This window comes from Xiphophorus hellerii, chromosome 15 (assembly GCF_003331165.1).
Source record: "Xiphophorus hellerii strain 12219 chromosome 15, Xiphophorus_hellerii-4.1, whole genome shotgun sequence".
NCBI classification, from domain to species: domain Eukaryota; kingdom Metazoa; phylum Chordata; class Actinopteri; order Cyprinodontiformes; family Poeciliidae; genus Xiphophorus; species Xiphophorus hellerii.
The window spans coordinates 20,673,060-20,745,148 of NC_045686.1; positions in this window are offsets into that span (position 1 = coordinate 20,673,060).

Genomic DNA, 72,089 nt, shown 5'->3' on the forward strand with positions numbered 1-72,089 from the left:
GCAGAAGCTGCTTTTTACCTATTTGTGCCTGAAGCAGGTTGTGTCATAAAACCCTGCCGAGCGCTAAAACATCCCAAGGCAACACGGTGAGCCCCTGCGTTGACCCCGATACGCTCATCAGCCTAAGATGAACGTAAAGCTATAAAAATAAGAAACAGCAGGAACGTGTAAGAGGGGAGATTGTTTTTATTTATTTATTTAAGATTTACCGGTAAACAGGTCAACATTTTTCACTGCAAACATTTACACAGCCAGGAAAGCCCCTCGTTACAGGGTACAGCTGCATGGAGAAGAGGGCTTACATTTTATTTGCATGTTGTTTCGGTTTTTATTTGCACATTTGTCAGTGCAGCGAAACAGTCAGGTGGGAAAACTCCCCCAGGACTGAACTGATTCTCATCTCTGGCAGTTAGTTGGGCAGCTAACAGTGGTAGCTGCAGCAGTAGCTAGCTAACCTCAAAGTCCCTTACAGACGTATTGCTTGAAAACTCTCTCAATTTGTCACAATGTAACTATAAACTTAATATAAAGATGTAAATTAATCGGGAATCTGTGTCTGAGACCAAGAAGCATTGTTTATATATGTGAAGCTGAAAGAAAGTGAGACACAAATCAATACTTTGTTGAACCAACTTTCTTTACAATTACAGCCTTCTAGAATATATCTCTATCAGTTTAGCATCTGGATTTTTTGTCCATTCTTTGCAAAAAAACCCCATGAAATTCAGTGGGACTGGACAGAACACAGCTGTAAAATTAATTTCAAAATCCGTCTATTGATTCTCAATGTTGTTCAGGTCTGGACTTTGCATTTTAGGCCATCAATTTGCTTTGATGTAAAACATTGCTACATTTTTTTTTCCAAATGTGGCAGAGGGTAACACATGGCAAAAAAAAACAAACAAAAAAATCAATTGGGATTCAGAACAAGTTTTGGTTATTTGCATATAAAGTCAAAGGGAATAGGCACTGCCTACTAAGTACTGTAGGATAATGCTGAACACCAGGGGGAGCTGAAGATGCTTCTGGGAAATATTAAATGGGCTGCGGGGGGAAAAAGCTTGACCATCTCTTGCTCAAAATCAGAAATTGTCCAGGTGGCTCACATCAGAATCAGGATGCCTTCATTGCCATCGTACAGAAGTGCAAAAGACAAACAACATAAAACATGGGTGGAAAGGTTGAAAGCGGATTCTTTAAAATGCAATTACACATTTAGAAAACCTTTATTGTATTGGTGAAAACACACTGGTCACAGATGCTTTAAGACGGGGTTTGTGATTTGTGAAAGTTGTATTTTTCATGCTCTCACTTTAAATCTACAGTGAGGCTCGAGATGATTCACACCACTAAGAAATTTAGATATGAAGTTTTCTGGAAATAGTTTCTCTCTCTCTCATATAGGTGGTATGACTGACTTTCTGCTTGGGAATCAAAGTTCACCAATACATTTTCTGACCACTAGATGTCAGTATAGCGCCACCCGACTCTCTGCTTTCCCTGAGACAGCTGTGCCACTGAGTGGGTAGTGAATTATTTGGACCTGGATGGCTATTTATACAAATCACTGACGGGAACCTGAATATCCGCACATTGAATAATCACTCACTCTGTTTAGATACTCTCACCCTGGAGGGCTACAAAGCAACTTCAACAGGAAGGATTTACTGGAGTCCACAAACCGCAGGACTAAATCTCAGAGCTATGATGTCATGTTAAAGCTGCAGCCTCTTAGCATAAAAAAAAATTAAAAATGGGGGAGAGACATCCATGCTTGTCTCATTTTTTGTGCCTCTGTGCAAATGTTTGCTGCGGAAGCAATACAGGTTTGTTGTGTTTGGGCTCTGCCAGATTACGCTTCCCTGGATCTAGAAAAATCCCTGGATTCTCTCACACAGAAGTTTTTCTCTTGCTATTCTGCCAAGATTAACAGCTTCACCTGCTCTCCCTTGGTTTGTTTGGATGGGACCATTGGATTATTATTTTTTTTTTTTATCGGCTCACTGCTGTGTCACATTAGCCTCTGACAATAGCATTTTAGCAGACCGTTTGTAATCGGCGACGCGACTGCTCAGCTGCTATTTGAGCAAAACATTATTAATCTCGGGCTGTTGGAAATTATGGATTTCTTCACTGGTTGGAATCACAACAGCAGGGAGGCATCTGCTGTGTTTTTTTAAACTGGGACGTTGCTTGACAGGTATTCAGGCAACTTTGATAGAATTTCTTCAGATTTTCTGTAATAAATCAACAAATAGTATTAAAATGAATACATTCACATTTAGATATTGAAAAAAAAATGCTGTAAGTGTACTTAAGTCACAGCACTAAATGTATGCATTTCATATGTAAAAAGTTTTGTCTTCTCGGTGGCCCAGAAGGGTCAACAAAATGCTAACATGCTAGAAACCAGTCTCCTGTTCTACGCTTGGCTTCGTTAAGAGACGCTGGACCCTCGGCTATTAAGAAATGATTGCTTGCTGGAGATGTGGACTTTGTTGAAGCTTTAAATGATTAGATTTAATTTTACCCAATCGCTAAAATTTAGCCGTGACGCATGAAATGCGCCAGCTCGTCCATGAAGGAAACTACGCAATGAAACTTACCAGAAACTGTGCGCGCTATAAACAACCATCCAACTCTTCAAAAAGAGAAGTGCAGAAACAAACAAGATCTTTGCCAGGAATAAAGTGTCTTAAATATTACTCTTGGTGCAACCTTGTTTTCTCAACATCTGGAAGTGTGGCCCACGCAGACTGAATGGCTTTGTTCACTTCCTCTGCTGCAACCAAAGTCAAGCCATATGTCATCGTTCACAACTCCTCCTTGTCTTCGCTGATTGGCCCGGTTGAAATTCTACCAGAGAAATTTAACTCAGTGGGAGAAATCCCACATGCACCACTGACGGGAAATGAGAATCGAATGGAATTTCGTGGGAAGATAATGGTCAGGCTACCAAAATGCAAAAGTCGCAACGCAACAACAAAGGCCACAATGCCACGCTAAAACTGATGTTGACGTAATTTAGCATAACTTTAGTTTTTGCATAAATGTTATGTCTTTTGATATTTTTTGACACTTTTAGGCCACCATACCCCTTAGTACCAACACGCCATGCTGCTGAAAGTAATGAACTAAACAGGAAATCTCAAGCTGAGAACACAGCAGCACCTTTTACAATGTCCACAGTTTTAGTTTTCAGCACACTTAGGTCATAAGAAACTACAAACCAGACTTTTTCACAGCTTAGTATATTATCTTGTGACCTGAGCCTGTTGTAAACTTTTCTATAGCTTTTTCTTTGATGTGTCTGCAGCATTTTGTTTTTTTTCACCAATGTTCCCTCAAAAAAAACCCCAAAAAACCTGAGGACTTCACAGAACAACAGAATTTATACTAAGACGGCATTATGCAGTAGTGGACTGCAATGGTTTATTAGATTTTTTTTTTTACATGTCATTGTGAAGAGAACTTAAGTTTTCCAAATCATGTTACAACCAGGTTTATGGTTGTAACATGGCAAAATGGGAAAAACTTAAACATATGCTTGCTTAATACAGTATAGCGTTATACATAATTTCTGAAAAACATTGGGTCATAAATTAGATATTGTCCATCCATCCATTTTCTTACACCCTTGTCGGGAGGTGATGGTGTCTATCTCCAGCTAACGTACCGGGCGAGAGGCGGGGTCACCTTGGACAGGTCACCCAGTCTGTCGCAGGGCAACACAGAGACAGACAAAACAAACAACCATGCACACACACACTCACACCTAGGGAGAATTTAGAAAGACCAATTTACCTAACAGTCATGTTTTTGGACTGTGGGAGGAAGCCGGAGAACCCGGAGAGAACCCACGCATGCACATGGAGAACATGCAAACTCCATGCAGAAAGACCCTGGGCCGGGAATCGAACCCAGGACCTTCTTGCAACAGTGCTACCAACTGCGCCACTGTTCAGAGCATTTATTAAATTGGATTCTAACATGAATCGGCACACAACCAGCTGTCGAACTGAACAGACTGCGTGTTTATTTCCTACTTCATGTTTCAATAAAGTCTTGCTAGTGAAACTTCCAGTATTGAAGAAAAAGAACACTGAGAAAATCAGTTCCGGTACGGTGACTTTCAGACTGCACGTACTCAAAAAATGAAACATCGTGAGCCAGTTTTTCAGCTTTTGATTTCCTCAGCTTGTGACGACTGTGTCCATATTACGGTACGTTCCCTCTCGGTGATGTCCCTTTCACACCTCCGGGATGGACGGGGGATGTGTGCTCTGCTGTCGACATGAATCATCCTTCTTGGTGGCCCGTTGCTCGCAGATAGTTACAGGTCTGAGTTGCCTCGCACACTCTGCTCTCCGAGGCTGGAGGAGCGAAGTTAACAGCTCCGTAAAACACAGGAACAGACACGACAGAGCCTCGGGAGGCAATGAAAGACAGCTGAGAAATAAAAGGCGGTGGAAGTCACTTAAAAACGTATGTGACGCGAGTCTTTACGAGACGTTGGGATAGATTCAGATTTACGGCGACGAGTTGTCTGAGATCTGTAAATGTCTCTCGGTGGAATTCGCCACGTGGAGACGCAAAATCAGCCATGAAGTGATTCCACGTTTGAGTTTTGATAGGCTGGATGAGGAAGAACCGTTGAGCCGAGTTTCTGCTGTCACTAAGGGTTGTATCTTCATCAAATATCTTCATGTTCGTCATGTCCTTATTTATCACCAGACCTAATGGAGGCAGTCTTCAAATATCTGAAATTTAAACATTTTGCTTTTCAGTTCTGGATAAGTGTGTAAAAAAACTAAACAAAAAAAAACTGAGTGTGGGATTTTCAAGACTTTATTTAGTTATCCAATAATTAAAAAATAAAAACATGAACTTCTGAAAAAAATAAATGGCCTTTTGCATTCATTTATATGCAGATGACCTTTTAATTCATCTGTATGTGACTTTTTATCAGAGCTCTTTCAAAGAAATCAAATCTAGTTGCATCAATAGACACAACAATCTGACACCATGTGTGCAAGACGAGCTGACAATGACTACCATTGGTTTTAGCTGTCAAGTCATAGCATGCTAAATCTTAAATTTCCATGTGACATGTAGAATAAAAAGTGACACAGTGCTTTGCAACTGTCAACACTATGACATCTAGATAACAAGTGCAGGAAAGTTTTAATTAAAAAATAGTGCGTGAGAGAAGTAGGTCAATTATGCTAGCTTGACTATGAAATGTCAACATGTAGAAGTGCTGCGGAATTCGGTTCAGTTGTGTTTCGGTTCAGTAAAAAAAAAAAAAGGTGACCATTACACCAACTCTGACAGATCATCAGCAGAGCAGGCGTTTAAATTACTGAATCAATCACTGCTGTGTTCAGACGATCACTTATTAATAAATGCAAATTAAGATCAAGTCTGAAAACATTATCTTCTAATGGACTGAACAATCTGTTCTTTGTGTGGGTAATGTTTGTGTGTCTTTTAGTGTTGAATCCTGAAACATTAGTGGCGTTGTTGTCAGTCAGTTGCTATGGCAAAGACTGTGTGTAGTATAGCCAATACAGAGGGTGGGAAAAAAGAAGAATAAACGTGGCTCTGAGTTATTCTTCAACAGTTTTTCTGCGTTATTTTTCCCTTTGCTGTGGCGCACTGCACTGGATTAATAATACCTACAGTATATATACAGTATATATACTGTATGTGTGTGTGTGTCTTTTTTTCTTACAAGGGACTATAACCCACTTGCATTTTCAAAATTTTTCAGTATATTAAGCTACTGTAACAAAACATTTCCCCAGGTCAGTCGAAAGACATAAAACGCTTTAAAAAAGTAAATATCTTTTCTGTCATTTTTTCTCTCTCTCTTTGTCCGTTCTTACTAATGAAAGTCAGACCCAGAATAAATCAATGGCTTTTTTTTCATTTGTTTATTTAGCTCTCTTCAGGTCTTCAGAGTGCCACACTCTTAACAAACACCTCCATGTTCATACTGCAGTCATTGTGCTGTTCCTGTACTCCAGCTCAAGGTAAGCCTCACGCTGAATGGCAGAAGCAGCAAGGGCTTCCATCATGTGTCACGCCGCTGAACTCTGGCCGCCCACTGGATGTGCAACAGCAATAGAAATCCAGAGTTATGCGACGGAAAGGACTCTACGATGAGTTACAGCCGACTCCAACTGTGGCAGGAGGAGCCAAACAGTCCTTCAGCCACCTCGGGGTTGCAGATTGCAGTCAAGTTGCACACTTTTAGTGGTCTTCTGTAGGCTTTTTTCAAGAATTTCATTGGTCATCTATTAGACCATTACTTGACCATTTAAGTTGACACCGAACAGAAAATTGTCCAATTAGGAGAGGAAAGTTTAAGCCTAACCTCGCTTTCGTGGTACAGTTTCTTAATTTGAAGTAGGTTTTTACCTTTCAGGATGAAAAGAATGGCCTTCGGATGAAAGCTGATCATTAAACCCAGGCAGGCTGCAGGGATAATGAGGTGATAGTTTCTCCAGCAGCTTTCAAACCTTAAAACTGTTTTTTTTTTTCTTCCAATGATGGTAGTCGAGAGATGGACAACGATCATTATGTTATTCAAACAGTCGGTCATAGAGAAAAATGTCATTAAGTTCAAAATATCAAAGGAAAAATCAGCGTACATTTCCAGTGTGAACCAAATTCAATGTTAATGTTAAAGCTCTTTCAAAAAGGCTCTGAACCCAGTCACCTCTTGCCAGCTTGTTTCTGGTAAATCTGATCAGATCTTGTTCACACCAGACTTCCAAGAGTACAAGAAGCACAACTCGATTTAGTCCAAGAAGAAAAACGTGAAGAAGCAAAGCAATCACAGGATGCTTTACTGGTTTTACGTCACAGAGTTTCTACGGCTTAAATTTCTCTTCAGGACATGCAAAAAAAAAAAGAGACCAAACTTTTCCCTGGCTGTATGAAGTAATGCTGCTCTATCCCTATCCCTCCCCCACTTGTTGCTGCACACTGCAGGTCAACTGGCAAAGAGATTCTTCTGATGGGTTTCCATCTCTAGACGGAAGACAAATTTATCAGTTTGTGCCACCCATCAATATAGTTAAGATAGCAATGTTTAAAAGTTACACTTTATTATTTTAATTTCTATTTCTCTCAAATATAAAAATGGCATGATGCTGCCACCACCATGTTTTACTGTAGGGACGCTATGTTTAGAGTGATGTGTCTTAGTTAGGGCTGGACGTATCCATCGAAATATCGATACTATAAAAATCAAGGTGAGTATTGGTTGACACCGGTGTGATAAGACTTTTGCTTTTCATTACTTGTAATGTCTTCACTCAAAATGTCTGTCTTCTTTCATTAGCGCAAAGAAAATAAAACACCACTCTTGTCATATTTTTATTTGTGAGAACTATCTTCTCCCCACCACGTCGCAATTGTGCTACACCGTGTTGGTCTGTCCAACTAAAATTCCCCAAAGCATCCACTGAATGTGTGTAATGTGACAAGACAAAGGAAGGTTTAGGCAGACGGAGAGTTAAAGTACTGTACTTCGGATGTGTATTTTTGCGGTTTGCTGACACGGAGGCATTTGCTTTGCTAATTGAGCCGGAGCCGCGGCGCAGAAACACAAACGACCTGCGACGACGCCCATCAGAGCGAGTCGGGGCCGCGGCCCATTTTTGGAGCGCCGTGGAGAGCGTGTGCTTGCCCTCGTGGAGACCTGGTTTTTACGGGAGGAAAACAATCAAGTGTCATCCTCTGGATATCCTAATCACCGCCTCCCGACTCTCCAAAGTGTTTCTCGCCTCTTCTCAATCGCCCTCCGAGGGAAATTATCTGGCTCAGAAAATTCATTCCTCCCCCCGTTTGCGTACGGAGCCCACATGTTAAAACAATACAAAGACACAATTAAACGAAGGCCTTCGTGTTCGCACGGACACGTTACTGCACCTCGTTACACGAGGACCAACAAGGTGAAAAGGGTACAGAGGTAATGAAATCCTCCAAAAGTGAAGTTGTGTTGGAGAAACTGAAGCGTCCACCTGTAGATGTCTGAATCTTATTTATTTATTTTTTCTTGCGCTCGGAAACCTTCATCTCTGGCGTCTGCGGTGAAGTCAAGACAGTTTTTATCAGCTGATTGAGTTATTGAGTCATCCAGCAGGCTCCGGACAGACGTTTATTGATGGTTGTGGAAGGTGTGATGGTGAACGTTGGCTGGAATTATTTTCAAATAAAGACCTGAAACAGTAGAGCGTGAGGCTAATCCTCGACGCGGCAGCACTCCCGAGAACTCAGCGTTGTTGTTATTACATAAAGTAATTATTAGTCATAATCGATATTCGATATGCAACAGCCTTCCAGCGATTACCTAAGCGCAGCAGACGGGTTTGTAACGCCTCACCTCTTCCACCTCTGTACGTTTTTTTTTCACGTTACAAAAAAACTCTCCATGTATATCAGTGGAATTACAAAGCTCATATTTCTGTATTAAAACTTTGTTTTTTTTGTTAGTTTGATGGCCAGATGTAATAGTCTAGTCTTTAATGTCGCGTTTTCAAAGGTGTAAGCAGAAAACCGTCATAATTAACAAAAATAAAGGCTTGAAAACATGCAAGTATTCTATATAATGTGTTTCATTAGTAAAATGAGTTACTGGAATAAATATTTGAATAACATTCTAATTAGACTCCTCGGAGGAGGAGCTTCGTCACTGAAGGCGGAGCTAGGTCCACTCCGGCATTTTGCACAGCTGAACGGTTGCCACGGAAGATTAAGGGATTTCTCAAACAAGAGGGAAAAACATTACAACATGATGTAAAGCTCAAAAAAAGTTGCCTGTACATAACACTGTCCCTTTGATTTTGAATGGCAAAGAATTGAATAGTTTAAGTGGTACGAATTGATTTTGAGGAAGTTTAGGAGGACCACATGGAAATCTGTCTGTTCTACCAAAAGGACTATAGAGCAGTTGTAAAGTTTAACTTTATACCCAATGCATATGTGGGATTTGTGTCCACATGTGCTCTTGAATTGGATCACAGGCTTGACCCTCTTCTAATTTATTTAACCTGAGTGTTGTCGTCAGTGGAAGCACTGAGCTCGTCCTGCAGGAATCCACAAAGTCAAATTAATGAAGCAGCAAGGCTACAGGAGCTGAAAGCGATGGCGACATCCTCCATAAAAACTGATGTACATCTGCCTTATCAAAGCTCTCAGCAGTCGATAAATCTTTTCTTTTTTTCATGGTCACAACTGTAGTTGAACCATACGGCTTGGTTCTATGCCATCAAAGCTGTTCTGTAAGAGAGACAGAGAAATAGAAAACATCATCACTGCACTAAGTGCACATAAAAAAGTGAAATACAACAAAGATATTTTTAATTTTGCTCCGTTTTATGTACCCTATCATTCCGTTTTTTCCCCCAAGTATCCATTTTTACAACGACCATTTATCAGCAGATAAGCCGCTTTCGCTTACTGACAGATGGAGAGATAGTGCCGGATCCTCAGAGGCAGACCTGGGATGTGAAACCAACGCAGCATCAGAGCTACATGGGGTAGCCACGGCTACTGCCATTTTACTCATTTGAAATCAATCACTGAATAAGAAGCAGCGGTAAAACGTGAATTCGGAGATGTGTTTTTAGCTTTTTAATGTCAGACGAAGAAAAAACCAAAAGCTGCCGAAATAGTTCCATCCGCCTCGGAAGTCACTGGGTTTGATGTCACAACAGAGGCAACAACGTTCCCGGTAACAGAGTCAGAGGTTTTAACATGACAATGCCAAAGTAGCCAATGTTCGCAGCACCTCATACCAACATCGTTTTAACCTGTGCTGTTCATAAGCCATTTTTAATTTGTTCAGTTTGGAGTTGCAAGTGCTACATGTAACATTACAAAACGTTTCCACCGCGGCTACCTCCTGATGCGAGGAGCGGCCATATTGAAACATGAAATCCGGCTTGCAATTTCTAACTCTGGGTAGTCTGACTTCCAGGGGGCATTCCAGTTGATTTTTTCAGACTGGAAAGTTATCGTTTTGGAGTTCGGATGACAAATGTGCGCCAAGAAAGGTAAAAACACGTACCTGTGAATTTTTGTTGCTCATTTAAATGTCTAGTCAACGTAGAGACTGCTGATGACGCTTAAATTGGAGCATGCGGAGATTTTTACTGTATCGTTGGGGACTTTGATTGTTACACTGGTCAGTGTTCAAGATACAAACAAAAAGTTTCTTTTAAAACACTCAAGATTCATTTGACTTTTATTAGAGAAACATAAAGTAAGTATTGAGGAGCGTGACAGATGTCCCGGTCAGGTTGTCCCGTGAGGCCGTCAATTCCCAAAACCAAAATTTCAATAAAAGCAAGCGTGGGAGTCAGTCATGTTTTTCATTAAAAAGTTTTCGCGCTAGGATGATGTGGTTTTTCAGCTGTACTGAAATAGATGTATTTTGCCAAACAATGTAAAAAAAACTCTTTTTGCATCACATAAGTCACATGAACAGCCGGATGTTACTACTGGTGAAAACGCAGAAGAAAACAACAGGAAGGGGTAGGAGGATGATGGTTTGATTTTGTTTTTTCAGTCAATGTGCAGCTGAGTTCTGCCGACTTTTTCAGCTGAACCATAGCTCTCACAGCATCACACAGTTCATAAGAATGTGTGTGTCTTCCTAATGTGCTGAAACCATAACTCTTCCTTAAAATCAGCCACAACAATTTCCCCCAAGCTCCGCATTTATTGAAAACACTGCAGTGGTGATATTGTGTTTTTTCGACATTAGCGGAAAATAGACAAAAGATTTGTGCACATTTGTAATGGAAACGTGTCTAGTACCTCATGTGTAATTGCTCATAACAGATCGTATTTATCGCATTTCTATATATGGGGTGAAAACAAAATGACATCTCATTTGGTTGTGAATAAAAAGGCAGCAGTTACTTTTTTTTTTTAAACCATGAGTGCAACATTACTTTTGACAATCTCTTTTTTTTTCTTAGTCTGTCATACAACCTTAAATTGTTGCCACATTATCAGCGTTTGAATGTAGCATTCATGTGCGGCAGCTGTGTTCTCGCATGTCACAGAAAGGAGGGAAAAAGAGAAAACAGAGAGAGATTCCCAAACCAACATCTGCAGCTTCTGAGCTCCCGCTGCCAATAAGAACCATCTGTTTCTTTATCGGTTTACGGGTTCGAAGCAACATCTATTAATAATATACCTGTAACGTAGAAGCACAGTGCATTGTGCTCACAGTCCCATAATGGAGAATCCTGACAGTCAGGCCTGACAGTACATCTCTGACGTAAAGATGAAAGGCAAGCGCGAACGTTTCCACGTGGCGTGACGAGATCTCAGCTGCTCTGCTCTGCCGTGACGGTAAATTATTATTTATGAAAACTGTTACGTTGCGACTGGCCTCAAACATGGTGGACATTTGCAGATGGATAAAACCCCAAAGGAGAATTGAGCGGATGAAAGACACAAAGCTGTGTAAGGAGAAAATTGTTTGCGGACGTTCTGGAGACAGAATGCGTTCATATGTATTCCCCCGTTCAGTGACGCCACAACCACAAACTACTCTGTATTGTAAAATGGTCTCTGTCTTTTCGTTCGCTACAAATAATTGAACAATGTGTGGATTTATGTTAAAGTATTTATTTTCTGATGCCAGCAAATAGAAGCCAATTACAACCCACTACTTCTTCTTTGTATCATACCTTCAATCTTTCAGATGATTAAGTCTTTGCATCAAACAGAGATTACTGGAAAACATTTCATTTTTTGCAAGTAATACGGCTTTCTGTATAAATATGATTGTTCCTGAAACTGTCAACGTCTTGGCCACACTCGACTACCGTTAAACATTTACGTCACAGGTTACGTTTATTTTTCTTCCCACTAGATCTGTGGCTGAGTGAACATTTTGGATGTAATAAATTTGCAAGGAGACTGAGATAAAGACTCGAACAACACGGGCAGCTCCGTCCTGGGCTCATCCATTCGCTCTTTGTGTGAAAAACATGGTACAATTAAACCTCTCACAGTAAGCTAGCAGTTGATTAATCGCATGATAAATTAAAATGAGTGCAATATTTTCCTATAATATATAGTAGAAAATCGGCATTTTAAGAAACGCTGCAAAAATTTGACACCCGGTACGAAGTCGTTAGTTTGCACTTCCTGCCTCTTTTGCCTGTTTTCCCTGTCGAAGCTGAATGAAAGGAAATTTTGGTTAGAGAGACTTCATAATCCATTTTAATTATTGTTGTTTTGGCTGTTTTGTTTGTGTATTTGGGATATTTAAAATGCTAAATGTTATAAAGTAAAAAGCCTTTTAATTTTTGAGAGGGTAAACTCACATTAATATTCTATTATTTATTATTCTATTAGTTGAAAATGGTCTCAAAATGACAATATTATCGTTTGTGGCAATAATACCTGGGACAATTTATCATTCACCAAAATGTGTTGGACTACTATGCATAGGTTGGGCCTCTGAATGTGTAGAGATAGCCTCAGTGATCCAATTGTAATTCCTTGAACTGGTTCTGGACAAAACTAATGAAGGTTCTTGGCTCTAACAACAGAGCAGTTTTGACACGTCGACTCTTGTGGTTGTGACAAAATGCGAAACGTTTTCAGGCTGCGATTACGTCTGCAGGATTTTTATCGTACAGAAATGCTTTTGTCCAGCATTTGTGTTTTTACTTGTGTCTTTTTCTCACATGAATTCCCACTGACATCCAATCAAACTTATTGGGACAAACTAAGGAGGATATCAGCTTGTGTTCACTTCCTGTTGTAAATTATTAATTTCAGATAATGCATAAAAAATGGGGGGAAAACATGAGGCAGTTATTAATTATGACTGATTAAGCAGATATGAATCTTGTTTGTTTGAGGCTGTGCTTTTTCTATTAACATAAACACTGCAGAAACTCATTGGTCTGTCATAGCTGCCAGCTACAATTCCCCCTGAAAAGATAGTTTTTGAAATTAAAAAGGATAAAAAGGAAAAAAAAAAGAAAATCATGAATCATGGTGTTATTTCAGGTAACCTCTGCTTGGAAGAGCTCAGGGACATCGTTTCCTCCTCCAAACTAGATCAATCCTTGTAGCACACACTTCTGGAAACAAAACAGCAGAGGTCAACAGCCTCAAACTGGGGCGGGAGAAACGTTTCCGTCGCTGACCAACGGCGGCTGGTAGCCAAGCCGTTCCCACCTCCCCCGTTAACAAACGGACGGTGGTGGACGTCTGTCGACCGATCGCGCCGCGGCGGATGCCTCTCAGCGCTCGGCTGGAAACGGATGCGTGGGCACGCGGCGTGCCCCCCGGAGGCAGGATGCCGTCTCCGCGTCGCTCGCTGCCTGTAATTAGCTGTCCTGATAAAACGCGGCTCGGCTGGCAGGATCAAACAGTGATGAGCAGGCAGCTCTCTCCTCGCACTGCGCCGCAGACGCCAGGTGGCTGCCCTTGAGTTGAGTGCAGGCCTATATGCAGAATGCACCTGGAGGGCAATTAATCAGGCGAGGCAATTGTGATATTATACGATGCTTCTCGAGCAATCATAATCACTAGAGAGGGCGAGAGAGGTTTGGTGATTGGGTCGGTGTGGGGAGCTCTGTTTTTGCAATAGTAAGGAGATGCAACATTGCTCAAGAACTTTAGTTTGTTATTCTAAATTTGCTTTGTAAGTTTTTTTTAACGACCATATTACAACTAATAAATATGTCTGACACATTTAGGGTGCATTTACACCAGTGCTGTTTAGTTCATTTAATTGAACTTTAGTTTGTTTGTTTGGAAAATCCGGCTCGTTTGGAGGAGAGTGAATGAACAAATTTTCATGCGGACCAAAAAGCGAACTCTGGTCTTGGTTCGGTTGAAGTGAACTTTATCGCAGTTCAAATGCAAATGGACCGGAGACCCACTCCATAAGGAGGAAGTGGACTATAGAACAGGGCATTCTGGGTAAATACAACCAAAACAAACTCATGAGTCTAGTGCTAGCCAGAGAAATCCAAAAACTGCTAAAATCTGATGCTACTCCATTTTGGTTTCTATTTTGTGGAGAAGAAATTTGTGCTCAGTGTCTTCTGAGACTTTTTTTTAATCGCCCCGTTTTTTGGTTTTTTTTGTGGGCTCTAGTGTCCCGTTTTTCAAAGTAGGCTGACAGGAAAGGGGGAAGGAGCGGGGGGAAGGCATGCGGTAAACGCCGTCGGATCTGGGAGTCGAACCCACGACAGCCGCGTCGAGGCCATGTTGCCTCTGAATGTGGGTCACGCTAACCCCTCTGCCACCACGGTACGCCCACAGTCTTCTGAGATTTTTGAGTCATTTCCTTCAGTGGTTCTTGTTCCAGCACCGTTCCAAGGGTGTTTTAGATTTGGTTCAATTGGGGATCAAAATCGCAACATTTGCTACATTTTCGGCTGCTGTGGTTCTCTTTCACACTGCACTGTCTCGCACCAACCAAAACTTTTGACAAACCCAGTTCCCCTCCTCACCTTTGGGGGCGCTGCACCAAAAACCACCAACAGAAACAACACAAAAACCTCTGAAGAAGACATCAGCCCAACTTCCTCCCCCGGAAAAAGAGAGTAGCGTCAGATTTTAGTGGTTGTAGGATTTCTCTTTTGGCTTTTACCGTTTCTGAATTATTTATGTTTTATGGTATCACAGCTGTTCTTTACCTGTTAATTTACTAAAACATACCAGCATTTTAGTCAATGTAACGGCTGAGGTTAACCTGTTCCCTACTGCATGTATTTATCACAAATTTACAGATAATGTTATGATTTGTATTCTTTAGATTTGTATTATGCATTACTTTTTATTATTTTATTAATTAACTGTTTATTATTAATAGTTAATTATTGCTAAAATATGAATTAACTAGTAATTAATAGTTAATTATTATAGTTTACTAATAGTTATTTAGTTAGTTAACTACGATTAACTGATTAATTATAGTTAGCCATAATGAATTCATTGTCATTAAAGTACCAGCAAAGTGACAGCCGCCTTCGTCACTAATGTTAAAAGTCACATTAAGTAACTATGCGTAAATATGTATATATATAGAAAAATGTCCTAATGATGGAATTATGTCACAAACTGCTGATCTGGTTGGATTTTCTTCCATCTCTCATTTCCCAGAGAACAGCAAGAGAAGAGAAAATGTCCACAGTAATCTGGCCAATGTCAAAGTTCAGAGGACAATGGGCAGACTGGTTGGAGATGACCGAACGCCAACAGCAGCCTAATTAACTACCAAAGTATGTGGCATACCATCCCTGGATGCACACCACCTTTCACCTTTGACCTCGCAGCAGATGGGCAGCAGAAGCTGCTTCTGTCAGCTGAGAATCGGAAACCGATTCGTTCACACCGTCTCACCAACATAGACAGGGAAACCTTTAGAGACGATGCTCAGATTCTGCTGCAGCATTCAGATGCTGGTCCGAATCTGGCAAAAGTTCTGGCTTGTTCTTTTTCCAGAATTTTGTTCATTTTTTTTCTTCTGGTTTAAGCGTCTAGTTTGTTCGATGGTGTAGTAGGGTCATTGTAGATAAAAGAGGAGGAGTCAATTTCAGCCAAAAAATTTTAAGATTAATCTCAGAAATGTTCTAGAAGAGACAATTATGTTAAAATATCAGTTTCGAAAGTAGAAAATAAATAAATAAATCGACATCTGAAGTTTCAAGTTTTCTCTAGAAAATTTCTGGCGTTAATCCTAAAATTTCATTTATTTGCCCAGCAAATTTTTGACTTTTCAAACTCAAAAATGTCCAAGTTTTGTCTAGAAGATTTTGGAGTTTCATTTGATTCCGCATAGATAATAGACACTCATAATCAGCCTAACACAACTTTTGTAGCATTTATACCCCTTGTGGCTCATCCACATCGACTTACCCCATACTTTGCTAGACTCTAGGGGGCAATGTGGGGCACCTACAGCAACCAGAATGTGAAGAATTAAAGAAAAACCTACAGCTGTTGGTGGCAACATGGAGACATGGAGTGTGGTGGTGGGTTTATCATCGTCTTATGTACTGAATGAAAATGTCTGGTTTTCCGAACCGCTGCTAAGGAGGATTCTTGCCATGTTTCTCCACAGGAAGGTGTCTGTTTGGTTAGAAAACTTTAGAGGTGTGCGGTTTGGAAAAACTGCTCCAGACTCAGACAGGCCTGGTTGCTGAAATGAGGTAATTTAATTGTGCGGACGCCTAAAGCACAAATCAAGCTTTATTGCATCATGATTGCTACCATATAAATGTGACCCACAATCTGGCTGCACATACCCCAGCCTCATTCTCATTTCTCTAAAATATGAGTCCGGGGCGTGCCGTGGTGGCGTAGTGGTTAGCGCGACCCGTATTTGGAGGCCTTGAGTCCTCGACGCGGGCGTCGCGGGTTCGACTCCCGGACCCGACGATATTTGCCGCATGTCTTCCCCCTTCTCCTTTTCCGTTTCCTGTCAGCCCACTGTCATATAAGGGACACTAGAGCCCACAAAAAAGACCCCTGGAGGGGTAAAAAAATAAAATAAAATGGGAGTCCGACATACAAAACGCCCCATCGGAATCTTGTTATGAATAAAATGCAAAGAATTGAGTTGCGTGCAGGTAAAAACAATTGAATCTCTCAAATGTTTTTTTTTCCTGAATGAACAGTTGAGCAGTGTGAATCCATTGGGACTTTGAAATTAATGCGCCGTCGTTTAAAATAATAATAAAGATTTAAAAAAACATACCACACAGATTTACTGCTGGATGGAAGCACAGTGTGCGCTAATTAACACCCGTGTGTGTGAAACCGTGTGCGCTCCTCATTTCCTTTTCAAATCTCAAGCAGTGTGACAGTAACGCGCGGGGCCGTCTCTCCCCCCGCCTCCAAATAACCGACTTCACAAAAAGGACCACAAACACACCACTGCTGTCACAAATTCCACACGTGGATGACACTTTGAAGCGGCGCACCTGACTTTGGGCGCATGTATGAATCTAATTTCTGCCAGTGAGAAGGCCGGGTTGTATTGATACAGAGTAATGAGAAGCAGCTGGGAAGAAGAAGAAGAAACCCGGGGATCGTCGCGGCGCAGCCGGCATCTCCATGGCAGCTGATGGTTTGTGAAGTGGCAAGCCTTCAGATGAGAGGAAGAAAGAAGATAGGTTGATTTTTTTTTGTTTGCAATTTTGAGCAAACAAAAAATGTTTTCTTTTTTTTTTTTTTTTTTTAGACATTTCCCATGCAGGAAGCCCATAAACTGCCCACGGAAAATGCCTGAAGAGAATTATTTTGGATTTATTTAGTTTTTCTATGCAATAAATTGTGTTTACTTGGTTTCTGAATAATCAGTGGTACCTCTGCCGCACCAGCAGGTGGCGATGACGTTGGTGTAAATGTTCAAATTCAAATTCCCCAAACTTCTGTCTGTTTTTCAGTCATTAACATCCACAGTTTACATTTAGACTTTAATGGAGACAGAAACTGGACAAGGACAGATGAGTACGAGCACATAAAAACAGACATGATGTAGTATCCATCCAAGTGGACATGTGAAATTCAAAAGAATTATATAATAAATTCGATCGATATCTAAAAGTGATTCAAAACTACAGGTACATGAGAATTAGATCCACTGGGGAAAAAAAAAGAAATCTTTTCTTCAAAATTCGGACTTTTTTTTTCAGAATTCTGAATTCTTTCTCAAAATTCGGACTTTTTTCAGAATTACGACTTTTTTTTTCTCAGAATATTAAAGTCAGAATTCTAAGAAAAAGTCTGAATTACTTTTTTTTTTTTCTCCACTGGTCCCAATCCTCTTCCATAAGAAAACGTTTCATATTGAACGGGATGGAGGTGCTTTGACTTTTCTGATGTAAAACATGAACTGTGTAAATAATTAAGTTAATTATCTTTGGACAAATACGCTTTCAATTTGACGCTTCCAATGAACAGAATGCAAAGTCTCTCAGCCAGACATGGACGCTCCGGCAGTACAACTCAACTACAGAGACGGGAGTTTGAAACCAGGCCAACATCTAAAATATCAGAGAAAAAATAATTACTATTATTACTCAATTAAAAAGATCTCAAATTAAGATAAGTATCGTAGGAAGCAGCATTGAGGAAACCCAGCTTGTGACAATGACAGAAGCAACACTTGGCTGCTGTAGGGTGGAGATAATAAACAGGAGACAGGTGCAGAGACGAGCTGCACCTGGAAACACACACCTGGCAGGAGAAAGGAAAAAGTTTCTTTTTCTCTTACATTTTACTTCTGGGATTGGAATATTTATATCAATCTCAGTACTGCCCGTAAAAAAAACCTCAGCATTGCTTATTTTAGGAAATAAATCAAGCCCTGCACAGTCTCAGGGGTGCAACGCTCAACAAGTTAACCTGCAGCTTTAACAGAACGAAGCACATCATCGGTAGTTGGAATAAGGAAAGTGGAAAGGCTTCAGGACACCCAGTTCTGGTAAAAAAAAAAAAGATTAAATATAAAAAACAGCCTGACATAGCAGAAGTTTGAATAATGAGTAAGCCCTCGGAGAAGGAGCCTGTTCTTCCTGTAAATGGCTTTGAATTTAGGATTTTAACCTGAAGAGAGGAAAAAAAAAGTGTCAAAATGACAAATGTTAAAACGGCCTTTTATTGGATAGCATCATAGAGGAAGCCTTATGCCAGATTACGGGAGTTTTTTGTCATTTTCTTGCTGCTGCCACTTTTCACGTTAAACTGTCATCAAAGCGGCTCTGCAATTACAATGAAAGTGGTTTAACGCGAGCAGAGGCCAACAGCCTCAGGCTGAACGCTGCGGCGCTAAACCGAAGCAACGCGTGGCTCTGCGTGACGGCCACTTTGCTGATAAAGAGGCTGACAGGCAGGGGCAGCGTGGGACCTGGCAATTTTGGAAATCTGAAGTCTTCCACCTGCTGAAACCGTGGAAACAAAGAGGTTATAATTGGTCACCATTCAAAGGTAATGATGGACATGTTAGCTGTTATACACTCCCCACGATTCAGTCTCACAGAGGGAGTTTTATTTAGTTTCTTGACAAAGAAAAGAGCAAAGGGGGAATGGAAGAGAACACACGAAGAAGAAAGGACAGAGGGAAAAGGGAACTAAAAGTAAACAAGGAAAGGCAAAAAACAAAGAAACAGAAAAAAAATTAAAGGGGTAAAAAAGAAAAGGAAGGACAGAGAGAAAAGAGATCTAAAAATGTAACAAGGGAAGAAGGAAAGGCAAACAAAACATAAAAAACAAAGAAAAAAGGAAAAGACAAGAACAGCAAAAACAGAAAAATGCATGAAAGAATGGTGAAGAAAGAAAAGTTAGAACAAAATTGGACGAATTGAAGATGAAGCGATGCAAGGGAAGGATGAAAGGAAGAAAAGAATAAAAGTAAAGAAGAGGTCAAACAGGAAAGGGAGGAAAGAGTTAATATGAAAAGTAAATGAAAGAATAAGAAAAAAGAGGAAAAGACAACAAGGTAAGACAGGGGAGAAGGAGAAAAGGAATGATGCATACTATCATCCTCCTACCACTTCCTGTTGTCTTCTTTGTCGTTTCCAACAGTAGTAACATCTGGCTGTTGATCATGTGACCCCCAAAAAAGTGTTTCCGTTGCAGTTGACATATGACTGAAAAACCACATCATCCTATTGCAAAGATCTTTTATGAAAAAAACAGGGTTTTTTTTTAAAATTGCCATTATTCCATTAATCGGGTTCATTTTTGTAATTTAAAATTTGCGCAACTTTGTGGTTAATGGAAACGCAGCTAATGAGATCACAAAGTAGAGATCAAAACCTGGAAATACAGATATATTAAAATACTTTCGATTCTTTCTGCATCCTCGTTCGACCCAGGAATGTTTCAAACGAACTCCAACGTTTCCTGGACGGCGCGGGGAAGCCCGCGGGATCGGATGGAGAGAGGCCGAGTCAAACGAGGAGAAGGGCTAATCTGACGTGATCGGAATGGCAGCGCTAAGATGTGAAGCCTCATGTGAGCTCTGGGTCTGGAGCCACGGCCTTCATTCCTGCTGCGGAGGTGAGAGGTGAGGAGGAGGAGGAGCGGGAAACGGTGAAGGTGGAAGGGAAGTAGGCGTACGGACAAAGGGAGCAGCGGGTTTCCGACTCGCCGTCTGTTCGGCTGATTGACAGCGGAAAACCAGAACATTCCGACAACGGCGTCACAGTTTTCCTCTTTTTGCTGGCTGAGCCCTGAGCTGTTGACGAGCTTTATGACTTTATGTGGCGAAATGCTTTTGTTTTTTTTTTTCTGCTTTATTCATGAACCGAGTCTGGATTTATTGACTATGTGAATAAAGTAAAAATAAATTTGACAGGTTTGACATTTGACAGATTTGAAATACAGCAGGCAAGCAAGAAAAATAAATAAATTTTTCCTGCCAAAGTTTGCTGTTTTTAAACTGCAAGTTTTGATTTTAATAAAAGGTTTGATTTTATGAAAACGGATACGTACGAAAGAAATTCTGAACAAATCTGATAAACACTCACTGTAGTCAAATTTATCTTTCATTTGAGATAAAAAAATAAATAAAGTACAAGTTTTATATAAACTGCAATGTTAGTAAAACACCCAATTATTAAAAAAATCAAATAAAATCTTTGGGTCTCCCCCAAAACATTGGGCCCTGGGTTACTGCCCCAGCATAGAGCGCTACTGAAAATAAATCAGAGCTCATGTCTCCTGCAAATAAAAATGACATTATTAATGTAAAACGGCAAGATTCGTACATTAAATTAAAACCAAACAGGGACTAAGTTATTTTAACACAACATGGACAGCATTGCCTCCGTATTTATGTAGCTTATATTCAGTCAATAGCATGCTAGCAGCTAACCAAGCATACTCATTTCATTTGTTTAGATTTCTTTCCCTATGTCCTCGTGTCGATGTTTCGCAAATGCGGTGGCTTTTCCGGTAATGGGAAATACAATATCCCAATGCTGGGATTGGTTCCCCCCACCAACACCAAATACACACAGCACTCAGAGAAAAAGATTTGTTAGCCCGCAGAGGCCAGAAACACAGGATCGAGTTTTCCCATTTGTTCTTAGGAGGAAATCTGTAATGTGAGGGCAAAGGGCCCGGTGGGTTCATGCCTGATAAGTCAGCGCATTTGGTGTCGGCTGCATTGATGAGAGAAAATCCTTTAAAGCGTTTGGAGTTTTCACACAACTGGAGTCGATGCAGGTTTCCAACGGGGATGTGTGGGGTCAGTTTCAGCTCCTTTTCTCCTCTCCTGCCTTCGTTTCTGCCTTTGGTAATTCATCCTTCCTGTGAAATTCACTCACTTTCTTTTGTTTCTTCTTCTCCGCCGTATCCTTTGGGTTATTTCCATTGCGGCGCCTTATTTTCACATATTGTACCTCTGCAGCGAGGGCCATCAATAGCGGTCCGGAGTGGACAATCTATTACGACGGGAAGGGAATGAAACTAGCAGCCTGACAATCAATTCTCCTCCAGACGGTGCGCCCTGAATCAGAATGTATCTCCTGTGTTGATTTCATCTTGGATTTTTTTGAAGCCATATCTGCTGCACTTGTCTCAATCAATGATCCACCTTCCTTTCACCGAACCTTTGTTGAGCTTCTTCAAAGCAACATCAGAACCAAACAGAAAAGACATGTTTTCTGTCACGCACCAGCCAAAACACAAAAATTCTATGTATTTTATTAGGTTTTTAATCAATAGAGCAACACAAGTTGGCTGCTGTAAATGGAAGTCACCCAGTTAGCATAAATACAACCCTACGCCATCCAACTACCACCACCATGTTTGATGTTTGGTATGTACTTAAGGGAATATACTTTTTCTGAAATGCTCAGTTAGTATAAATTAAATCTTCAAATAAAAATCTGCTTTCCATATTTACTCGAGTTGTCCTCATCGATAAAGAACATTTTCTCGATGACTTGAAACCTTTAAGTATGCCAAAAAAATCAGTATTTAAGAAAATCTATAAGGGAATGACTAATTCCAGGCTTTCCCTCAGTGTATTATAAGCCTGGCGGGCCACCAGGCTTTACTTGTACCCCCACCAGGCTTATCATTGTCAATTTATCTTAGTTTTTTTTTTTTAATTATTGCCTTTTTTTTTTACGACTTTATAGTGTTTGTTTAGGTATTAATCTTCCAGTCTTCCAAAAACGCATAACTATCAAGTAATATTTTCAAATTTCCTGTCAACTTTAAACATGTTTTAACTCAAAAACATGGCGGCCGGCCGACTGCCCTAGCGCCCCGAGAACCAGGCGTAGCAAGTTTTCTTGGGGAAACCCTGCTAATTGTTTGAAGTTTCAAAAACAGAGCATAGTTGTGTGCTCTGCTTAAACAAAAATCACTGGCAGCAACTCCAACGATGTGAAAAGTACCTTTGACTCAACGAAGGCTGAGTTTAAATCGACACATTTTTCATATTTTTGTGCACCGAGTTATGTTTGTCTATCAAATCAAATCCTAATTGAAAAGCATCGACGGTTATAGTTGTAAAGAAAACAATTCAAACAGGCAATGCAAGCATAATATTTGATTATTGCCACCGCTGGTCTTCAAAGTTTTCTCGCTCACGCTTTTTTATTTTTTCAAAAGAGAGACCTAAAAGCAACATAATGAGAACATGGAGCTGTATTCAAGGTAAAAACAGCAAAAAACGGACAAAAACTCAAGTCATGTTCTGCGCAGTCTTTCCAAAGTACTGCAATTTCCAACGTGATGTGATTTCTTTTATTTCTGAAATGAAGTGGGACGAACATCATTGGCAGTAAATTCATCGTCTGCGCCGAGTGTTGGGAGCTCTATGAAAAGGCCACTTTACCTCTCACGTGTTGTTTGTGTCTTGCCACAGTCGACTCCAAGCCGAGCAATTTTCCCTTCAAGGCCACATCAGTTTTGATGGCAGTGAGAAACCCAAGTGCTTACATTACCTTCCTGCAATGGTGGTAAGTTAAAAAAAAAAAAAAAGAGAGAAAAAAGTGTTATGTTACTATAAAACTATTACTTGGAGACATTTAGATGAAAGCGGGGCATTCATCTAAAATTACAATTTACATCAAAAAACTAGCATTGATTGAGGAGTTAGCTTTCATGCTAACTCATTGTTAGAAACTGTTAAAACGGCGTCCAAACGCGCTGGGGGTTTGGCATATTTGTGACTCAAACAGTTATTTAGTCAAAACTAATTATCTTCTAGCTATTAGAATAAAAATATAACACACAGTACTGTTTCTTCTGCTTCGTGAAACAAAGAATCCATAACACTCAAACGATAGGATGCGGACGCTGCTAAAATCTTTGCATCCCTACATCTTTAAACATCTCACAAAAGCTTAAAAATAGCTTATTTTGAGTCTTTCTGTGGTAAACTGTTTTGTTGGCATGTGAATGCTCAAGCATGCTTAAATCCCACAAGACTGAACTGGAAGTGATCCGTGCCACATTGGTAGGCAAGCGCAGCGCGAAGCAGAGATGAACCATGGCTTTAAGACCAATAAAAAGAAAGTATATTGACACTCTTGGTGAATGTGCAAGAGAAACACAAACAAAATCGCTGCTTTCGGCATCCACCTTTTTGAGAGAGAGTGGAAACATGTCAGATAATGTGGACAAGCTGCCTCCTGTCTCCTAGATACTAAACTTAGTTGGAAGCCTCACATAGAACATATTAGAAATAAAGTTGCAAAAACTATTGGAATAAAATAAAATAAAAGATTTAATAAATGTTAAAGCCTTGCATATTATATATTTCTCTTTGGTTATGCCGTATTTGTCTTATTGCTCGGAAATCTGGGGAAATGCAAGTAAAACAACCATTGATATATTAGTTAAGTTGCAAAAAAAAAAACTATAAGGCTTATTAATAAGGTGGGATATTGTGAACCAACTGATAAACTCTTCATTCAAAGTAATATATTAAAATTTAAAGATATTGTTTATATAAAAATACTGGAAATTATGTATAAAGCATTGAATAAAAGTCTTCCTTCTGGTATTCAGAAATGATTTAAGCTAAGAGAGAATAAATAAAATTTGTTTATATTCGAATGTGCAAAAGAAAAAAGCCAGATAAAGTCTAGGTGTGTTTCAGTTATTGGTGTGAAACTGTGGAATGAATTGAATGATGATTTTAAGTGACGTCCTTTCTTGGTGAACTTTAAAATAGCTTTAAAATGTAAAATGATCAAATCGTACGGTGTTATGTAGATTTCTGTATGTACTGTGAAAATATCCTGGTAGGTTGTTAGGTAAGAAACAGGGCATGAATAAGCTTTGCTTCGGCCTATTCCTTGTTTATTGTTGTTTTTTTTTTCTTTTGTTGTTTCCTGTGTTTAATGTGGATAATTTACCAAAATAAAGTGATTGATTGATGTAGTTAACTACTTGGTGAACACAAAGAACGCGTAAACCACAGGTGTCAAACTCCAGTCCTTGAGGGACGCAGTCCTGCATTTTTTAGATGTGCCACAGGTACAAAACGCTGGAATGAAATGGCTTAATGACCTCCTCCTTGTGTAGATCAGTTCTCCAGAGCCTTAATGACCTAATTATTCTATTCAGGTGGTGCAGCAGAGGCACATCTAAAGGTTGGAGGACAGCGGCCTTTGAGGACTGGAGTTTGAGACCCCTGGCGTAAACCATGAAGGAGCTTCATGGCCTAAAATCCACAGACCCACACAATCTGTGTTTCAACGGCTTTAAGACATACAAACTCTTTAGGTTCTGGTGACTGGCAAAGTAAGTACATGCAGTAACACCCATGTTGGCTACATGTCCGTTTTAGCTTAAAGATAAAAGCTACATTAGCTAAGCTAAATTTTACTAGTTCGATAGCAAGTACTGCAATAAATATCCCTGAAATTGTTCATCTTAGCGTTACACAGAGATGGGTAGAGGTCAGAGCTCGTTCTAAGCTTGTGGCTTGTTTATTTTTGTCAAAGTAACATAGTTACAGTACCTACCAAGATAGCTGAACTATGTATTGTGTGTTCACTTATCACAGCAATATCAGATTGTTTGGGTTTTCAATTGAACAGTCATCAATTGTTCCCCCAAATCCAGCCAATTCCCAGATTCATCTCGTCATCTGGTATCTTTCATGTAAACCAACAAACCTCAAGCACGTCTCTTCACGGCAACAACACTTTGACTCTAGTGGCCTTTTTTAGTCTAATGTTGCCTGACCCTCTATGATATGCTAAAAAAAAAATCAAATGTTATCAGTAAAGACTTTCAGCACTGCAACACACTAGACAAAAAAAGGTGGAGTTTGACAAATCCTGTTATTTAAACTTTGTTCTAAAATTACGGCATATTAAATCCACAACTTGAGTGTTAATAATTACACGTTGTGGGTCTCGGGATATTAAGCTGCTACCGCAAAGTACAAAATTCGATCGTAAAACGTGCAACAACTCAGCACAAGGCAGCTTTGATGATGGTGACTGTGGGAACTATTTCGGCGGACGCCACTCAGTTGGTTTTATTCCAACGATGTTTTCTAAACTAAATGTTTTAAAGCTGTCTTTTCAGAGGAGTCATCGCTGTGTGAAGCCCTTTATGGGTTACAGCAAACTAGCAGGAGTGTGACCTCAAGTAACAATGAGGACTTTCCATTTCTGGACAATTTGCCCCTCTGCTGTCACTTAGACGGCTAATGACTCCCATACCACTGCTGCAGAAAACAAAATTAGGGGGTCTTACACCGTAAAGTGGCCGCGCTTTTGGTGTTTGGGGGGAAAACAGATCGTTTCCAAAGTAGCCTGAGGGGGGGGATGCTCATTATGAGGATGCATCATCAATCATAGTTTAAAAGCCTTTAAATGGGTATGCGCCTCCCGAAGGGATCTTAGGATTTACCAGCAGAAAACTATAAAGGGGCGAAACTAAAGTAGATTTAGCATAAGCAGTGTGTGAATATTCCTTAAACTGCATATTCCTGGCTGAAATATTCCTGGCCTCTCAGTTTGGATTAGCTTTGATATCAACAAACCGTTTCACAATGAGAAAAAAAAACAAACGAGGAAGAAATAAAGATCATCAAACGTCTATTATACATCATTTCTGATATTTACAATACGGTAAACAGTGAAAGAATTCAAAAATGCAGCGTGTGAATTAGCTCTCTTTGAGCTGATTGATGGGCTACAGACGGTTCACAAATAAAATAACAGACTGTTCCTTTAAGAGTTCAGTTAAACAGCTGTTGGAGTGCTTTTTTTTATGATTTCCGAATGGCTTAAATTATCGGTCACCTCAACTGGACTGAAAAGAAAAAAACAGACAGGTCTTTTTTCTTTAGTTTAGTGCTTCATTAACCAACCAGAGTAGATGATTCCTAGGAACACCATGGTCACATTTTAAAATCGGAAAGGAAAATATCTGTAACCGTTGCTACTGCATTATTACTGGAGGATGGAGTTTCTGTTTTACTCAAAAGGTGCAATTGCCAAATTTAAACTTGGGGGGAAAGAAAAAAAAATCACCAGGAATTCCCATGAAAGGTGTGTTAGCTTTCTCACAAACCAAAATCCATAAATTCATAAACCAAATCATGGCTGCCTCATGATAACTGCTGTAAAATCTGTTGCACAAAATACTACAGAAGTTTCTTTTGTGAAGATTAGTCAGAAAAATAGATGGGAATTAGCTTGGGTTGCTAATAGCACTTGGCAAAGTCAGATTTGATCAATAACTATGCTAAATATTATTAGCATAGGACCTAGCTGGAACAACTGGAACATAGTGTTCCAGTTCAAACTTGGAACTGGAATACTTTCCAGCCAGCCTGGCCATTGCCTTGCTACACAATTAGCAAACAGAAGGAGAAGTTGCGAACGACGACTGTGAATTTTCTGAGCAATTTCAGCGGAGGAGAATGAAGCCGTTCATTTCATGATGGCACAACTGATAGCAACGGCCTTCTGTGGAGCACCGACGACAACATCTGTAGAGAAGTCTGTTTGCATATGTAGTCGGAGCTAAGAGTGATAAAATTGTGATGTGAAACGCTTCAGTGAGACTGTTTCTAAAATTTCAGAATTATAATTTTCAGTTATTGTTTATGTCTGGATTTGCTGTAAGCTATGGCAATATGGGCTTAAAGTTTTTATCACGATATTTCAGGGTACTATTGTGACAACAATAAAACGGATTAAAGACAATTCATTTCTTCTTTTTTAATGCAACTATATGGTTCTGAATGCATTGCTCCACAAATGCTGCTCTTGAATAAAACTCGTATCAAATAGGCTTCTTCAGAATGCCAGAGGTGTGATTTACATCACAAAGCTGCAGAGAGTAAGAGTGTTTAATTAAATTTTTGAAATTTACGGATTTTTATTGATGCTCTCTCGGAACAAATGGTGGCAAAAATAGGAAAAATGTAATTTCTGATACCACTGTTGGTTTGGGTTTTGCTGAACATCACTAATTGCCATTTATAGAGACAACGATAAATCAAAATTCTTATTGCGATACGGACATTTTCATGATAAATAAAAAAACGATACGATAATTTCCTGTGTGAAAGTGGAAGATGGAAATATTGGAGTTGGGCTGTTCCGACTGCCACAAAAAACTCGGATATGGGTCGCATACGGGGGAAAAAAAAAAAAAAAGTTGGATTAGGTCGATTTTACCTGCTGTGTGAACATAGTCTCAGATAAGCCAGAAACCTAAAAATGGGACGTGGATATCAAAATATAAACGTACGACCAAAGAAAGCGAAATAAAATGAACCGGATTTCTGACATTAATGAATCCAGCAACGGAACATTTCACACAGCTTTTAGCAAGAAACCAAATAACTACATGTCTATGTTACAAAGATAGCTGTTACTGTCTTCCCTTTAACTGTGTCTATACCGTCTAAAACATCTTTTCTCCATTCAAGTTGAAGTGAACACTTTAATTGCTGTGTTCTCCTCTCAGGCTGCCTCCCCCCTTTTTCAGCTGTTTGTGTGGAGTTTAGCTTTGCCAAACTAAAATAAATGAAGAACGGGCCCGGCTTATGGATATTCTCCAACAATCTTCGGTCTTGACAGGATAATGCTAGAGTGGGAAGCACTCTTTGGGCCAATGCCAGGATCGTATAGATGTCTATAGGAAACGTCTTGTCAAGACACACAAATGACAGGAACAATAAAAAAAAAAGAGCTCCCACTGCACTTCATTCCCTAAATTTTCTTTTTATAAGCGACACTTTACTGCGCCCTTCTAAGACTTGTCAAGTGAAGTTACTTTTCTGAAAAATAGCACTTTTCCAACTCCCGATTTGTATTGCCACCAGCAATTTCATAGAAGAATGAGCTTTTTTATGATCCCCCAAAAAAGCCATCATAATTTCACATTTTTGAAATTCTCGACGGGCACCGCGTTCGTCTTGTGCATTCCCGACGAAGCAGGCGAAGCAATCAGGCACCGTCGGGCATGTGTTAGCAGCTCGGAGAGGAATTTATCTCAAACACGATTAAAATGATCCATTAGCAAACATACATAGGGAGAAAGGAATGCCTAATGTTTATTCAGCACACAAGATGATGAATGGCTGCTCGGATGCTCTCCTGTGTCAATCAGTCAGGTTGGCTCATTAGGTCAGCAGATCCGAGCCCACGGGACGATGGTTATTTAAATTCCTGGAAATATGCGGAGATGGTGAAAACACCTTGTTTATGAATAACAATAGGCTGGAACAAAACGCCTCCCGTGTGGAGTACACTCAAGATCCAGGGAAGAGGCTCCAACCCGCTCCGTTTAGAACCCGCAATGCGATTATTACCGCGAGTTGGACTCGGCAGCCATGTGTGGACATAATGCACGCAAACGTATTTGTTCGCACTCGCAAGGAACTTCATTGTCATACATACAAATGTCAGAAAATTTGTAGTTTTTTTCGAAAATTACCCAAAAGCCTGAAATTGTATAAGCAAAATAAAAGACGGGAAAGGGTTTTATTGTTGCCATTGTCTTCCTTTTTTTCTCTACTAGTCTAAGATTTAGGACTGTATCATTGACTGAAGAGTGAGGAAAATGATACAAGGTTGTTTTTTTTTTTTGTTTTTTTTTACAAAATATGAAACGTGAGGAATAAAATCCAGCGCCAACTATTGCCGTTAGACGTCACTGATTAGCAGAGTTCACTTGTGGCTAACATTTGTGAGTTTGCTTGTTATAACTAACAAGAGAGAACTAGAACATTTATCAGAGACATAAACACATCACCCTGAACACACCATCTCCATGCCTCTGTTGTATAAGTTAAGCTAGCTCCAATAGACACAAGCCTTAAGCAAATGTACATTTTGGGGAGTAAAACACTTATTTTTGACGTTTACACCTGCACCTACCCCCAAAAACATGCACACACACACAAAAAAAAACTACAGAGGATTTGTATACCACAAACAACTATTATCTTCAAGATAATGTAGTTAGCTGGAAGCTAACATTTTAGCAGGTGTAGATTTATATTGCTTTCCCACAACAGCTCACTTTCTACTTGACATTTTTCATCTTTTTGTTCATTCATGTCACTTGAATGTTTTTAGTATGTCTACACTATATTGCTTGAAAAACAAAGGGCCATCATATGGTGTGTGTTTCATGGCTGACTGAGCAAAACTGTTGGCTGTTCGTATTCTCGTGTCCAAAAACATGTCAATATTGGTATTAGTTGCTACAGTTTGTTGACAATAATCAAAATGTGAGTGATGAACGACAGAGTCTCGTTCAATCTGTTTCAGGTCAGACTTTGTGAAGGAGATGCGTTGAGCGACGGATGGCACAAATGTAAAGTATTGCGGACTTGAGAAATGGTGAGTTCCTCAGGAAAGGTGGTTTCCATGGCGACCCTCTTCGTAGACTCGAACCTAGATTGACTTGAAAAGCTGAGATACTTTAAATCAAGGCTAAAAACCTCACCTGTTTAGTGCTGCCTTTGGTTAATAAGTGGAACATTGGTAAACATATTTGATGTATATTTGCTTCACGATGATTTTGATGATGGCATTTGAGAAAATGTGATGTTTAAAGCTTGTTTTATAATTGGTTACCGTATTATGCTTTTATGCGGCAACACCTTGCTGCTCAAATGTGCTACACAAATAAACTTGACTTGAATCCTCTGTGAATTTACGACAGGAGATTGGAGAGTGGCCTGTTACTGGGGATTGTTTCACCCGCGGGACCAGATAGAGGGAAATCCTCTATATGCTAGAAAACAGAAATGATGACATCATGGACTGTGGAAACCCCAATAGTAGGGTTTACACAAACTAATCCAATGATTAAAGCTTATCACAGGGAAAACGGGGGTTTTAATGTCCACAATCCAATTAACAAAGGTCAGAGAGACAATCCGGTAGGGAAGGCAGAGCTGATCCAGTATCCACGAGGCAGTGCTCAGGGTCTAGTTATGTAAAGTGAGAAGCTTTTTCTCTAATCTAATACACCTCATTGCACTGGATAAACAAAGCAACCATAATCTGACTAATTTGCACTGGATGCAGAAATAAATGCCGTCTCATGAAGCCTTAGCTGGACCAATACTTCACAAACCACTGGGGTTTGCCTGGTTCTGTTCCTGTTATACATACCAAAAGCTCACAAATCCACAAATCGTTTTAATTCATCGCTTTGCAGAGGCTCTTGCTGTTGTCCGTCGTTCTTTTCAAGCACGGGTGTGTTTGTGTCCTTCTGTTTCTGTTTACACAAGAGCAACAAGAAAGGACAGTATCAGAGAGCCCACTGAACGGCGGGAGCCGTCTGCCGGCGGGGTTCCTCAGTCAACGGAGCGAGCCGGGCCTCGGGTTCTGATGTCTCCGATCTCGTTTATTCTCCCCCCTCATCTCTCCTACACCCATAACCTCCCACCATCTCCTCTTTCTCTCCCCTCACCCCCGCTAGGTGCCGGGCCTTCCCCTCCTCAGTAGTGATGCTGGGATGCGTTCAGAAATCAGCCAGTCACAGTTGAAGCCAGGGTGGAGGGAGGGGAAGAGACCGTAAACTCTGACTGCTTGCCAGCGCCGCTATTTTCTTCATCACAAAACCCGCCTTGACACACATAACGGAATGTGCTGGCAGTGGTTCAGAAAGACGGCAAGAGGGGAAAAGTGGGCCACTGCCAACCCAAGGCTATGCAAATCCATCCGCAGCCGTCTGAGTTTAGAAATCTAACTATCAGATTGAACGCGAGCTCTTTTTTCCCCCCAATCTCTGTCTTTTCTCTCATTTCCTCTCCCAGTTCCACATTCATCCTTTTCCATTTCTCCCCACCCCCCGCCCCCACCATCAGCCTCCCGTCCCGTTGCTCTGTAACTGGAACTGCCATCTGGTGCCGATGCCCGAGAGATGGACTCAGCTCTGCTTTGCGGGGCTTAAAGTCGGAGCCAGGCACTGCTGCTGCCGATTCCAGAATAATCTAGGTTTGTGCTGCTGTGGCTTGGGTTTTTTGGGGTGGGGGGTTTGTGCCTCTGATGGGGCACCACGACCGCTGGAGCATGTGCCTGCAATTAAGCATTGCATTAAGTAAAAACCACAATTTGCATGGCAAGCATGATGGCGCACCGTGGTAGAACAAGCAAACTGAAGGGATGAAGGAACTGCGGGGGCTTGAGAAGGAACAAAACTAGTCCAATCAAAAGATTTTTATTCTTCAAGTTGCATTTCTTGGGACAAACTGCAGCGATACATCAGCGATACATCTTACATCAGCGATATCGCTAGAGACTATATTAAACCCACAAGTGTTTTCTGGGGAATAATTCATAAAACAGCTTATTTTAAGAAAAGCAGTTCAAATAAAATGGGAGGATTTGAAATTGACAATAGTTCAGTTTGATGGTTTGATGACGCGTTCAAAAGAAAACTAATCTGATCGAGGCCTCTGCAGCGGGGGGTCCTTCCGGGCTTTACCCCGATTCCTCTGGAGTTCTCTTTTCTCACCAAGTGAAACACTCAAACATTAATGTCTCGCCATTTGATCTTGACAGGCTGCGATTATCTCTTGGAGCTGCTGTCACAGTCTGACGGGAACAGCAGCAGAGGAACTTATAAAGGCATCTGCTTCGAGTTTGTCGTTTGGCGGCGGGCCTGTGTGGAGTTAAATGCGTCTCAGGGCTCTCACACTTGTGAAAAGTGGAATGTATGAATATAGGGAATCAACGCAAGGGAGGCAAAAAGAATAGTTTATGGTGTAACAAGAACATATTTGCAATCACAAGAGCACACAGGATGCTCAAGCATTTCTCTTGACACCAAACAGTTGTTGGCATAAAATGATGGTACTGATGTTTGAAGGAAGGTTTTATGGAAAGATAAGGAGTGGCAGAAGATCGCTCCTTTACAATCTCCTTGGAGGAAGAGAAAAAAGTTCAAACTGTTGCTGTTTGCCAACACGAAGTTAGAATGGAAATATTATAGAACAACAGATACTCAACACCTTTCCAAGACCCAGCAGGCCCAAACCACTTCCCGTTTATGGGAAACCCCCTCCAAGATTTTAACTGGCTAACTCTTTTTCTGGAGAGTAAGCAATATGAGTTTTGTCGACTCATGAAAGTAGGTTGTGTTTAAGGTGATGGGCAGAATTGAAGGTTACACTTTGGATAAGAGTTGGGTTACTGATAGCCTGGCCAGTGCCTTCCTACACAACTCCACTGGATTCTAATCTCGCATCACAGATCAGACGGAGATTTCTCCTGGTAGTATTTCAACCGGGCCAATCAGCGAACAGAAGGAGAAGTTATGAATGCAGACGTTGATTTTATGCACTGATTTATGACTGCAGTCTGCCAGTAGCTTCAGCAATGGCAGCGGAGGAAGCGAACGAAGCTGTTCAGTCCGTGTTGACCACACTTCCAAATACTGAAGTAACATTAACAGAAGCCGTGTTCGGATCAGTACTTCTCTTTTCGCTGTTCGCAGAGCAGACGAGTTCCAGAAAGTGACAAACTGGTGCATTGCATAAATCATGGCCAAACGGTATCTGTTGGGTAAAATTTAAACCCTCAACAGAGTGCATGCCTCCAGGAAACAATAATTTCTCTACAGCTGAAGGTCCAGATTCTCTGGACGAAGTGACGTGTTTAACAAAGGGATGGATTTTACCAGGCTGGGTTTCTTGTATATACACCCATGTGAACTTTTAAGCAGTTCATCAACTTTTTTGCATAATAAACTGAACAAAACGGCTTCATAGCTAGGATCAAATTGGAATGTATGTAAGTAACTTTAAATCTGTCTATGATTAGACCAAATTGACTATATATGGTATTTCTGGATATAAATTAGACTTTTCTTGTACAAATATCCCATGAGACAATATCTGTAGTAAATCAGCACTGGGTATACTAAATTAAACTGATCATGATGTACAACTGTCATCTAAAGCTAAATTCAGCATGTAAACAAATGCTATACGAGCAAATTAAAAATGTTCAGAAGACTAAAAAGTGAAAATAAATTCTCTTAATAAAACATATTAAACGTTCTGTAAGACGTCGGCGGTTATGATTTTTGCCTAGGATCTTTCTGCATGCACCGATTCTCTCCATGTACTGCAAAATCCCCCCAAAGTCCATAAATATACAAGTTAGCTGTATGCAAGGCTGTTGGTCTTATATGTCTTTGCTTGACACTAACTAGCCATAACCCCAGCAGACAGCCATTTAAATAAATATGAATGATTCCTTTAACACAGCTCCCAACAAAGAATTGCTGTTTGAATTTGCTAAATGTTGAAGAACGGAGTTTCTCCACTTGTAGAAACATAGAAATCACCAAAAACCAACCTGGGCGGCAAAAAAGTTCCTCGTGAATTTAGTTGTAGAAAATTATTTTTACACAACAGAGTCACTATATGAAAAAATAAAAATATGAGAATAGCCATAAAATTACAAGAATGAAGTCATATTGTGAGAATAAAGTCTTACAAGAGCAAATACGAGAATTAAATGATAGTATTACAAAAGCAAAGTCAATATTATAAGAATAAAGTTTAAATAATATGAGAATAAAGTCGATTATGACTTTATTCTTCAACTCAATTCTACAACTTTATTCTCCTACAAGTTTATTTTCGTAAATTAATTTTTTAATTATTGTTATTTTCTTAGAGTGGCCCTAATACCCTGTCATAGTTTCTCATTACTGATGTTCCTTTTAATTGTTTGAGATACGCCAAACTAATTTCCTACCGCAAACAAACTTCTTGTTTGAACGAAAATGATCTTAAATCCAGATCTGCCAAAAGCAGGAATAATGTTGGCCTTAACTTTACAGTAAAAAATAGCAGAGAAGAAGAAAAAGAAGTATGAGCAAAAAAAAAAAAAAAAAAAAGAAGAAAGATTTGCTTTTGGCACAGCAGCGACTTTGTGTTTAAGGAAGGTTGCCGCATGAAAAGGAGATCATAGAGCAGGTGACAGCTGGAGGGGAAAAGAACAGAAAGCATTTCTTTTTTCTTTAACAAGATCAAAGTGCATGTTTCTTTCCTGAAACTAACTCAAGGGCAAAGAAGGAGAAGACAGAACTAATTTTGGTTTCACCCTCGATGATCGCGCCGAGGCCGCGGCGGGACCGGCGGAGTAAAAGCTCCGGCTTTGTTCCCGACGGGGTCGGCTACTTTACGTCTTCACGATCCTCAGCGGGTCGAAAGGGTCTGCCCTTCCAGTCCATTTTGACTCGGACCACAAGTTTCCTTCTGCTTCTTATGCTCTTTAGTAAACCTGGTGTGGATTCTTGTATTTTCTTATTTTTTAAAAAATTGGCTGTAAAGAACAATTCGGCTCATGAGTGCATGATGTGGAGCTCTGCACATACGTAACGAGTGTGGTAAATTAGTGCCGCTGTGATGCTAAAGCCAAACCCCAGATGTGCTGCTCTCTTCTACCCACATCTAGTCATTCATATTGAAAAACTTGGGTGTTTCTATATCCTTCACTGGAGCTGCATATTCTCAGAATTATAATGTCAGACACATTTTTAGAGCTTTCATATTCCCACATATCTACATTTGTAAACCAGGAATTAAGAATCTGACATTTTCACAGCAAATCATTGGTCAGATTGACAAAGACTTGTAATCATTTCCCCCCAAAAATAACTGCCTCACCTACACAGGGTGGGAGAAGTCTCTTGGAGAAGTCGCAGATGTTTCTGATTTGTTTATGAGTCGGCCCAGCCGCCATCCATACGTTGACGGAAGCTCGGCCCAGTCTCTGCTGGGAGTAAAATGCTGCTTTCAATAGCAATTTCAGCAGATGGTTGAAAACTGAACTGCTGTGAGAAGAAATGACACACGGATCTGTGCCAGCAATCCCCAGGCTGCCAGCCCGGATGGGACCGACTTTACCTGAGCTTTATTTACTTTTTTTTATTTTTTTTAACTGGACATTATACAAGACGCACAATTGGCTCTGATTTTTCCTGGCAGTGTGGCGCGACGTGCAGACAGGAAGAATTACATCCCGACATAAATCATGGAACCCTTAAACAGCCTGTCAGTGGGTTTGGCTTGTTGGGAGCATTTTTTGCGTGTGTGTGATACAGAGGGACGGGTTTTGTTTAAACCTTCGGGAGTCGGACGTTGTAACAAGCCTTTGCTTTCTTTCTGCTTTAGTGACAAAAACATTCAGGGTTTAAACTAATATAAAGTGCCTTAACAAAATATTCACAGCCTTTGAATTTTCTTAGACTTTGCATCGTAACAGAATTGTTGAGGTATTCAATTGGGATTTTATGTCGTAGACCTACACACAGTCAAAGATATCACCGTTTCACACCAGTTACACCACGTCCATATCCTTCCACCTGTCACACCGCCAATCTGTAATGTAAAGAACACCAAATACTTGCAATTTTCCTCTTTCCATTGCTTCATCTCCGTCATCATCCTTTGATCACCCATTACCCCACCACCCAAGCTTCTCTACAGACCACAAGCATCACAGTGTTCTGCCTACTTCATTCGTTTCCAGAGATTTCATGTCAATATTTTTCACTGGAACTCAAGATCTGCCAAAAAACGCTGGGACATTTTATTTTTTTTAGAATAAACTGTTTAAAATGCCATCACACACCACACCCCATGGTGAAACATGTTGGTGGCTGAATTATGCTCGGTTCAGACGGTTTTCTACAGAGTGGACAGCAAAGCTGGCCCAAAATGATGGGAAGATGACGGAAATGGTGCAATCCTCGAATTTTGATGGTGACATTCGACTAAATGTGATGTTTTATTTCTTGCTTCATAATTGGTTACGGCATAAAGCGCATTGTTGCTCAAATGTGCGACACTAATACACTTAACTTGAGAGGTCTGAAACTGCTTTCATGTTATTCACTTTCCAAAGCTTGTGAGTACGAGCTTTAAAGTGCTAAATTAAAAACTAGTTATTCATTAGGTGGCGTGCTCTAAAGTTGTAAAAAAAAAAATTGTTTAAAAAAAAAAAACGGAGCAAAAACATCCCATCTTTTTAACTTTTGCGGATTTCAAATTCTTGTACGCGACTGATGCAATATCTGTTCTGCAGTTTAAATGGAATCACTTTTCAATTACTCTAAACCCATACCTTCAAATGATCTGCAGGGTATTGTCTCTGAAGTTATTGCTTCCTGGGCGTCGTATTAATAACAGAAACCAGACGGGAGTAAAAGCGACGAGTTTGTTTTTAACTGCCAGCCCGAGCTTTATTTTCACTCCGAGTGAATTCTCCGCCCTCGTGTGTGATGTGCTCTGAGGTTGACGTTTTCTTCTTCTTCTTGTCCTCATCCCGAGGAGGACAGAGTCATCCTCGCTTTGATGTGTCTGAAATTGCATTGCGATGGCAGTCAAATAACCCCGGCGGGGTTCAGTTTCATTACTGGATGTTTGATAAAATTTACTTCCGCCGAAAAGACACCACATTTGCAAAAAAGACTAAATCATTTTCTGCGATGAAGAAAGGGCGGGCACTGAAGGACTACAGACAAAAAAATAAAGACAGAAAGCCTGGCTTGTAGAGAAGATGCAGTCTGGTACGATGTGGTGAAATCTTAAAGCTGTAATTTTCCACTACGGCAGTCGGGGGGAGCAGGGGGGCTGTTTGAGAGATCAGCGACTCGATGTGAGGCGAAGAGGAGGGAGAGGGACTTCTATCAGGATGCCAATATCTGATCACTCTCCACCTGCCAGAGCCGCATTGTTTGATATGTGACATGTAACCCCAATATGTGAGTAATTATTGTTTCATCTGTGGGCTGCCTCAGATGTGGAGGATGGCAGGCCAGGATAGTTCAGGGGCCTCGGGGGACGCAGACCGAGAGAGTCTGTGTTCTGGGAACCAATACAAGTTCTGTGTAGCGGTTTTGATCAGCCCTCAGGCTAGACAGAAACTGAGTGAAAAGAGCAGAGTGTGTGAGGAGATTGGCATTTGGAAGAGGACAGTGTTTCCCCGTGTTTAATTCTCATATGACTTGGTGTGTGTGCGCGCGCGCGCTTCTCGTACGAGAAAGGGTAAAACCCTACTAATGCTAGCTTTTTATCTTGTGTCTAATGGTGGATATTTTCTAAGGTTTCCTTTCAACCTTCCTTAAACATCTGCTTCAAACTGTTTTATTTGCCTTTAATTACAGGCCCTTGAACTTCTTCCACATTTTTGTTGCGTTACGACCATGAACCTCAATGTATTTTATTAAGATTTTAGAAAAGAGATCAAGTGTTGTGAAGACAGTGTGCGTAAAGGCCAATGGTGGTTGTGTGGATGACTTGTTTCGTGGGAAAATTGCACCTGCTAATTCAAAGATTTTCCGAAGCACTTTGCGAGAGTTCCTTGGCCTTCGGTCAACTATTTAAATTATTCTTCTGACTCTTGTGTTAGGGCCCCCTGGTAACGGCTGGTTCATGGTCAAGTGATGTTCTATGCCATGAGTCTTCAGCTCTAGTCCTCAAGGGTCGTTGACCTGCAACTTTTAGATGTGACCCTGGTCAAACGTACCTTAAAGAAATGACTGAATTGCCTCCTCGGTTTGCAGTCAAGTTCTCCAAACTGAGAACATTCATTGTTTGACTCAGGTGTGTTGAAGCAGAAACACATTTAAAAGAAGCAGGACAGCGGCCATGGAGGACTGGAGGTGAAGACCTTTGTTCAATTTTTTTTTTCTCCAGTGACTTTGTTATGAAAGTCTCACTGCTTTTTACCAATCGTAGCACAACAGTTTTTTAGGCTAAAGGTCAAAAGGTAAAGGTAATTTTATTTATAGAGCACATTTTCAGCAACAACGCAATACAAAGTGTTTTACAGGAATTAAAAGGAAATACAAACAAAATAAATCAAAACAAAGAGCAAAACAATAAAAAGCTAATAATGTTGATCCAAAAGTAAATAAACTAGATAACCCTTCAGGGTTGGTAGATAAGTATAAGGAGGTATCCTCTGGTCTAATTCCTTTTCTGGTTTGGATTCCTTTTCTGGTTAGCATTGGCTATCACTTAATGCTAAATCAGCACATGTTTATTTTCACATAACAGGAGTGTTTTCTAATTAATGATAGATTTCAACTGGTTTCTTTGCATTGTGTCGTTTCACTCATCCTTCTCTTTATCTGTTCTCAACTCATTCCTTTCATGGTACAGTTTTTAGTGCCAAATTGAAGACCGTTGCACAGCCAGCGTTGGCTATGCCTTGTCGCAGGAAGTTGTGTCCAGCCACTGATCTGATTAATGATACGTCGGAACTGCTAAATGAGTTGCCAGCGCTGGCAAATGAAAAGAACACAATTCACTTGCGATAGCTTTAGAAAGGCTAACGACTAGCATTCCTAGGCTGGTCGCTCACTGGATTGCCCACTTCCTCTACTGTCCATTAGCACAGATGGGCCAGTATTAGCCTTTAATATGCTGACATCTAGCATGTCTAGGCTACTCACCTGAGTACTTTTTCTTTAATGAAAGATTTAGTAAGAAAAATGGTTGGCATACAAAATCTATAACCGACATTCATTAGATGTATTGACGTGTTTTTTTTTTTGAGAGTTTACTGTAGTGCAACGTGACAACAAGCGTAAACATACTTTATAATATGGGGGTGAAGTAGGTTTCCGATTTGACAAATGATTAAAGGGTGATTCCAAAAAACTTTTATTCACTACCTTGCAGTGATAGGTGATGTGATTCAAAAGAGCCGACTTCCAACTTTTGTTTCCCTTTCGCTGCTCAGCTCTCACTCTCAGTGGCTCCGCCCTGCTCAGAACTCTGTTTTGAGAAAACAAGTCGCCACTCTACCAAAAACAGTGACAAATTACTAACTAACCGCATCAGTCTGTCTAAGCTGAGGCATTATGTTTTTTGGATTGCCAATCTGCACTAAGGAAATACTTTTACTGAGTTTGGTTCTGTTACTCTTCTGATTCTGCTTGGTAGATTTGCTATCAGTGACTTGTTAACTTGTTTGTTTTTTTGTTACATATAAATAAAAAAAATGTTTGGTGAAAATATTACACAAAAGTAACACCTGCTTTTGTTACAAAACAAAAACATAAAATTAGGCAATTATAAGGCCTCTCATAAAAACACTAAATGCAAAAGGATTTAGACATTCATGTTTGCTAAGTTAAGCTAAAATATGAGACTACTGATGATAAAGAGCCAGCTCTTCTTTGAAAAGAGACAAACTTTCCATTTGCTCTAGTTTAAAAACTTTAATGTTCCTTTCACACACGGACTAGATTATTTCACACTAAAATCAGAATATTAAACCGAGCTTGTGATTTGCAAAACCTTTAATTTAATTGATTTGTGAACTCATAAATATGGTTCTTTGTTGAACTTTGATATAGCCACCTGCGACAAGGACGCAGCCACTGCAACAGTTTTAATTTTGGGCACTTAAAAAAACCCACACCATTTTCCTTGTTCCGTATCGCTTTATTACACGTAACGTTTTTTAATGTCAAATGGACTCATTTGTTTTGATTACTTTGGGTTGTCACTGAGATGTGGTGTCATTTTATGTTTGATACACATGTTTGAAATTAATTTTCGGATGAGTAGCGGCCTGCGTCTGACTAATGATCAACACAAACTACAAGCAGTTCTTTTCCACACCCTAATTTTTCCCACAACAGTACTGTAGTCTCCCTCTCAGACCAAAAGGAGGAATGCTCTCAATACAACAGCAGTGTTTCACGGCGCATAATAGGTGAAGGTTTCAAAAAATAACAAGCAGATGATATTTTGGAAAAGCCCTTGAGGGCACATCTGTCTTGTGCTAAAATTGACAGCAGCAGCAGCTCTATTAGTGAGAAGAGGAAAGCGGAAACGAGCCAATATGATCTAGTTAGATTTTACTTTCTGCTCAGTCTGGAGTAGTTTGAGAGATATTGCGTGTTATGAAGAAGTTATAGTTAAATATGGCTGATGTTGTCTTTTGTCATAAAAGAGTACGACGAGGTTTAAACAGCTGCTACGTTGTTCACATCTTATTCACATGTCATAACTACCACTAACGTAGCACAGGCCCCATGCAGCGGCATCAGAACCGACGTCAGGTGGCAGCATTCAGCAGCATTAACGCACACACAGTTTAGCCCCAAATCCATCATACGCCAAGGTTTAAATAACTTCTCATTTCATCGCCGTGAAGTGTCGTTATAAATAAATTGGAAGTATTTCCATGCTAATATAAAGAATAAAAAAGGAAAGTTTATTTTATGAGGCTTTTATGCCGGAAAGAAAAAAAACCCTGGAAAATCCATTGTACCCCTGTAAGTAATTCAATTGCTTTGAATTACTTAAGGTTTATGTGTAATGACCCTTTATTTTATCAGTCAACGAATAAAAAAAAAGTGACAATAATTGAAACTGTTTTAGAGAAATGTCTTTTTAATGGATGGCTTAATGAAACATTTGTCATTGCGCCAATTACAGCTTTTAAGTATTTGTTGAAAACCCTCTCTTAATAGCTTATGCAAACTGATTTTAATTAACCACTGCTTAAAATGGGAGCTAGAATTCTCAGTGCAAATGAAAAAACCTCACAAAAACTAATGTGTAAAGCTACTCTGATTTGTCAATTATTAAAAAAAAAAAACAAAACACTATTCCGTGCTGATAATTCACAGGAGAAAACGTACCTTATAACTATTCATTTATTCACAATCTTTGTTTGATAAAGCCAATTAAAATGCCCTAATCGCATCCTAAATGCTGAATAAATTATTAAAAGAATATATTTGACTTTTTTTTTTTATTCCCCCATGGTTGTTTCACACTAAGAGAGAAATATCTAAACCATCCAAAGCACAGTCACCGCCTCTCCTCAGGAGCGCACGCCTAGGCTAACACTGCATGTGTAATTACGAGGAGGAAGACAAAAGCACTCTCCTTTTGCCTCAAACCGCACAAAAACACGGTGGTCAGTGACATGTGAAGCTTCTGCGGAGGTGACAGGGTCACCGTCTCTGCGAGCGCTAACGTAGCAGGTTTCATGCTGGGCTGGTCGCGCTTCAGACGTGGAGCAGGGCCCATTAACGCAGCAAGGGGCCCAAACACAGAGTCTGAGTAACGGTTAATAATCTTCCCTCTGTTCGGTGCCACACGCGAGAGCACTTTACGCTCCTCTGGTCTGTGAATATCACTTATGATGTTGACAAAACCGTTTTATGATGTATGTACTGTAACTGCTCTGACGTCTCGCTGCTTTATACAGTTGTACAGCTATAGAGGAGTCCTGTTGACAGTCTTTACAGCAAAGACACGTAACTGCAGTACTCATCCGATACAGCAGGTGTTGCTATTGAGGAAACCTTGCCACAACAACACAAAATGGCACTACAACCAATTAGTTTTTAGACATTACAAACGTACACTGCCTTGGAAAAAATATTTATGACCCCTAAATATTTTTACACATTTAATTCAAACATCAACCACACGTCTGAATGCATTTTTTGGAAGAGGGCTCAAAAACTACGCCTCTCCCAAAAATTGTCCTTGAAGTGGAAAGTTGTGGCATACATATGATTCTGATTCAGTACTTTGTAGAGCCAAATTTACTCTGAAATTACAGCTCCAAGTCTTTCATTTATGACTCTTCGTAACTGAAGTTTTCACAAAATAGCTGAAGTTCAGCCAGATATGAGGAAAAGAGAGAAATAAACAAGAGCTAGCATTGTGCTAGCTAGCTGCTAATGTACAAATAACCCATGAAAATCACAAGCATTAGCCAAAAGCTAATCTACCAACACACTCGTAGGACAAAAACACATTTCTCAATGGGTTACAACATTCAAAATTAACTCACCACATTGGGCAACGTTAGGGAATGTATGTAATAAGCATTTTAAAGGTTACTTGTTTTAGCTTGTTTGCTTCATCTGATGACGGTATAAACTACTTCCGGTCTGCCGTCAACTCACTTCCTGCTTTCGGCAGAGTCTCCTGAACCAATGTAAAACAAACAAACTGTAGAGCCCCATAGTTGAATGGGAAAACTGACTCCATCAGTGACAACTGCAGTACATTTCATTTGAACAATTTTGAAGAAAAAAAAAAACATGGCAAATTTTTTTAGCATGTTTATTTCACTATAATTTATCAGGGTTTTTTTTTTGCAACTACTCATAATGTTCCAAACTGTTTCAAAGGTATCAATGTAACACTTCTCACAGGAACCTACAGTGGAATACACACTAAATTAAAGCATATGGAGGGAAGCGTTGCATAATTTAGCACTGCTTAACGTTTCTCTGAAGGGCCTAAACGTGTGTCTGTTTGCATTTGGTTGCATCCAGGAGGAAAGCTGGCAAGTTTTTAAACGGCTATCTGTTAGCCGCCATCACCTGTAAACGCATGATTTCCTACCTCAGAGATGTTGCACTTATGCAAAATGAATCTGTTTTACGGTCCTGCTGTCAAAGCGTTCTCGTCACGGGCTTGGACCTCCACTAATGGCGGCTCCTGACTATTTTTTTCCATAACGTCGTCGGGCATCAGATGCTGATGGGATCCAACTCAGTCCACATGGTTTTAAATCAGGCTCTTCGTCTCCTTCTGCTCTCTGCTTCTCGTGTGCCGCCTTCCTAACGCCGTCCGCTGTGAAGAATTAATATTTCATACGCGAGCTGACGCACGTTTTGCATCCAGCTGAACGCTATATACTTGTTACACGGGGGCGAATTTGCACGCGAGCCTTTAGATTAAGCGAAAACGCCGAAGAACCGAATCAAGCATGGTGGATGTATTTGAGATACAAGCCGACAGTGTTCTTTTTGGTTTTTTTTTATCTTCCGTGGGCCAAGTTTTAATAACACTTTGAGCTTTCTGAAAGCCCATTTGGAAATGCAGCAAACAATCGGAACGTCTGCGACAAATTTCCTGACAATCGGGCCTTCAAGACTCCGGCAATTTGACACGTCTCAGCTGGCGCATCTCGCTGATGAATGGAAAAAGGATCTCAGTGAGCAGTGCGGCGCAGGAAGGCTTCACTTACTGTTCTGATTATTAGTGTCCCACTGATCAAATTTACGGCTGTAATTTTGCGCGGACATGCTTGTGTTTTCCATTTACATATGGTTTATAGAGCTGTGATTTCATTTGCATAATAGGAGCTCAAAGTGATATGCTGATGAAAGCAGAAGGGAGCCGAACCGCACCGCCCTCCCCTAGTAAACTTTCTTTTACTGGGCTCGGTTAAAAAAAAAAGAAGAAGAAGAGAAGAAAGCAAATACAGCACAGCACAATGGACGTGCGTGCTTCAATTTTCTTCCTTGGAATACAATCTTTTGTAGCTTTAGTCTCCATGAATAAATTCTGAACATCAATATCCATCAAAGCAGTCCTTGGACTGAACATCAGTGGGAAGAGGAACGCACAAAAACCCAAATCAAATCATCACTTTTCAAATATTGTCAATGCATACGTCCAATGTCTTACAGAAGTGTTCTCTTTGTGTTACAACTACAAATTTCTATACATTTTCTTAAAGATTTTTTTAGGCCAGACTAACACAAAGTGGCGCATAATTAGGTAAAAGGAAATGCTGATTGATTTTCAGTATTTTTTGTATTCATCCCCCTTTACTCTGCTTAAAATCCAGCAAACCTGTGTGTGGGATTTGGGAAAAAGCACTCAATATTGTTGTTTATATATACACAGGCTGTGATTTCTCACTTCTCTGTTTTTTCTCTATTTCAGCAGACGTAGAAGCAGATTTATAGTGTTTTTTATCCTCTCTATCCTTCTTCTCCTTTAATCGCCCACTCTCCCTTTTTAGCTTTTTACCCCACCTCTCTTCCTTTTGCTTTAGTTTCCACTGCATTTAAAATTAATGCAATTTCCATTAAGTAGTTGGAACTTTAACGTGTAAATTTCAATTTAAAAATTAAAAAATACAAAATGTCCAACCAGAACCTTTGTAGTTGCGTGTTTCTGGTAAGCCCATAAATCTGACGCACAGGGAACATCCACAAACAATGATTGGTGAGAAAGCCGCTTCTTTCGGCCCACTGGGGGTTAATTTTGGCTTTGGAAAACCATCTGATTGAATGCTGGTAAAGCCTATTGTAGTGTGTAAAAACCAGTTAGCCTATCACAGCAGCTATTCAAGCCTAATATAGCATCTCAATGCTAAACATGTTTCTGCAGTGCAAAGCTAATGTCCCCAAAGCTAATGTTAGCATCTGCAGTCCACATTTCTAAAGATTTTTCAAAGATGTTCCATGTGTGAAACACTTGAAAGCTAAATGGCTATAATAGCAATTTACACCAATATGACGGTTGAATAACATAAATAACCTAAATTCTCAGGTGTCTTTATATCCATTAATTTAGCAGCTAGAAGCGTTTTTGAATTGAAAATGTTGCTTAATTTGTTGATATATAGTTTTTGCTTAAAATGCGAACCCTATTAGCAATAGCTGTAATGCTCCACTTGTGAAAGTAAATCTGTTGGGCTTCAACACATTAAACAGAAAAAAAAAAAGAAACCAAAAGTTAAACTTTTTGGCCCATGTGCGAAATGTAGGGCAGGAAAACACCCTGAACCCACCAGCCTCATGCTGTTTTCTCACAGGAAGTTGGTCAGAGCTGATGGGACGACGGATGGAGCTAAATCCAAGATAATAACCCAACAAATCCCGGAAAAGACTTGAGACAAACAAAACATCCCAATAAAACGTTTCGGTTTGTTGAAATGTGACAAAAGGGGGAAACATTTCAGGGCTATAAAGGCCATGTTTGCATTTATCCAAACGCATATTTACGAAAGTAGCTGGTGAGGACATAGTAAGATTGCAACAATAAACAGCGTTCGGAGGCGAAGTGGAACTGGATGAGGCCGTACTCTGTCGCTAACAGCCACCTAACACCATAAAAGCCTGGCTAATTCGCTTCGTTTGACTGCTGCTTCCCTCTCCAGTCGAGAAGCATCCCCACAGGTACGCACGAGGGGTTTTTACATAAGTAAACTGTTATGCTGTTTGCTTCATTGGACCGGCAGCTTGATAAAAATGCACTCTCATAGTCAAACAACCTTGTGAGTAAGGTTGCCCTCCAATTGCCTCTGATTAAATCCATCAGTCGGGAAGCGCCAAGTCAAATAGCTTTTTAATGGCTGTATCATTCTGCATAAAGCCTTGCACGAGGAACCGGTCGGCCGGGTTGTGTGTTTTTACAAACCGAGGCTCGTCTCGGAGTGATCTTTTAATAAAAACAGGCCATCATTGCGGTTGTGCTTCCCATAAACTGCAGGTGAGCTGCGCCGACCGCACTGCAAACAACAGCAGTCGAAGGCCACATACATCAGGCCTCGACTGAAGAGGAGCGGCTAAACTCGCGGGCCGATGTGAGCCTCGCAACCGAAACCCGCCTCACATCTGGTAAACATCTCACGCCGATCTGTCTGCAGCCTTTCTGAGTAATTATGGAAACAAGAGCACACAAACGGTGCCAACCGTGTGACCTCCTGGGAAAATATAAATAAATGCCTCCTTTTTACTGCGCGTTTGAACTTTTGAATGATTAAAGAAATAAACCACCTTCACACCAACGCTATAAACTCGAAATTGCAACTGGTAGTCGTTCACATTTATTGTGGGAAATGTAGGGAAGGAGTGGAGAGGAATGAGAAACTGATGCAAATGTCAACACTGGCGGTCGAAGATGTTTTCCAGAGGATTTTGCTGCCAGCTATTAGTTTGTGTTGCAAAGCTTTGTTGTGTTTTTAGCTCTTGAATCCGACACAACTCTGAATTATGGGGAAAATTAAAGACATAAACTTCCTGGTCGCGTTACGTGAACCTTCGTAGCACCAATTTAGACCCATTGTGCTTTAATTCATTATGGCAAAGATCCGTCAAGGTTTCAGAAACATTATTTAGAAGATGTTGACACGACAACATCGTGTTGTCGATGCAGATTCACATCCAGTATTTATGTTAGCCTGTGTGAACGGTAGCTTGCTATTAGCTAGCAGGAGAACGCGCTGTAAGGTCTTCTGCAGTCTTTCCGTCATCTTGAACTGGTTGTCCTATTCTCCTCTGACATTAGCAAAAAATATCTTGTTCCCACAATTACTGCACACTGGATATTTCCCATTTCGTTTGTGGAAGCTAATGTACATAGCGACAGGATGAATGCTACATCTTAAGCTAGCAAACGTGTCGTTTCCTGTACGTCGGTTATAGAGGGAGAACGACATAAAAAGCCAGCAGAAGCCGTATCTACACTTGTTTCCGTTTACACACGAGCTGGCAAAATCCCTGCACGTCATGTTTGAGGTTAGAGAGCAACCAACTGCAGAGAAAAACTGTGATTAAATGGAGTGTTTTAATAAAATAATGAGGACTTACATGGATGATGCAGAGGAAGAAGGCCAAGAAATTCAAAAAGTGATGGGAAGAATCCAGCAATGAATAATAATAATAACAAGAAAACAGGACCTTAAATGCAGAATCGGGGCTGGAAAATGTGAAACAAACACACAAACACCTGTGAATTATGACACCGTAGCACAGCTAGCTGTGGCAGGAGGTTAGAAATGTTGCATTCTATTTATTTCTGCCATGTTGCATACATTTATAGTTGTTATAATAATAGTTATTTATTTTAGGTGTACATGCTCAGGTTTTGTGGTCTGTTTGCGAGACTAATTAATCTCTGAATCCGCTGTTAGAGCTCCAATGTTACCAGAGATAACTGCTTACTTCTTCCTAGCTACTGTAGGCTCATTACCTTGTTTGGATTTAGCCAGGATGCAACACATCTCAGCCTGAACTGACAAATGTAAAGGAAGCTATTAAAGACCTACAAGCCATAGAAAAGAATGCCCTGCACGTCATCATTTAGGAGTAGATCGATTCCTGCAATCATTCTCATTACTTTGATAGTGTAGCTAAGAGTATAACACACACTACTTTAGAAGATGTAGATAACCAAACTTCCTGGAATGGATTCTGACTTTCTGAAAGTTTTCAAAGGACAGCAAAGAGAAAACAAAAATGTCTAATTAAAAAGGTTTTAAAGCAAACCTGCCATTGTTATTCCCATTACAATACCAGTATAACAACAAAATAATAGAGAGATGTTTACACTCGAACATAAATAGGTGTTCTAGTTTTAACTTAGCAAAGGTCACCTCCCAGGAAAAGACGCAGTGTTTGTACACAGGTCTGATGAAACATGTTTGATGGATTATAGAGGAAATAGTGAGTGCATTATGGGATACCAAGTGACCCGGTAGCATATATTATATGAACATTTTGGTTAATATGTTAGACAAAATGTCAACGTTGAGTTCAATATTAATTAAATAAAAGCAGCAACTTACTTTAGTATTAGCAATAATGCTTCTACTTCCGTCTAAAATATGTTGCGCATAATGCTACAGCCTGAGAAAGTACTGAGTCAGGCTCTTTTATGGTTATGGTTAATATTTTACAGGTTAATTACAGCTTAAAGCTACTTTATACTACTGATAAGAAAAAAAAGGCCACAATCAATATGTCATGCAAATAAGAATAAGAACTACGGTGCACTTTTTTTTTTTTTGAAATGCTGATTTAGAAAGTGAGAACGTTAACTCCTGGGGGCGCACCGTTAAAAAGTTGGCGCGGCTGAAAGGAGTGCGCCCAAGTGACAAATGAAGACTTCCCACATCAACCTGGCTTTGTTTGATGTCAGTGTCTGTGAAATGTGGACTGTCAAACGCTGCTCTGAAGGGCAGCTCTGCAGCATGTACATCACCGTGGCAACACGCTTTCCCCCCCCTCTTACCCTCTCTTCCCTGACACCACTCCTCTCTTCTCCCCAGCATGTCCATGGCCATCCATCTGCACCAGTGGCTCCAAGCTGTGGCTTTCTCTGACAAGCGGGGCGAGCTCTTCTGAAAGGTGCTTTCTGGTGCAATGTAGGGGGTAGGGGACCAGAGGTTGAGAGAGCGGCACTTCTGTATGTTTATATTATATTATATGTGTGTATTGATCGGAGTCAGGGGTGGCCCCTCCGTGCAGTTCTTCAGGTGTAGACCGGCAATTGCGGAAAAGGGAACTTGTTTGTTGTGAAACAGTAGCTGCGTTTTTATTTCAAATGTGCGCAAATCTTTGTCTATATTCCGCTAATGTCGATAAAAAAACACCCCAACTAATTATTTTTGCAATTGCGTTGTTTCCATTAAGTGAGAAATGAAATTAAAATCACGTGAATGAGATTGTTAATGCGATATAAAAATCATGATACCGGCGGATGTCAACGGTTACATGAGTTACATTCATGGTTGAGCCGTGGGGTTAGCGCTCATCAACTATTGGCCAATCAGAAGAGACGTTCGCGAGCAACAAAACCCTTACACTTAGCCGCATACGTTCCCCCAAAACGCATGCGGCATTTTGGGAAAATTGCAGTTGGGGATTTTACATTAGACTTATGGATTCAATACTTTAAAATGAGACAGAACATTTTATGAACTGTGCAATGCTGTGACAGTTCTGGTGGAGCCAGCTGGAAATTGTCAGAATAAAACAAAAACAAGCCACCATCCTACCACTTCCTGTCGTCTTCTTCAACATGGACGTTTTGTTCGCATAACCCATCTCTCACTGGTTTCCTAGTATGGTTGTTGGGCTGCAGTCAGCGTCACTAAGAGTCTTAATCTGGCTTGAAGGTCAGCCCTGTAAAAAAAGATTATGTTAAAAAAAAACAAGAAATGTCCGGACAGGAAATTACCAGGACGTTTTCTGTTAATTGTACAAACATTTCTGTTAACTCTGAAACGGATTTTTACCGTGATTTAAATTTTCTCATGTTTACTTTTTTCTCATCTCTGCTAGTCCAAATCATGTCTCCTGGCAGTTTTACAAGCGTTTCTGTTATTGAAAAACGCAAATATTCTGTATTATTTACAGTATATCTCACAAACTTTGACATGAACTAGAAAATACAGAAAAGAAACACCTGTTACGTTTCTGGTGCAACGTAGGAGGTAGGGGACCAGAGGTTGAGAGAGTCTCTCAATGGAAACTTCCTTCAAGAGTTTTGGGTTCTTCCATGACTTTTTCATCGAAATCCAACAGTTTTCAACAATTTGCCTCTTCACCTTTAAAATGTTCAAGAGATAAAGTACACAAGTTTGGTTTAGATATCATTAAACAATAACAGGATTAAATCAACAATTGGAGTGCTAAATCTAGGAATACATATGTGCAACACAGTCCACTTTTACTGGATTACACTTTCTTTAAATTCACAAATTCTCAGTTTTTAACCTTCGTTTGTAATGTATCCTGGTGGTGGGACTGGATTTAGAGACTTGACCAACTTCCTGGTTTGGATCCTGAGAGCTGGACCGTTCCATGTTAATGTTTGAGTGTCTGACTGAACTCTGGGCTAAGAAGCAAGCCAAGGCCCTGCAGGTAAAATTTACCCTCAGGCCTGATTTGATCACAAATCCTGCCTTTCCTTTTCCAACGTTGCCAGGAGCGATTAACTCCAGCCCGGCCCAGAGGTTCAGTAGACTCTACTGGCTCCCCTGACAGGACAAGGCCCTCAGAGATCAGGCTTTCAAGACAATTCTGGCAGACTTTCTTATTAAACCCACAGCTATGCTGCAGCAATTCAGTTGTGGTGGGTCTACTGACCCTGACTGGAAGTCTACCTAAAGCTCATTTTCATGTTTCTTTCCGCCGAGTGCTACACGACTCTCATCAGTAAAACGATATTGTGCATTGCACAACGGATAAAATGTGCATTGTGCTCAGTTATAATTAGAGCCACTGTAAACATTTTAATGGGGAAATGCATGGAACAACATCTCTGGTTGATGCCTGGAACAACATCTCTGGTTGTCCAGAAGTGGCAATAATATTTGTGTTAAGTCAGACACAAGACCCACCTCTCAGAACAAGTTCAATATTTACTTGTCTTATGCGCAGTAGAAACACATTTTCGTATATGATGAAAAATGTACTTTACTGTCAGCAAGAATGACACTTAAAAAAAAGATAGAAAATAACCATATAAAAATAGCAATATATTATCTACAAGTACCAATAGCAAGACGAAAGTAATATAAATTTTCGACAATAAATAGAGTGAATAAAAATAAAGGCAAAGCAGAATTCAGAAGCTGGTGCTAAATTAAATTAGCTTCACCTGAAAAATCAGAATTGGAAGGCTAGTCCATTAACATCAAACTCACTGTTACCAAGGTAACCCTTGTTACCTTGCAACAAGTTAGAAGGGAACTGTTAAGTAAAATTAGTGCCTCATTTGCATATCAAAGTGATCATTAATGAGTTGGTATAACCCACCTCTTTACAAACGCAGACGGGTATCAATGTAACAGACGATTAATTGTTACCAACTTAAGATCCCTTTAGCTGCCCAACAAGGTGCCCGATGTAAAACAACACCTGATAGTTTACAATAATATAGATGTGAACAATCCATAATGTAAACGTTGGACATCTACAAAACCTATTCCTATTTTTATTTATTTATGTTTCTCACATTGTAGTTCCATAAGGTTGCCTGGTTCTTCTTGTTGATCATTCAAGAAATAAGCAGAAAAAAATGGCCTTTAAAAAAAAAAAAAATCTGACTATGAATCAAATTTGAATTTTGCATTCAGGGAATCAAAGTCAGGCCTGTTTAGCCCATTTGATCAGTGCTATTAACCTTCCAACCACATTTAGATTTCAGTAGATGTTTTTATTGAGATGATTTTATTAACTTTCCGCTTTCTCTCACAATTGCACGTTCTTTAGGACAGCACCGACTTTTCAAAGTCAGCTCAGACACAGTTTACTCAACGGGCGTCACATTCACATGAATATGCACTGATTGGCATTCGGATTTTTCCACAGTTTAGTTGTATCTCTATTGTTGAGGTGTGCATGAACTATGTATGGATTACAAGGACGAGAGTTAAGGCGCTGAAATAATCCCTTTGACGTTTGTTTGGTCAAGAGCTTTTTCTTGAGTAAAGTATAAAATGTACGTCCGGATAAATGTCCAGCATTTAAAGTCTTTATTAATTCCTTCACTGGTTACCTTTCTATTCCTCTGCGCTGGAATAATCTTTTTTTTTTTTCTTACAACAAGAAAGTAAGAGAGGCCTCCAAGCCCAGGATCCTGGCAGATGGTGCGGGCCTGTGCCAGTGTCGGACCGAATTACAAGGTGGGCCAAGGCAAGAGACAAACCACACACAGCTAATCTGGCGCGCCGTCGCTCCTCCTGGCACCTCTTTGAGGGTGGCGCCCGCCGAAGCGAGGTGCCGCTTTGAAAACAAAAATGATTTTTCCTCCTTCCGTGGTTCCAATCAGCGCAGACACGCTGATTACCTTCCAAAAGCGAACGCGGCTGCCTCCGTTCCCGATCCACCGAACAGATTCAACCGAGAGAAAGGGTGGAGCGTTCGCGTCAAACATTTTTTTACAGACTCCCAAATCCCTCAACGGTATAATTGTTTGGGAGGCTCGAGTAAAGGCAGAAGAGTCTTGTGAAAAACCTGAGATGGGGGGCAGGGAGGCTGTAATGAGGTACCAAGGGGCCCTGTCAGATCGGAGACAAAAGGCCCCCCTTGGAGTCCTTCATGCTCTCGGGGGAGAGGTGCCAATTCCATCCTCCCTTCTTTGGGGGTTTGATGCCCTGAGTGGCTCTGTTCTGCTCTTAGCTGGTGATCAATATGTTCTATTCTGCTCTTTTCTGGTCAGCTTGTCACCGGGTCCGTGGGGAAATGTGAAGAAATGGCAGAGCTCCATAAAGCAGCTGTATAAGCGCAGACTCCGTCCTCATCCATCAGCTGCCTGCCTCTTCCACCCAATGTCTGTGTTCTCAAATATTGAACTGTGGAAATCTTTATTTAACACGAGAACACTAACTGATGCAAAGACTGTATAGGTACGGCGCCTCGTAAAAATATCAGCACCATTTAAATGTTTTGTTACATACTTCAGTATTTTTAAGGTGATTTTATCTTATCAACACAAGGATGGCTGCAAAGAGACAAAGCAGTTAGATCTTTTAAATTGCTTTTTTTTTTTTTATAGCAAATTAAAGAATGGGATGTATTCAACCCCTTTTACCGGCATACCCCAAAAGAAAATCAATGCAACCAACTAACTGTACTCTTTAGTCTCACTGAAAAAACACAGAATCTTACCACTTATTTTTGGTCTACTTCTGGTGGAAATATCTTACTACTTTTAAAATAAGATGAAACAAACTTACAAGTAACTTTTAAGCAAGAAATACGAGTTTGTTTTAAGTCAATAAATCTTCAATATTGATTTAAAAAAAGTTCTAGTTTCAGATTGTTTTACTTAAAACATTAGTGAAACAAACTGCCAGTGAAACTAGTAGTTTTTAAAAATTAATTTTAAAGGGGCAGTATTATGTATTTTCCAGGCATATAGTAACAACTATGTTACTTTCAGTTCAAAAGCTGCATATATCAAATATGACTTAAAAGAAATCTGACTTGGTAATTTAACACCTCAAAATCGGGCCTCTGTCTCTTTAAAATCTCTTGCTCTTTTTAAAACTCCACCTTCAGGAAGTCATCACTACACCTCTCCTCTGTTAATATTTCGCTAATGCCAGAAAAAACACAATTTTGCAATTACGGTGTTTCGGTTGAATAAGAAATCCAATTAAAATCTCATGAATAAGTTTGTTCACATAATCAGTTATTTAAAAAAAACATGCTGCGTAATCATCCTCCAACTACTTCCTGTCTTCTTCTTCTTCGTGGTATGTACCAGTGAAAAACCTGATCAACAACCGGTAACATCCGGTTGTTGATCATGTGACTCGTGATGCAAAAAAAAGGTTTCCATTGCAGTTTTGCTAAATAAACCAATTTTGATGCGGCCAAAAACAACCATCTCATCTCAGCGCCAAAATGTTTATCGAAAAATTCATTTGTTGAAGTTGGCGTTTTCCTATTAAGCAAATTTATTTTTGAAATGTCAATGGAAACACAACTACAGTCTAGTAGAAGTGCTGCTAGAGCCACACACTAAAAGTGTTAAAACAAACATAATCCAACAAAGTGGGGATTGACTACGGTATAATTTGTTTTTTAATAGATTGTTTCTTTTATAGCTGATTTTTCAGTAACATACATTGAACTTTAAGGTTTAGTACAGGGTTTATTTTGTATTTCGAAAGACTCTTTTTAAGGTGAAAACAAGAATTACTCCTCATACATTTATTTAAATAAAATTGCACGTTTAAAACACAAACTCTTTTTCTCTTCTAGCTGTAACATCTCTGATGTCGAGCTGCAGACTTTCCTTTGCTAATTATGACGTTTCACCGAAAAATTACAGCAGAAACAAAAAGTGACGTTACGACTCGCTCCGCCGTTCAGCTGCATTACGCCGCCTAAGTCGAACCAAATTGTGATCCGACTCAAGGAAATGAGCGATAATCATCCTCAAAGACATCAGACTGTCACAGTGGAGTCGCAACATGACTGCGTGACACGCCGAGATAAGTGAAGCTCCCCGCCGCCCCCACCCAATGGGGCATTTTATTACACTCGCTGTGAAATAATTAGACGAAATGATTTAATGGCGAATAGGGAGAAGATGAGAAAAAACACAGACGTCCATGGCGAAGTCCTTCGTGTTTCATTTTGTTTTTTTTGTTGTGTTTCTTTGCATGCAGATAGCATTTGATTCTGTCCATTTAGTTCACACCTGGCATCGCGTCACGTCTCGGGTCGCTTTCGAGTGAAATCTGATGCGATCGCTTTGCTTAACGTGCAAAAATGCAGCAGCTGCAAAATAGAGAAGAGGTGAAGAGAGAGAGAGAGAGAGAGAGAGAGAATGGGAGAAAATCCCCAGCATGCACTTGGCTGTACAGCTGGCAGAGAAGGTAGAGTGCTTTGCCTCTGCTGCAAACTTCACAACCTTGTCCCAGTTGTTTGGCATAGACAAATGAACTGGATCCCACGGTGTCGCAAGCTTTTTAGCAAAACCAGGAAAGTTGAGCAGGCAGTCCTTTAAATGAGGTCTGGGACACGTTGATTCAGGTTTCTCTCCTCGCGAGAGGTTCCAGCTTCCACTACAGATCGGTCTGCGGCACAGAGGACTGTCGCGCGGGTTGTCGTCGGTGACGGGATACTCTCCGAATCCCACAGGTTATATATCGTCTGTTTTGGAAAGCCTGAAACTGGGCGATGTGAAATATGCCTCAGTCGAACGCTTGTTACCTTGGCGACAACACGGATCCCGTGAGGCCTTCGGTGGTTGAGGGGTGAGGAAGTGTATTTGGCCCTTCTGAATATCTCACATCATCAAACAGATTTTTTTTTTTTAAATCAGTCAAATATGAGCTGAGTTCATTCACAAAAAGCAGTTTTTAAATGATGATTTAATTGATTAACCCTAAAAAGACCTCCAAACTCTGAAAAAATTGTTGTCCGCTTAACACAAGATAACCCACAATTGCCTTTTCTGATAACTATAATTGAGGGGTTTTTTCTTCAGATTGATGCATGAAATGTCGCTTTTTGAGTTTCTTTAGATAGGTCAGGGTTTGGCTATTAAAATTGAAATGAAAAACTTGGTAAAATTAATCACCGTCAATTCAAGATTTAACCAGGCGGAGGGGTTGCTAGTCCGCATTGAACCATATTGTCTTAGATTAACTTTGTTCCTTTCAAGACATCGGATTTGAAGCATTTATTTGCGACAAAAGGAAATGAAAAAAAGAAAATCCCAAACGGATAACATACTTTATGCAGCACTGGAAAACTTTCTTGGTGGAACTTGAGCCCAAAAAAGAAAAGAAACCCCCCACAAAGCTGACAATTACATCATAAAGAGGAGATAGTTCATGTGTGATACCTCAAGCCTCTCTGGGGTTGACCCACAAATAAAATGGCAGCTTGGATACAAAAACCCATCCGCCTTTCTAAGAATAACCCAGAAATACGGACGTACCACAGATGGAATGAACAGCAAAGCCCTAAACATATGGATGCCAGGGGTTATCCAGTCATATAACTCAAAAATAAATCCCTTAAATGTCAGCTACAGTCGAAGATTCATCCTCTGTGGGATTCCATGGCTGGCCGTCCAGCGGTTGTTGACATTATTCAATGTGGGCTGAAGCGATGGACCAAGAGAGCGACATCGACCGACACCGCTAACATGGAGCAAAATCAATTAATGGCTTTACCGCGAGTGGTGGTTTTGTCATCAGGTATTTACAGAGTTTTCCTATTATTGAATTTTTGTTTTTTTCCAGACAGTATCACATTTTTTAAAACAAGAAAAACAGACTCGTGCTTTTCGTGAGGTGTGCACCAAATTACATTTGATGGGGCAGAAACCTGCACCGCCGAATCGATGATTAAGATGCACCTGCCTGTGTCTTTCAACGGTTCAAGTTGTTCTACGTTTTTAATGCTATAAACTCAGACTTTTATGTGTTTCATTAGAATTTCATGAGATGAACAAAGACAAAGAAGTTCATTGTTGTGATTCGGAAGGACAGTCATAAATTATTTTCAAGTTTTTGGCCACCTGGAGACTAAAATCTTTCCCATTTTTACAGCAAAAATAGTTCAAGTTGTTTGTGTAGCAGTGTCTCCCCCACTCAAGCTCCTTCAGACTAGCCAGCAGCAATTAGCAAACACCTGGTGGAACTGGGCATCAGCTGAGCTCATTACAGGAGCTACTTCTCAGTGCAATGCTGGTAAAAACATTGTTAAAGGGTTAAACTTTTGTGCACATTCGTAATTTTGCCTTTTCACCATTACAAACTATCCTCTCAGTCAGATTGGACACAGAGGATGTTTGAGCACCAATTTTCAGGTGTTACTGCACATTCTTGATTGGGCTCCTCCACTGTAGCTCTGGCTGCTTGTTTAGGGCCGATGTCATCTTAGAAAGTGAATCTTCATCACAGTCTCGTCTTTTACTTCTTCATTGACATGCCTTGGTAGGTTCGCTTTTGTTAAAAAATCTGCATATTTTTTGAAGCTAGACTGAAAAGTGCTCTAGAAGATGTTCAAAGCGCTTAATATTAAGATGAAACTACCAAACGAATCAGTTCTACTTCTTGGTAGGTGACTTCTCCAGGGCTTCTACTGCATTCAATTGTGTAGCACAAGTCTTTGATTAAAAAAACTGTTTATGCAAACTCTTTGTTCCAATTTACTTTGTGTTGTCCTAATTCATGTAAAACCTCAGTGCCAGAACTGCTCCCTGTCCAATGTTTTTGCGTCGGCGCTGGCCAAAAGTTGCTATTTTTGCAGCTAAATGCTAGGGAGCCCTTTTTGCCATTTTGTTGCACAGAAAGCGGTAAACTGAGAGCAAACGTACAAGAAAGAAAAAAAACAGAGCTGTTGACAAAGCTGTAAAAATACTCCTTTGCCCTCCCACAGCTGCAGCGAGATGGATATGTGGAGAGAGGAGACACTGGAAGAAGACAGAAGACCTTAAACATCCTCCTGAAATAGCCTGAAGCATCCAGGGAGAGAGGCCTGCCTCCGCCTGCTGTTAATTCCCCTCTGTCCTTGACGGCGTGTGGGTGCGTGTGTGTGTGTGTGTGTGTGAGCCTGAACTGAAATAGATGCATGCGAATGTGCGTGTGCATTTCTTCACTCCCGACCATTTCTTTCTCACTCATTTTCCTTCCATTTCCTCCTCCCTGATTTGACTTAAATAAAAGCCACCCAGTTAAATTGAAGTGTCAGGGTGAAAATGTGTTTAAGCGAAACAGGAATTTTTATGAGTAAACATCACTGTCCTGCACAGTCCGACTCATGTTTATTCATTTAAAGTGCATACCTATAAGGTAACGTTTCGCTTTGGTTGCTCGTGCCATTCATCAGCATTAGCTCGCTCTTAAAATGTCTGCAGATCTGAGAGGGTGGGCATCGTTATTGACAAAAACATCCAGTTTGATTTGCATTCATCACGTACGATTTAAAAAGGAGGCTCCATGTGAGGGAATTTCTGTGTGCATAAGAACTTGGGTGAACCAATGGAAGCAGTGTGTGTAGGTGTGTGTGTTTCTTAGCTCTCAGTTACACCCATCTGTTTTGGGGCAATTGTTTTAGACGCAGCGCTACATCTGGACGCCATCATCACTCAAGCTACCCGAGGTCTTCGGCTTGAGAAGTTGCCATACATCAAGGTATAGCTGATCAATATTGATTGATTTGTGGAGCATCAGGGGAAAAAACAAACAAACTGCTGCCCGTCGCTGCCTCCCACAGTTTTCCGTTTATGTAATTAATATGGAAGACAAGTGGCAGCTCAGCTATAACTTTTTAACCTTGTGGAAAGCCTTGATAAATCATAAACCGGAGACTTCAGGGAGAATCGAACTGGCAGGAATACCAGAGTCCTGCCCCGACAAGCTAACGTTTCCCCACAACCTGCTGAAGATGCTGTTTGTGGTTAAAGATGGTGTGATTTCCTGTATAGGTAACAACATGTTGTAAAACCAGATGCCAGGTATGTGTCAGCATGGATATGATATTAACATGTTCCAGGGTTTGTTTGGACAATACATAACTTCAAACTGTTAACTAAAGTCATACACTGGCAACAATACTCTTAGCAAGCAATCGTAACCGAGCAACCATTGTGGTGCATTTTCAACCATTTGGCCAGTAAGTAGCTTACAACTGGCAACCATTAGCAAAAGAACCATCAGTAAATATAACCAATAACAACGCTAACATATCAGCAAGAGTCCAACTTTGAGAACAAAACGACAAACTGGCAACAATGCTAACACAAAGTCGACGGTGCTTGTACACAACCACAAACGGGTAACCATAGAAACCCACCCAAAACAGCAGTGAACCACTGCAACCATGGTAACATGTCCGCAACAGTGTAGACAGCATGTAACTTCAAAGTGGCAACCATGGTAACACACTGGCAACAACCTTGTTAGTAAGCAATCATAAACAAGCAACCATGCTTAGCAACAGTATACAACAACAAACCAATAATAACAGTACAACAAAACAAACTGGCAACACGGTGACAGTGCTCATACAAAACCAAATACAGGTAACCATAGGAACTCACCTAAAAAAGCTTTGCCAAAGAGCAACTTTGAACAAGCAACTATGGTAACATGTTCGCAACATGCCAGTAAGAAGTTTAAAATTAGCAACCATTAGCAACAGTGCCAGTAACTGTCAGTAAATTTCCAAAACAAGTAACAATAATAATAACACGTGCAACACCACTGCCAATTATCAATTGCAATTTGTTGACCTGATACCACACTGGCAACAGAGCTACCAAAAAGAAGCTGCAGACTGGCAACCATGGTAACACAAAGGCAAAAGTGTAGCCACTTAACCCCAAAGGGATAAGAAGGGAAGCAACTGAAAGCGAGCGACAATGCTAGCACACTGGAAAAAGTGTTGTTACTAAGCAACCTAACAGGTAACTATAGTAACATACCAACAATAGCGCTTGCAGGGAGCAACTGAAAACTGGCAACCGTGTTAATACACACCAGTGCTTCCATTAGACAACCACATGCTGATGACAACGGGAAAGTACAGTGAACAACTACATCTTTAAGTAGAATCTAAAGTCTGAAGTAAATAACAGCTGAATCGCTGAATCAGCATCCTCCTGCACCCATTACATCTGTTCACACTTCAATCTTGTCTCTCATACAATCCAGATGGATTCTTTTCTGCCTGAAGCTGTTTGCTAACTGAGGTTTTGAACCAATTTACAATCTGCTTTGAACCACTTTCCCTTCGTTAACATGTTTTTTAAAAATACTTTATTCAGTAAATTTTTAATTGCAGGCCCAGTGGTCGTGTGGTTATTATTCCTCTTTGTTCTTGTCGAGAGCAAAATTAAGGCGTAGTTGTTTACCTCAATTAGGAGATTGATGCTTCCCATAATTGCACCCATCTTGCTTTCATGCATCAAAAGGTGGAAAAAGTAATCCTCTCTGTTTGTGTGCTTGGACATTTTGGGCCAGAGCGATCAAACTGGTTTTTCATTAGCAGAATTACTTGGCATTTTGAAGATTATGTTTAAAAAAATATGATGTAAACACTTCATCAGCCCTAGCATGTTTTTCTACAAACATACTTTTAAGTTGCTGGTGCTACGTACAAAATTGATTTGAGACTCGCTCTTCCATGTGTGTCTTGTTAAATGTTTCCGCCCCATCTCACCATTGTGGATGCGAGGAGCGGCCATATTGAAACGCAAAGTCGCCCTTACAAGTCAAAACTGGGGATAGTCAGAGTTACTCCCAGTTAGTTGGTGGGAAATCTGAGTTTGGAGGGCGTTCCGGTTGATATTTAACTGGGAAGTCAGAATTTCCCAGTTCCAATTACAACTAGAACACAGCAGTAGTTCCTCCCAGTGATAATTTTAGGCGCTAATAAATCAACACTTAGCTATAGCTATAACGTCTCTTGTGCGTGTTAGGTTCACAATGCAACCTCGTTTAGGCGAACCATCCTGAAGATAAGGAATTTTCAAATGAGTGGAACAAACTCGGGGCTGCACAGTGGCGCAGTTGGTAGCACTGTTGCCTTGCAGCAAGAAGGTCCTGGGTTCGATTCCCGGCCGGGGTCTTTCTGCATGGAGTTTGCATGTTCTCCCTGTGCATGCGTGGGTTCTCTCCGGGTACTCCGGCTTCCTCCCACAGTCCAAAAACATGACTGTTAGGTTAATTGGTCTATCTAAATTCTCCCTAGGTGTGTGTGTGTGTGTGAATGGTTGTTTGTCCTGTATGTCTTTGTGTTGCCCTGCGACAGACTGGCGACCTGTCCAGGGCGTACCCCGCCTCCCGCCTGGAACGTAGCTGGAGATGGGCACCAGCAACCCTCCCGACCCCATTAGGGACAAGGGTGAACAGAAAATGGATGGATGGATGGATGGAACAAACTCACTGTAACTGGCGGAGAGTGCCTGAATCAGAGAACTTCCTCCTATTAAAATGCAAATGTAATCGCTTAGAAGGTGGTATGCCATTGTTCCCCTGCAGCAAGAATCTCTTGGAGCAGGATCATAGCCGGTGACGTCTGAGTTTCTATGTTCTTTCAGTGTCTTTGTAGGTTTCCTAAGAGACTCTAGTATCTAGCTAAAGACAGGTATATTAGGCTAACCAGTTGATATAAATTACAGTTAGGGATGAGTGGAAGCATTTCTGGTTCTGTTTGCCTCCTTGATGCCCTGTGATGGACCAGCTGGTCTACAACGCCCTTTCCCTATTAACGGCACCAGTCACCTGGTCGACCCTGCCTGACCTTGCAGGTAGAGACAATGGACTGTTGAACGGACACAAGGATAATATTTAGTTTTGTCCAACAACCTTGAAAGAAATAACTTTGGCTTGGTAAGGGAGTTTCTCTGACTGTTTTTCTTTACCTTAGAAAGACAGGGTAATATCTGTACTCTTACTAAAATAACACTTCGTTGTCCTTGAGAGTGTTTGAGATTGACTGGTCACCTGTCCAGCATGATCCACTACCTATAGAAGCTTTTCTTCTGCATGGAAGGGCTCAATTTGGCTTCATTTCTCCCTTTTGCGTCTCCACTGCAGACAGTATCTCCTGAGCGTGGGTGGGATCTGTTGCCTGTCACCGTAATGTGCTACAGCAAGTCGCTGACAGCAGACACAAAGTGCACAGAGTGTGTGTTTGTGAGTATATATTAAATGTAAATGATCCAGTGGTGAGATGATGAACACATATTTACATGCTGTTAAGAGGTTCTGCCTCCCCAGAACCTCTTTCTTTTGCATAGTGGAGGAGCGGAGCTTTATTTGCATGTATGGATTTACAGATGGGTCAACACCACATCTGTAGGTGGTGTTAACCCGTCTTTACACCACCTACAGAGCGATGCTAGCACTGTACGTTTTGATCATCTTCTACCTAAACCTGGATTAATCAACATGGATATTTTTGGAAAATGGAGATTCTCTGCTATGCTTTTACACTTGATACACGTGATGTCCACTTGCTGTTTTAGGAGGTTTTTTTGGCATAAAATAATATTAAGAACAGTTGAGTTAAAAAAAAAAAAAAGTCGACTGGATACCTGGAGATGAATAAAAGCAACGATAAAGTAACATTGTGGATGCACGCTGTCCCACTTAGTGCTAGAAGCCACAACAACAGTGAAATCATTTTAAAACGTTTTCTTCCATCAAGTTGTCTCTTTCCTGGCTGTTTCCATTGAACTTCATTTATTTTCTGAATTAGTAAGTGAGCGGAAAAAAATGGTAAGCAGCATCACTGAAAATAGAAGTTGCAATTTTTGAGTTTAGAACTGCTTTAGCTAAGAACTGTTTTAGCCTAGCAATAATTTAGCCTAGCACTGCTTTAGCAATGCACTGTTTTAGGCTAGCACTGTTTTAGCCTAACACTATTTTAATCTAGCTCTGCAAGGCAGTACCATTAGCCTGGTACTGCGTTAGCTAGCTGTTTGGTCTCATTTAATTTTAGTCAGTCAGAAAAAATGTGTATGTTTGTTATTTGGTGTATGTAAATTTCCAGTTTTAACTGCGCATAACTACACTAAAAAATGAAATGCATTGGTATGACATAGAATTCTGCAAAGTGACCTCCATTTATTCTGTTAGAATACATTTAATTTTTTATACACGATAACACAGGCCAGATGTGAATACATGTATGCACATATATTCACCAGACTGACAAAAGTAGAAATGTCACTTTCTTCATAACACGATTCTTAGAATTTAAAGTAATTCAGATTAAAATGCATACTACAGAAATACAGAACAACCCATCCAGCAGTAAACAGTATTGTGTACATTATTACTTATTTCACCAATACAGTCACCTCCATCACCACTCCTTTTGAATTTCTCCGCCTGCAGCCATTCAGATAACTTCTTTCCATATTTCTCATCTCTGGCGGCTCAGCTCTTATTTATTTTTCTTTTCATGTGAGAGCAACGGCGAGCGACTCCAAGGACGTAATTTCGTCGGACATCGCAACCTGTAATTCAGCGTGTGCGATAAAGAAGTCTCTGAGCACACGTGACCGAGGTTTCGGACAAGGATAAGATTGCAGAAGGAGCGATCCCTGCAGATGTCAGCGCGGGGCCACGTCATCATCGCGCTTAAGGAAGCAAACAGAGGGAAAACGCATCCCGACAAGACGGAACGCGCCGAGCGTGGCGTATGATGAAAATAGGAAATAAGCGACGGTGTGATGTTTCCGAGAGCGGTTTTATAGCCGGCCCGTCTGTCGTGTGTGTTATTTAATCTTTCAGCTGTGGCTGCTTAGTCTTGTGAGACTCTCTCCAAAGTTGTCAGGGTCTTTATGCCAGCCGAGGCAGGTATTTTAAATCTTGGTGTGGGAGTGGAAATTGTTCAGAGTTTACTTAAAAACGAGCTGGAATGAGATCATCGGCATCCACAAGGATATCTTAGCTGAATCAATATGGAAGCCACTGAAGTGTGCAGCAACGGGTTAGTATATCACAGTTCGATTTCAAGACCTTGCCTCCCCAGAACCTCTTTCTTTTGCTTAGTGGATGAGCGGAGCTTTATTTGCATGTATGGATTTTCTCCTGGCCGCATCTATCCATGCGTCAAGCGCTTTGCTTGGAGTAGGAGAACACTCTATTCATAGAAGTACCTCTGTATGTGTCTTCTGTATGGCTGACAGCTGAAAGGCCAGTTGCAGACGTTTACAGAGCCTTCAAAATGTATTCATAGCCCACATTTTGTTAAAAACTTCAATATTGTGATCTCCCTAAAATAATGGCCGAAGGCATTTTTTGTTTTTTTGCTTAAATCATCTTTTGGGAAAAAAGAGGTGGTGATTCCCCCCCCCCTCACCAAAATCACAATATATTGTACTATAGGCTATGTGGAAGCTAATTTAGTGCATTAATCTGAAGGGGAAGGAAATAGTTGGATGGTTTTAATTTTATTTATTCCCAAGAACAATATGACATAGTCCAACCCTAAACCTTCGGTTGGCAGAGAACGTTCAGGGTCGAGCAGGTTCACCCTCAACAATAACTAGTTGGAAACTTACTAGTTAGCATTCTAAGCCAACAGCTCAATGAACTAGTTCTCGTTCAGTTTTCACTTTCGGTCCAAAATATTGTTTAAAGAATGTCTATGAACATCATGAAGTCATTTACATCTTAATGTCCATCTTTGCTAGCTTACATATGGTATATCCCTTAGTCTCTTATCTTTACTCTCCTAAACTTTTATTGTTGCTGAATTTCTAACAGAAAAACGTGTCAATGATGTCAAAAAGCAAGACAAGGCTAGAATTTTGACAGAAATTATCTTGACTGTACCGTACATACAATGAGAAAATGTCTAGCTAAGTCGAAGGAGTGACAGAATGCAGTAAGCTGTGGTTTTATTTCTCTGCCACATTTCCTGCCTAGAAACCATAAACTCTTTGTTCAAAAGAAAAAGAAGGCAAGCTAACATTTAAAGCAAAACTATAGTAGGGGCATTAATTAACATTGTGTCCCCTCAGTTACCTTGGAGACCGTCCGTGTGTTCATAACAATTGAACCATGGGTTTGCCTGTCCTTTTGATAAATACACACCCAGTACTTACCAGAGAGGGAAAATGTTGTGGTACTTTTTCACATGACGCACCAAATGGTTTCTGTAGCTGAAAAATGCAGATGATGTCTTTTGTTTACTGCTGAATAGATCATTTATTGACCTTAGGATTACCTGTCCTAGGTTGAAGTTTGAAGTGTAAAACCCCCCCAAAACAAAACAAATCAAAAAAACAACCAGTATTGATCTATTAAATGCTATCACAAAGCAAGAGCCACCTTTACTGAGAACATTAGCGAACAAACTACATCATAAAGACCAAAAAGCAAAGCAGACACGTCAGGGAGAAAGTTTTGGAGAAGTTTTTATCAGAGTTATGTTCAAAAGCAATATCCTGAACTTCAGACATCTCACAGAGCAATGTTCAGTCAATATTCTGAAAACGAAAAGAGGTGATGCAGTTTCAAACCTACCATGGCATGATCACCCACCCAACCTGACAGGCTGGACAAGGAGAGCCTTGCATCAGACTGTATGGAAGAGTGCCAAGACAAAAGATATAGACACTCTGTGTTAGACTGGCAAGAACTATAAAGGGAACAAGGCAATAAAGTGGAAGACGGTGCTCTGGTCTAATGTAACCACAATGCCATTTGTCGATTGTTGGCAGAAAGCTAATGCTGTACATCACCCTGAACAAACCGTCCGACCGGTGAAAGATGGAGATCGCGGCGATAGACTGTGGGAATACTTTACTTCTGCAGTGACATGAAAGCTGCTCGGAGTTGATGGGAAGATGGATGGTGGCAAATACAGGACAAAATATCAGAGACTGCCAAAAGATTTCAGACGCCAGAGGATAAATGCCTTCCAATAGGACAACTGGATGTTAAAAACAATGAATCCTTTAGCTGACACTTCTCAAAAATGTGATATTTGTTACACTAAATCCCAACGAGATACTTTATAGTTTGTGGATGTCATCCGATAATAGGAGAAATATGATCCCTATTCAAAGGAACTCTAATTTATTTTATTACCACACTTTTTATATGCACATGCGGCACAAAAGTTAGAATGCAGCATTTCATCACCCGTCCCTGCAGGCGTGCACGCTGAGAATAATATCCTCTCTCATAATTTTGATACATCATTTTCTGGATCGTACAAGACTTTAAAAGATGACTCATCCAATTTTTCCGAGTTGTAATATTGTCCCACGGGCCGCGATGGAAAATTGAAATACCAAGGTATGATGAGATTATCGGCGGTAGAATTTTCCGCTTCCCGCATGTAAATTCCCGCCAGCTTATTGTGGCTAAACAAAAAGCACGATCCGCATCTGCGAGAGAGGACAAGGTGAGCAAGAGCCAAAACAAATGAATAGAACTAAAAAAAAATAAATAAATAAAAATGTGTAAATGAACATCACGACTCTTGCTGGAAATCGATGCGGCTCCCGCTCAGCCCCCTTCATGAACCAGTGAGCCCGTCAGGCTGTAATATGAAGTTCCTCGTGTCCTGCAGCCACCGCAGCGCATCCAAAGCACCATTTGCATTTATGGATTTTCTCCGGATCTCCCCCCTCCCCTCGCTCCCCACGGCGCCTTCATGTCATGCTCTCACTTGGGGGAAATGGGATCATATTCATAGTCTTTATCCATTTAATCTCCACAGCGGTGTTGACCGAGGGCCTTTGGACCCGGTCCTGCTCCCTCTGAAATGATCGGCTATGAGGAGGACAGGTGGTGGTGGTGGTGGTTCTTCATGACTTAATGAATTCGAAAAAGAGGCAGCCGTGTGATTTCTGTTTCAGAGTGTCAATTCAAGGTCTACAAAAATATAACAAATAATCGATGGCAACAAAATTAAACATCCAGAGGAAATGTTCCATTATAGACGGAATTTTGTCACAAGTTGCGTTTTCGTTACAAACGTGCGCAAATCTTTGTCAATATTCTGCAAACGTTGAAAACATGCAATTTCACAATCGCGGCGTTTCCACTGAATAAGAAATGAGATTAAAAAATCACATGTGAATAAGCTTGTTCGCGCGATAAGTCATTAAAAATCATGGCAGAGGTAAAGTTCAAGGTGGAATTTGGTATTTTATGTACTTAATGCGTTATTTTCTGTTTAACTGTTGTGGTTTAGGGAATTTTAAGCATTTTTTTTTCACCCTCTGTGGTTTTTAAAACTCCATGTCAGATGGCAAATCAAATCAAATACCAAATCAAATGGTATTAATGCCGTCAATCACTCTCGTGTACGTGTATGTTATTGGCAAAGAAACAACACACTGTTCCAAGAAAGCTGTTTATCCGCCGTCATCGGTAGCCTGCTAACAGGCCGCAGCAATCATTGCAGGTCCTGTTGTGGGGAACTAGCTGTAGCTAGCAGAAGCAAGAATACACAAGCTTGATAGACAGCGCTAAGTCCCTCCTCCTCAATGTGATTGGTTGTTTCTGGCCGAACGGTGTATTTCTGCAGATGGCAATAACACCACAGGAGGAGGAGGAGCTAAATTTTTTCGCAGATGATCTCATATCATTCTCTCAAGACATGACAGCTTTAACAAATATATGAAAAAAATATCTTTTTAAAAAAATAAAAGTTGGATACTGCATCTTTAAGAAAATATGGTGGTGATTTAATTTTGAAATAAAGGCACTTTTAACAGACTCCAGTGATTTTATTTTAGTCAGTCGGACCGCAATGGTTAAAACCAGTTGGACTGATCAAACATTAAAGTTCTTGCAGTTTGAGATGTATAAACGCTTTTATTTGTCCAAACACAAACAACAATCATTGTTTTAGTTTTTGTTTGCTTTAGGAAACCTCATAAGACAACCACGAAAAGCAGGAAATGTAAATCGACAGTAACATATTCCGAGTGGCTCAGCCACTTTTGACTGATCCCATGAGAACCATCCCTGAGTTATTCTGGAAATACTTCACTAAGCAGCAGTTGTAGCTTCTGCTTCATCTATTGTCACCATTAGTGTAAAAAAAAAAAAGAAAGAAAAAAAAGTGCTTTCATAGCTCAAAGGAGTAAAGTTTATTCATCGGGAATAAAAACGCGTTAATTCAAAGTGCTACAATTAAAACGAGAAGCGCGCGTGTTCCTCGACACGTACATCTGTAATTTTCAAACTCCCTGACTTTGTGATGTATTTTCAGTACTTAGCTGCCCCAAATGTTCCACCAGCTGTCAGAGCGGAAAACAAAATTTGCATGATCATCAAGTAAGCAGGCGGCTTGTTGACAGAAACAGTTTTTAGGCCAGAGAGAGAGAGAGAGTGTTTAGAACACCCCGCAGAGGTAACAAAACAGAATAAAATACAACTGCTGGGGGGATTAGACTGACTTTCTAGCTTTCTGATTTGGATCCTGTTTGACAAAACAAATATAGAGAAACATACAGCTGTAATTTTCAGTAAATAAGCAAGACATCCCATGCAAATATGTGGGACAGGTGTGTCTGTCAACCTGTGAGTGAATCCAGAGAGTGTTTGATGGACGCAAGCTGCAGCAGGTGAACAGATGTGCTTTTTCACTTGGAAATAGGAAAAAAAAAAAAGAAAAAAAAAAGGCATCGTTTTGCTGGATGTATTGATGTGTTATGTGATGATTAAACCTGGCGTGAGCGCAGATTGTAAAGTGTGAAAAGAGGCTGCAATTTCACGCAATTATTCGCCACATGTGAGTGTCTCTGGCAGAGTTGAGGGACGTGGAAGAAAGCCGCCCTCGACCGAATTGGTGTCAGGTATTCATTTGACTCCGCCGGCGCACCGTTCGCTCTGAAGTGCGCTTGTGACGAATTTGCAAAGTGCAGCGTTTTGGAATCCATCAATGACTCGACGCCGCTGGTCTTCCATTTCTGGGTCCCCCCACCCGCTCGAAAGGAGGCCTCGGTTGTCTATTAAGCGTGTGCTTGAGTGTTATAGGCAGAGGGGGGGTGGAGGTGGGTTGGCTCTCGTCAATGCAAATCACTCCCCGCCTGCCGCCGAGCTCCAGCTGGCGTGATGCTCTGGCATATTGGCAAGTGAGGCGGTCGGGTCGATAAGGATTTTAACCGCGTCTTAAAACGGGTAACGGTGGCCTTTATGTGTGTCATTGTCACTTACCCAAAAGTCATGGCTCCTAAGCGCCGCCATCCATCACCTGCCTGCCTGCCACATGCCTCTTTCTGCCTAACTGATTCGCTTAAGCTCCGTTTGTTTGCTTGCTCTCAAAGTCACTTTCATTTATGATGGAGCCGGCCATGAGCTGCGATTCTAATGCACTCCTTTACGGCAACAGGACAGGCTCAGGAGGGGTTGGTAGGCTGCTGTAAAAGCGCTCAACAACTCTATCGGTCAGTAAGATATGACATGATGCGACATCGGAGCCTCAAAGACACTGTACAACGAAATCCGTCATTTCATTTCAATTCACACACACATTCATATGCTGATGACGGTGCCGTATTGTGCCATCGGCCCTTCTCACCAACACCAGCAGGAAAGGCGGGCGAAGTGTCTGGACACAACAACGGAGTGGGAATGGAACTGGCAACCCATTGGCTCCAGAGTGGACTCCTGTCACCAGCATCGTCCGCAAAGAGTACAGATAAATTAAACTGCTTCTGTTTCTCATAAATTGTGTTTTCATCAATGCTTTAGCCTAGCATTGCTTTAGCTAAGCACTACTTTAGCCAAGCACTAATGTAGCTAAGAACTGCTTTAGGCTAGCACTGCTTGAGCTAAGCACTGATGTAGCCGAACACTGCTGTAGCCTAGGACATCTTTAGCCTAGCACTGCTTTAGCCTAGCATTGCTTTAGCTAAGCACTAATGTAGCTAAGAACTGCTTTAGGCTAGCACTGCTTTAGCCTAGGACGTCTTTAGCCTAGCATTGCTTTAGCTAAGCACTAATGTAGCTAAGAACTGCTTTAGGCTAGCACTGCTTTAGCCTAGGACGTCTTTAGCCTAGCACTGCTTTAGCCTAGCATTGCTTCAGCTCAGCACTGCTTTAGTAAAGAACTGGTTTAGCATAGCACTGTTTTTACCACTACACTGTTATACACTAGGATGAGTGGCGAAGCCAGGGGCGGCCGTTTCAGTCGCTTCAAACGTCTAGATGGAAATAATTTGTTTGTTTTTTTTTGCAAGATTTAAAAAATTTCAATGACAATTGGATGGAAACATGGTTTCATTCAACCAAAAATATAGGCTGCATCTACTTGAAGTTTAGTATGAAAACGGCCTAAAATTAAACCAAGTTTGTCACGTTTAGCACTTTCCTCAACATTTCTAAGATAACAAAGTCACTTTATTCATCAGAGCACTTTTTTTTTTTTTTTTTTTCCAAAAAACAAGCACTTCAGGATATTTTAATGATCTCTGTTTTGGAAAACAGTAAGATTTGGTCTTGGTAATGAGCTCCTGCTGTTGGTCCTTGATTTAAAAAAGAAAGTTACTGATTGGAGACACAGGTGAGGCTCAGCGTGCGACGTCAATGCCAAACTGATGTCCTTGAAAAACAACAGAGGGAGCCTCCCCTTTTCAGCAACTTCTGTCTTTTTTATTTTAAATGCATCAACCACAATAAATTTGGAAATGTGTATGGCAAATAGTTTTTTAAATGAATTTTGGTGCTAATTTTTCTTATATGTGAGCTTCAGACGTATTAGATTAATGTAGAATTTAATGATAAACTAGTACGGGATCCTTCTCGACTGGTGAAAGTTGCAGAGATTGAAACGTTAACGGTAAAGGTGATCTGGCCTTGACCATGGCTGCTCCAAACCGCTGGAATAGTTTACCCTCTCAAACGGACCATGAAGAGGGCTGGAAACTTAAATCTATGCTGAAAATCCATTTTTCAACTTGGCATGTGACGGAAGAAAAATATGAGGCCCAAATACGTCGAATGGTTCAAGGTGGAATCTGGTATTTTATCTACTACTTTCTGTTTAACAGTTTTATTTGAGGGAATTTGAAGCATTTTTTTTTTCATCTTCTGTGGTTTTTAAAGTTTCACGTAAACAACGTCTTACTGACATTCAGACTAGTTCTAGTGGAAATATACTATAATTTACTCGTAATCTACAATAGGGAAATTAGAACCACAAAAGGAAATATGTGTATTTTTTCCAAATAAAGAATTGAAAGAAAAAAAATCATGTTATATCTTCAATTAATTTAACTGTATGTATGTGTATGTATGTAAACGTAGTCGTGCATAACTATGAAGGGGAAACGCCTTATTGTTTTTTCCTTTTTTAATCCCAACTTATTTATGATTACTAGCTGAAAGTAGAGTCAATTCTTTCTAAATAATACAATTTTGGAGACATTTGGTTTGTATCATTTAAAAAAAAAAAGATAGTTTGACTCGCAGTTGAACAGGAAGTGGAAAACCTCTCACCGTAGATAAGAAGGCGGATGTACGGAATGCACTGAAATCCTGGAAGAAAACCTGCAAAAGACGGGGAAACAATTGCGGAGAATCCGGCTCCGTCCACTTGGGAACGTCTTTTTTTTTCTAAAACGGCTCGTCTGTTTCAAAAATTACCGTTTATATTTTCATCAAGTGGTAAAACAGAGAACACGCCAACGCACTGCTTTTACTCCCGCAAACCTGTAAGTGGCGCCAAACAGAGTGTGGGACATGCACATAAAGCTAGTTAAAAGTTAGCGCTAAATGCAACAAGAAAACAAGAGTGACAAACAACAAAACGCACGAACTCTTTAACGTGGAATGACAAAAACGTGTCACAAGACGAACATGTAATCTATAACAAATGATGTAATAACATCATTATTATGTATGCCAAGTTTCAGAAAAGAGGCGTTTTTGTTGTCCATGTGAATATCCGCAGGCAAGATTTTTTACTCTGGGGGGGGAAAAAACAGTTGCATTAAAGCTGTTAAGCTTTTTTGTGTTTCAGTAAAAAATGTTGATGGAACAAGACAGAGGAGAATCAGCATCAGTATCATTTTGCAGCTATGCTGTTAGCATTAGCACCTAGCATGAGTTTGAGGCCTACCAGAGAGCCTCAAACTGCAACGTTTCACACTGCTGCCGAACAATGTTTCGCAACATTTTGATTTGTGGAAGATGAACAGCCACGTTTTGAAACCAGAAAGCGTCTCGAGACAATATCTGATCTTGCTCAAATGACCTCCTCAAGCAACAGTTAGAGCGAGGACTTTTTTTTATATGCTTCTGTCTTTTCCATTGACATTGTTGTATCTTAAGAGTGCTGCATGGAGATAAAACGCTCCACTTGAGAATACTATCAAGTGGAATTGCCAGAAGGTTGAAAAGAAAGAAAAAAAGCATTAATAATTTAACCTTCGAGGGGATTGCTTCTCCTACAATAGCATAACAGTAACTACTAAAACCACTGAGGGTTGTTGATTCTTTTTTTTTTTTTGTTATTATTGTACAGCTAGCTACTGGAAATATGGCCGATTATTTCTGGAATATGATCTGCCTAAGGGGAAAAAAACCAACTATAACTTTTATGAATAATAACTCACAGACAAAAGAAAATAACCTTTGGTCTACAACATTATGAACCTTGAGATACTTGAGTCATTGGTATTACATAAGTATTCAGAATTAGTTGTATCATGTGATGTTTGTTGATGCTCAAGCACATTTCACATTTTTAGCCAGAAGTTTACATCTACTTACTCAATTTGATTAATTTTGGGTCTGGGTTAGTCAATCATGCATTTGAACCACTCTTTTTTTTATCTTTAATATTTTTTCAATTGTAGAAAACTAGTTAGAAAACTAACTCAGAATTTCATAGGAATTTCATAGGAATTTCCTCCAGGAGGCTTTGGAAACATGCACAAAGGCCGGAAAGTATAAAAACTTTGCCCAAAATTATTTATACACTTATAAATAAGTGCTATGGCTCTCCTCACGGTTTCTTATAAACAACATCTAAAAATCCCAAAAGGTGTTGTTGCTTAACTGTTATCCTATTTAAAAGAGTAGATACTTTGGTTTCAATGATATAAATCAATATTTTTTTTAACATTGTTA